This window comes from Crocodylus porosus, unplaced genomic scaffold (genome assembly GCF_001723895.1).
Source record: "Crocodylus porosus isolate Cpor-Errol unplaced genomic scaffold, CroPor_comp1, whole genome shotgun sequence".
Lineage (NCBI taxonomy): Eukaryota > Metazoa > Chordata > Crocodylia > Crocodylidae > Crocodylus > Crocodylus porosus.
The window spans coordinates 100,492,138-100,563,041 of record NW_017728943.1 but is presented as its reverse complement, the minus strand read 5'-3'; the positions used below and the strand labels follow the sequence as shown (position 1 = coordinate 100,563,041).

The window sequence follows — 70,904 nt, the reverse complement described above, 5'->3', positions numbered from 1 at the left end:
GTCATCAGCAAATTTGAACAGGGTGCTTTTTACCCCCTTGTCCAAGTCACTGATGAAGATGTTGAACAGTGCGGGCCCGAGGACCGAGCCCTTTGGAACCCCACTGCCCACATCCCTCCCGGTCGAAAATGATCCATCCACTACCACCCTCTGGGTGCGGCCCTCCAGCCAGTTGGCGACCCAATTGACTGTGTGGGTTGTTTTAAGTAGCTGTGGTTGGAGGTATTGGCAAAAGCCTACTTCCAGTACCATGTGCTCCCCAGTATTTGTAGCTCTGGAATTGGCCGATTTTACAGCAGGTGGGTGTGCTTCAGGATATAAAATGAGTAGAGGTTGAAGACATGTGGAAACTGGAGACTATCCAGCAGTAATGTCCAGCTGTTCATAATACTGTCAAGTGGCCAACTGTGTTGCTTGCCCTCCCAAGAGTCCTTGCAACCTTCTCTTTTGTTTTCTCCTCCTCCAAAGAACTATACACATATATAGACAGCTGATCTAGATCTGTATATTCATAGGACCTCAGCCGGCCAGCTGAAGTGAGGGACGAGTCTTAAAATGGAGCTTCACATCCCCACGCTCTCGCCTGCCATGTCTTTGGTGTTTACAGGAGTATGTTCAGTACCTGGATGTGTAGTTCCTTCTGGTCGTCATCCGCTGTCCTATGATGCTGAGGGCTCCACCACCCCTACACCCTTGCCTAGTCCACCGGTCGTCTAAGCGTCTTCGGGTTTGTATTCAGCCACCAGGTTCCTCCCCGGGGCCTTTACCTCAACAAAAAAAATGAAAGGAATCCACGCCTCCTATCCTGGAGGATTGTCGCCCGGCTTTTGGCAATAAACAAAGAAACAAAACATCAGTGCGACTACTCTCTCCTTCCCCTGTTCATGTCCATAGGATCACGCCTCTTGTGCCTTCTATTGGGGTCATCATAGTACCCTCATCTCACTGAGGTCATCATTTGTAATTTTTTCCTTGTACCCCTTTTAGGGTCACTACAGTACCAGGCTTTAATAGTGCCCCTCTATTAGAATCTTTACAGTACCTTTTCTCCATCAGGCTCTGCTGGCTGCGGAGGAGATCTCAAGTAGTTCCTGACCCTCCCAGTCCACCATACCTTCTCTAGAGCTTCTCCGGGGAGTTCTCTCTCTGCAGGAGCCTCCTACCGGCTCTCCACATGGCTCTCACAGATTCCTCCAGCGTTGTTCGGCCCAGTTCCTTCATTTCCGGTCCTGAGCTCTCCCCTCCTGCTTGCTCCAGGCTCCTCCTTATGCTGTAGTTTGAGTTCCCAGCTCCTCCCCTCCAGAAACACCTGGGTATGAAAGGTTTTAGCCCGGTCCTTTGGGGCTGTGGGTCTAGGTTAGCTGCCTCTGGCTTTGGCACAGGCTCTCTCACTCTCCCACAAATACCCAAGAGGTTTTACTGGATCTTTGTGTCTGCTTGTCCCTGCAGTAACAACCAGGGTCCTTTCTGTCATTTTGAGGTGCTTTTGAAATGAGCTCCTGGGTCAAACTGAACCTTTTCTCTGCTCTTTCCTTAGTGACCCCTATGTCCTCTTTCCTTTTCTTTCTCATCTGTCACTCAGCTTTTCTTGTCTTATACACTGCCTTCATTAATGAGTAGGGACCTACTCAAATTGCAATTGCATGGATTTCATGGAAATCATGAAATTGGATGATCTCTGTGAAATCCACAGGAAAACAAAACAAAACAAAAAAAAGCCAAAAACCCTAACCCCCTTACTAAAATAAAATGCTGGCTCCACAATGGGAGTTGGAGCTGCTGGTTTCCTTTAGAATCCAAAGGCAAGCATGTAACTTGAGGGTCAGTTAAGGTGACTGCCTCCCCCAGTCCTTCACCATTAATTGGCTGGATTAGGCTGCTTGTCTCCACCAGTCAGTGGTGAAGAGTGGGCCATATAACAGATAGTCCTCTCTACCAGTCCGCGGCTAGGGAGAGGGCCACTCAGAGGTGTTGGGGTCCCCACCAAGATAAGCCCGTGAACATTGTGGTTGGCTCTGTGATCTGCTGTGAAATCAGCTGGCCACCTCCATGAGTTGTGTAGGCCCCTATTAATAAGCTACCCTTCTACACTTCACAGAGGACTTCTGAATATCTTCTTGGCTCTCTTTCTTTACCCTCAAGTTAGCAGACATTGAATGATGGTTAGTGTTGATGTCCTTTAGAGTCCTGATGTTGCAACTGCCAGCTCTATCAGGTGAAAAATAACAAGTAGTTATTGGTCACTGTTCTCCTTCCACAGCAGCAAATAAATAACATTTTGTTTTTCACCCTACCATTTTGAGAATAAATTTCTACAGCCTATTTACCAATTTTGAGAACCCCCAGAGATGACAAGTCCTTCCCCAGCTTTCCTCTCTAGCTTGTTGGCATGCTGAGGCATTAAATTGCTGTGGCTACACCTGGGCCTCAGCCCAAGATGGCAGCATCCAGAACTGTCTTGATGCCCTCCTGCACCAATAAAACACAAGCCAGATATATATTTTAAGATGCACTGGCAATCACTAACAATATCAGCTAGGCAAGAATATTTTTAGGAGCATCATGCTGGCTGGCAACGTGAGTGCAGGTTTGGTAGGGATTGGGGAGGAGGCGTCTGAGTGGCCCTGTGTGTGTTTTTAATCCAGCTTCTGCAAAGTGTGACTGTCATGTACATCATCTTGGAAAAATTCATCCATACTATTGTCTTTGGTATTCTCTAGGTTGTCTTTTGCATCTGATATGAAATGTATTCTATTCTACACTAGAATACTGTTTAGTCTTCGTCATATGGGTAAATTTATGGAGCATTGCTGGAGGTACATTTTCTGCCCTTGAATTGCTTTTAAGCCATCTTCACATTTTTTGCCTTGATATGGGATTGCCTGGCATCCCTTTTGAGGTACCATGCAGTCAACACCATGCAGTGCCCTCCTAAATGTCCTGCTATTTGTGCCTCACCACAATGACTTCCTGCACCTTTCCACACAGGTTGAAGAGGTCTAGAAACCCACCTCCCCACTGTGGAGCCAGCATTTTATTTTGTATAGGTCCAATTACAAGTATGATGAACAGGCATAATGCAAGGATAGCAGAGGTATAGGCATACTGCCACATGACTGACAGTGGTTTTCAACCTTTTTTGGACTCAAGACCCCTGCATAACTTTTGTGAATTGAGTGGCACCCAATTTCAGAAACTAATGTATATATTACAGTGCTGTATCACTGGCTCGCGACTCAACTGCAGTCCCAAAGCTGGAACACATGATTAGCTAATTGTTATTCAGAGCCCCAGGACCTCATCAATTCACTGGGTCCTGATTTCAACTTGCCGATGCAGGGGGAACCTGGGATCGTGATCCTGGACTTCCCCTGTGCTGGCAAATAGTAACTGTGGGATTGAGATCTGATCCCTGAACACAAAATTACGTATTCTGCCATACACATGTGTCCTGCCAAGCAGTGTGGTTGCTGGGATCAGGGGATGGTTCCTACTGCAGCATTAAATGAATGTGTGCCAGAGGCCCAAATGCAAAGATGCAAAAGCTGATTGCATGCCAGCTTTTAAACAAGGAAAAAAATGTGTAGTTTTCAGGACTCCTGAGCAGAAGAGCTCACACAAGTAAAGAGAGCATCCAGTCAGGTCAAGATGCAAAGTCATGTAGGCAGATGTCTCATGGACCACCAAGATATTTTGAAGCAGACAGGTATACATATGAATATTGCTCCATTGTAGCTTTCCCTAATAGAAAATTATTCTGGACCCCAAATTTCCAATTAACTCTAATACAAGTGGTTGCCTTGAGTCATATATTTATATCATTTTGCCAGTGTAAATCACCCCTGTGGACCAACCGCAAAACAAATGACCCATGGGTGGTTTATGAGCCTGGGTAGCTGGCTAAATCCATAGAACTGTGATTCGCCAACAGATAATAACCCAAGCCAAAAAAGGCTCTTCAAATTGGCAGTGCCAGCAGGACTATGAAACACATTTCTAAAGCCTAAAAGGCAGTGAGCATGTTTTCCCCATGGTCAATCATGTAACCAAGTCATGCATATTGGGCATAAATACATTAGTCTTGCAGACGCCAAAATATAAAATTTGGTGCTTTAATGAATTGAAGGGATGTGTGTATATAGCAAGTTTCTTTATCTGTTGCAGGAAGAAGGAAGTTCCTTATGGGGGGCTGGAGTCTTGTCACTGGGAATGCATTATATAAGGGGTGGATGATAAGGTGTGGAAAAGAAGATTCCTTTCTTGTGTGGGTGTGTTTTGCCCTGAAGCAACATCAACTGCTTCCTGGCATAGCTTGATGGTGGGAATTACTAAACATTTTGCTGTTGCAATCACATAAGACTTTCTGCACAACTTGGCCCAACACATCTTTGTATCTGGGAAGCAAATGATAGAACGCCTGTTAGGGCAGGCTGGGGCTTATGTGGGGACTACACCTGAGGAACCTTTGATTAAATGACTCCATATATGCATCAAGAAATGTACTTCTGGTCCTGTTATGGCAGCCCAGTATCTGAAATAACCTTAGTATGCAAAATGTATCTACTGGGGAAAAGCTTAATTAAATGATCCAAAATTTGCATCACAAGTTCTATCTGCATGCCTAAATAATTTTTTGGATGTTGCTTCACCAAAGAAACAGAGGCTGCTTGGAAGGTGTTGAAACTGTTGCTGAGTAGGTGCTGCTGGGCTTAGAGTTGAAGAACAGGAGGGCACAGAATAAGGTATAAAGGACTCTAACATCTGGCTGCATGTGTTTGTTTTTAGTGTGGACTTTATCTCAAGAGCTCCTTGCTCAGATGACCACACATTTGTACCATTAAACCTACCCAACACCCCACAGCCATTTTCAAAAAAAGGCTTTCCTCCTTTCATTTTCCCCTAACTTCTACCTACCCATAACCTATTACTCTGACTTCTGAGCATTGTTCTTTATGTGCATGTAATAGTGGAAAGAAGAAAATTCTCATCCACAGGGCTAAGCCTTTGGCTCCACAAGGTTGGCTGTTTCCCCAATTTTGAGGAACCAAAACTATAAAAGAGCATTTCACTGTTAAAGTTATTCTGTAAAGGGGCAACATTTGAAATTGTGCCCTTGTGTGATTGCTTTATTGAAGTGTGAAGAAGATACAAAAATGTGCAGGCTGTCAATTTATTTATTTATTTATTTTTACTTGTCTTCATATTAGAAATTCATATCATGCTTAGTTTGTAGGGAAGGCAACCACGGCTGAATGTAATAATTGAAAAATGAAAGGCACAAAGTGAATGGGAAAAAATTATTAACACCTACTCAAAACCCACTTTTGGCAGGGGCTTGGACATTTCAATGCCCTGCATGAGAGGGTGTTGCAAGGCCCACTGAGGTATCTTTGCAGGATATGTTTCACACTGTGCCAGTTCAGTTGCTGCAAGGGACAATGCATGGTGCCACCAGGAGTGTGGAGATGCATACACCAAATTAATATTCTGTATAAATAATTCATGGCTGCAATCACTATGAAGAATGAAGGAGACGGGATTTGCCTGCAAATCGTATTATTACCATTTTATTTTTATTCTGCTAAGGATGTCAGTGTAAACACAGGACTACTATGTGGTCACTCCTGATTCTGGTGGGCTTTTTTATATGGTTGCATCATTAAAAGGATGTCCTTGTTAAATACTAAGCAACTCCACCCATCCACAGCTAATCAGTAACTGGTACTTAGGAACAAACTTCCCCCATGGGTATGTTATTCATAACTGATTGCTTGCCAATTCAATCTTGAGCGTATGAGCCAGCCGCTGAAATTGAAAGGAAATAGCATTTGAGTCAGGAGATTGAAGGGAGTTTTGGGTTCTCCCTCTTTCCCATGCATACACTTACACTTGTTTACAAGTCTGTTAAGTTTGAGAATACAAAGAATCTCTCTGCGTAATGCAAAAACCCATGCTTTATCCTGTAACCATGGAAGAAGTGAATTCACTGCTTCCGAAAGAAATACATAGTACAACTGATTGAAAAAGTTTTGCAGTTTTCAAAAATTATTCCAGTAAAAGAGAAAAACAACCCCCTGATTCACAGATGCCAAGAGACTTTAGGCATCTCAGTTGCCTGGGAGACATAACAGGTTGTTGTTATAACAACGGGAGACCAGCTGACTTCCCATTTCATTTTATTGACCAGCTGCAAAACTCCTTGGTCATGCAAGTCTTGAACATCTGACCGTGGTTTTTATGTGATTTCCTTGTGAGAGCTTGGTAAACTTTTATACTCAATTATTTGCTGAAATATTCAAAGTTATACTGCCTGATGTAAATATTTCAGTTTGCAAGATAGCCTTACATTTCCATACTCTGTCTCCAAGGCAACACCACATTATCCATTTAAGTGCATATAGTGTCATAAGATAAGAGGGGAAAAAAGAAGATACCCAAAGTCATTTCAAGTCTATTCATCCAATGATGCTTAAATAAAACTTATTGGACTTGCATCAAGGTGATTCAAACAAGGGTCTGAGATGCATCTAAGCTTCTAAACTCAATAGTGTTCATTTATAGTGTACTAAGCTCTGTAGTTTCATTTAGAAGTTCAAGTTTTACAGAGCCTCCAACTTCCACAGAACTGGATTAAAGCAGCCCAAGAGAATCAAGACAAACTATATGGAGACCCATGGCACACTGTTGTTCTCCTGCCACACAGCAACCCCATAGAGTGATTATGTGCAGTGGCACCTGTAATAGGAATATCGTTTGGAGGGACCTGTCACTGCTGTCCTGAGGTGGATTGACTGCCAGACTGAGGTCTTTCCCAAGGAAAAGAGGATTCATCTTCCACTGACATGGTAGGAGACTCCTTGTGTGAGGTATCCCTTGCTGACACTGTATGAGTAGAACTGGGCTCCCCAGATAGGAGTCCTGTGCTGGGGTGGTGGTAGTGGGTGGACTTCTGAACAGTAACTTTCAGGATTAAAATGAATGGGGCAAGCTACTTTTTTTAGAAATATTGTTTCTGGCAATCTGCACACTCAAGCAGGCCACAGATACATCTACATTCACGCTTTTCTCCACATCTGTACTGAGACAGAGACAACTTTCTTTTAATGATATCTGAGATTCTGATATAATCACATGATGCTAGCAGTGAGGGCCCTAGGCACAGGACTATGTTTAAATCTAGCCCTGAATCTCCAAAAACTCTGTTAGCTTGTCCCACACAGAACATTCAACATATTGCTTGCAGTTTTACAACTTTTCCCCCAGGTATTACTAAGACTCAGTCCCTACAGTGGTATGTGAATACAGTATACCATTCTCTTGAGGAATGAGAGAAAGAGTAGGAGAAATATAACAAAAGGTAAGACATGCTGAAAATAAAGGGCTTTGTTTAATTTATTGTCATTTTTAAAGGTTAAGGCCCAGTCTCCAGAAGGTGTTGCTTACCCAGACAAACATCCCCATTCAGTTACCTCTTTGGAGATGATGATAGCCCTTGATTTTAACTGTAGTCAATGCAAGACCGTTGCAGGACCAAATCCCCAGCCTCTTTAAGTGATCAGAAACTGGTTTAAACCTGTAACAGAACTGAAGTTCAGTTCACACAAACTCTCTCGTGTAAAAGTTGTGCAATATCACATGACTCCATAGCTCATAGGCTTTTGACAAGGAAACAAGGAACCTACTCTTGGGAAGCATACCACAAGTCTTCCTGCCTTTTTTAAAATCTCTGGCAATATAGCAGATAAATATGTGTTTTAGCATTGCCATTTTTATTATTTTAGGATAAACACATCAGCCCTCCATCTACTAGATAACACAAAGCTGCAGCATATCACACTTCAGAACACTGCATTATGGGAATATGAGTTTATTTTAAAGGTGCGGATAGCTATTTCTGCATATGTGAATATCCTCCTAGTCTAGTGGATCAACCTGATGCACCTAGAAAATATGGAGTGGGTGAGAATCCTGTTTTCTGGGATGAACCTAGAAAATATGGAGTGGGCAAGAATCCTATTTTTATAAAATATATTGCAGTATTTCAAGACTATTGGCACAAAATGCACAATGGCTGGATCAGTCATCTGTATGCACACTTGTCATTATACACTCCTGTTCCTGCTTTTGCTGGAACTTTATTCATTCTATAAAATTTAAGCAGTGTAAAGCTGATGGGGCAGGAGTGATAGCATGTAACTGCTACTGATGTTTTCCCCCAGTAAAACAGGGAAAGAGGTAGGGCTGCTTAGAGAGATTGGGATGCCCTTAACGGTACCTACCCACCGACAGCAAGATGAAGGTGACCAAAGATAGTGAAATGGAGAAGGACTGGTGTTACTGGTCTCTCTTGTCAGGATGGCGGTGATGCAGAGGGCAGGGAGACATGGAGACCAGTATGTCATCAATGGCTCTTGTGCTAGCGCAGCTCCTGCATTATAATGACTTAATTGCTTTTTTCCATATCTCAGTGTTGTCCCAATCAAAACACTGCAGCAGAAACTTCCCTGAGATTGACAGAAAGGTAAGTCCTCTCAAATTGTCCATGTGGGTGAATGGAGCTCCAACCAGCCTTTCTGTCAGAGCCATCAAGGTATAATCCTCTGTGAAGTTGATGAGGCAGCCTGGGGAAAGCATAGGTGAAACCAGTGAGGCAGAGAGAGGTGGCTGGCTACCAGAATATGTGAATTCCAGATATGCAGGATGTGCCTCCTTTAACAGGACAGGAGGGATTGTCGAGCTCATTTGTACACATTTTTATTACTTTGTGTACATTAAATAACTTGAGGGGAGGAAGGGTGGTATAGCAGATAGGACATTGTACTATGGCTTCAGTACTTGGCTCAGCCACAGGTCTCCTGTGTGAATTTGGGCAAACCACTTGCTGAATTCTGCGCCTCGGCTTCCCAACTGTAGAATGGGGTTCGGATACATTCCTGACAGATGTTCAGATACTGCATTGATGAAGGTCAGATAGACAAAAAATGGCCATCACCCAGAGGTCCAGCCTTAAACCTGGAGGTTCCTGCCTAGAGGACCTTATCGCTTCACTCGGGGTCAAACTGATTGCCGTGGTTGAGGTCAGGAAGGAATTTCACCCCATGGTCAAATAAGTATGGACTGTGGGGAAGCTTTACCTTCTTCTGTAGTTTGGGGGCTCTCTTCCTGGGATCTCCCAAGTGTATATTAACAACCCTTGCAGTTGCAGGATGTTGGCTGCCATGGTCCCCCTGTGTTACCTGTGGCAGGTAAAGGTGCTGTCTTCTGGTTGTATTATGGTTGACTGTAGTTTTACTAAGAGGTTAGGCCAGTTGTTCTCAGCCTTTCTGGACTGGAGGTAGCCCTCCATGATTTTTGTGAACTGAGTGGCACCCATTTTCAAAAACGAATGTATAGATTATAGTGCTTACCTCCTTACTCAGGGGCTAAGCAGTAGGGGTGGGAGATTGTCCAGACAGGGACACACTTGAGCCTGACCTATTTCCTCACACCTGGTGGCACCCTGCAAAAGATCTGGTGGCACCCCAGCCTCCTCGCTGAGAATCATGGGGTTAGACGATGAATTAGGCAAGGGGTTGGATTAGATCAGTGTTTCATGAGTCATAACCCAAAAATGGGTCACAAGAATATATGAAAGGGTCATGAACTTAAAAAAAAATTGATCAACAAACTTTAAAAATGGATAGTCTTTAATGGACAAAAAACGTGGGAAACCATGGCATTTCCCCTGCAGGCTGGCAGAGCTCCAGTCTGTGAGGGGCTGCTTGGGGTCCCCCCTGCCCCAAACACTGTGGGGCACAGTCCTGGGGGCAGTGGGTTGAGGGTGAGAGGCACTGGCCACTGATGTTTACAAATGGGTCCTGGTACCAAAAAAATCCAAAACCACTGGACTAGATGCCGTTGGGAGGTCCCTTCCTGCTTTATTTCTTTAAGATTTCATGCCAGTTTCAGGACTCCTATAGTATCATGCCTGCATCTCTTCCCAGACATTTTATAGTTCTTAATGTAGTTGCTCCCGTGGAATCAAGTCAGATAGTAATAATCATAATAATCACAATAATAATCACATGAATAAAATAACCATCATTATTGCCACAATAATCACACTAATAAAATAATTATCAACATAATCACAAGAATAAAACAATTATAATAATCACAATAATATTGATAATATAAATCATCATCATAATCACAGTAATCACAATATAATAAATAATAACTATCACAATAATCACAAGGATAATAAAATAATTATCACAATCATCATTATAATATTATGAATTATAATAATTCATATGCTGAGAAAAAGCTAATTTTGAACGAGTGGGTGAAGGTGGAGCATTTGCTGCGATGGGAGGACGCATGTTTGTCTCATTGCTAAAGCACGGCAGGAGCGGCGGAACAAGCGCTGTGCTTGGCAGCCCCAACCGAGGAGAGCGGGCGACAGCTCAGGGCCGCGCACTCCAGGCGCTCCCAGCCCAGCCCAGCTCAGCCCAGCCCAGCCCACTGCAGCTGCCCCTCCCCCGCCCCAGAACTACATTCCCCACGATGCAACGCTCCGCCGCGGGGCCTATAGAGCGCGGGGTCCTGACTTGACTTTTCTCTACGCTACACTACAAAATGCCTGTCCAGAAACAGTGACGTTTCCCAGGGCTCACCGCCTTGGGCGGACGAGGTGGCCCGTGTCTTTCGGGCAGCTCTTCTCTGGGAGGCCCGTGGGCTCCGAGCCTGTTCAGTTTGGGCCGCGCGCCTCCTGGCCCGTCCTCAGGCGCTTCCGTGGACGCGTTAGGGCCGAGGGGAGGTGAGAACCCGGAGGGGGCGGGGCCTGGCGCGCGCGGGCTGCGGAGCAGAGCGGAGCCACCATGAGCGGCAAGGAAGGTGACTGGCGCACCCCTCCCCCACCCCGCGGAATGCTGGGGAAGGGGCTGCCTCGCGCGGGGCCAGCTGGGGGTACCTGCCACACGGGTCAGCGCTGTGACGTCGGCAACGGCCGCTCTCTGCGAGCGCGTTTGCGGCATGTGGCAGCGCTCGCGTCATAGCCCTTTGTGACGTCCGCGGGGCGGCCAGGCTCCCAACCCAACCCCTCCCCCCTGCCCGGCAGCCTACGTTGCCTGGAGACGGGGGGCAGCTCCCATCTAGGCCCAGCCCTGCCTGAGGCAGGAGCACCCTTGGCCAGGCCAGTGGGGTGCAAGCAGTGTGGCCAGGGCTGCCTGATATCATTGTCCTGCTTGGGCGAGGATTTCAACGCTTGTGTGATGCACCATGCATGCGCAGTTATTTTTCAGGCAGCTTATTAATGTGGCACATGTAAAACCCAAGTGCCTCTCAGGGAGGCTTAATCGGCTTTTGAGTTTGCTGTCAGCGCTCCCTCATGACCAGGGAACCTCGTTTTCTTTGGGGGGAAAAAAAAAAGAAGCAAAAATCCCCAATTTTCGGTTTAAAAGAAGTAACTTAAATGTTTCCACCATTAAAATAAAACACCAGCAATGTATCTCTCTATCTAGTGGTGTTTCAGTTCAATCATGGGGAAATGTGGATTTTGGGTTACTTCTTTAAAACTGAAAATTGGGGATATTTTTTTTTTAATCAGAGAAAAGCAGGATTCTTTTATTGCTAGCCTCGTAATAAAGAAAGGCTTCAGCTTGGATGACCTGTTCTCACTTGCTCACTGGCAACTTACAGTGAGCAATATAAATAAGAAAAAGACTAATTTACACATTTTTTCAGCGTACGATTTTTTTTCAGCAAATACCATCATTTTGAGCTTCCAGTATGGCTGAAAGGGACCTCCACAGGGCATCTAGTCCAACCACCTGCCTGAGACAGGACCATCCCTATCTAAACCATCCCATACAATCCTTCATCTAAACTGGTGTTTCTTAATCTGTGGGTTGTGACCCAAAAGTGGGTCATGAGAATATATGAAAGGGTTGTGAACAAACTTTAAAATTGAAAGGAGATGAACATGGGAAACTGGGGCTTTTCCCTTGTAGGCTGGCAGAGCTCCAGCCTGCTGGGGTGCTTGGTGCCCCCACCCCACACGCTGGGGTGCTGCGGCCTGTGGATGAGGGGAAGAGGGTTGGGAGTGAGGGGCACTGGGTTGGGACTGGCCATTGATGTTTACAAATGGGTCCTGGTACAGAAAAGGTTGAGAACTACTGATCTAAACTCTGTCATCAGCCCTGACACAACACATACCTAACGCCCTCCCTTGCCACGGGAGGTGCTGGACTCCCTTTCCTGGGGGAACAGATTGCTCTAGGCGTCTTTGGCAGTCAGAAAGCATGAGCACAGGCAAAGGGCTGGCAGATTCCGAGGGGCTGCCCTGCGTCTGTGAGGGTTGAGGACCCACTGCTCTAGGGTGGTGCCCAGCCCTGCGCTGCCTTCTGCCTGGTTTTTAGAGCCCCCTCTTGTTGCTGAAGCATGTCATGAACTCTTTTTTTTTTGGGGGGGGGTAGTGGAGTGGAAGGGCACCATTTCACTTCCAACTAGGTGAATGGCATGGGGTGCTCCGTGGCATGGATCAGGACCCACGCCTCCTCTGTCTTCCAGGGTTGAGCCCTGGGTTACTGCATTTCCCCTACCCAACTGGAATCGGGGTCCCTGCCCACCCCCTACGTGCCACAAATGGGCCCTGCACTCCATATTTAGGGCCACGTATTTAGGGCTCCCCACATCCCACAGGCTGGATGGCGTGGCACGGAGGGGGCTGGATCTGGCTCACAGGCTGGTGGCTGACCAGATGAAGGTATCCATCCTACAGAGCAGAGCATCTCCTTTCCTGCCCTGTGTTGAAGGGGTTGCAGGTGCAATGGCACCTTGAGCTTGGGCCCAGACAGAAGCGGTAAGGTGCTGGCTTTTAGCAGTGGCAATGTGTAGGGGGTGCATGAATACCCCGAGAGTGCCAGTGCACCCCTGACTGGCCACGCTTGCCACTTAGGCAGTGGGTAGGGGGAGCAGGCAGGAGTTCCGGTGCACACCCTGCAAGCCCCAGCTGGGAGGTGGGGATGCCATGGCACTCCCAGAAACGGCTGCAGCGATCAGCGAGATTGGCCATGGGGGAACTCCCCTTCGGTCACTGACTGGTTGCTGGGGGGGCACCTGCCGCCCCTGACTAAGGCAGCACCAGTCACCCATGGCTCTTGGTTTACCCTTTTTGGGCACAACTTGGCCTGCTTTCATTTCTGATTTGGGAACCGTAAGGATAGACAGTAAAAATAAAATCAATATGCGAGTTGGAATTATATTAAACAGATAAACTAAAATGTTTGAAGTGCACCCTTCTTCTGTAGCTCTGAAGTTGTTTCCTTTAAAAGGAAAATTTTAGCTGGAGTCTCCACCCTCCCGCTCCCCCCCGTGTCAGTATAACTTATTAGAGTAAGTGTAGCATTAGTACCTAGGATAGCTTTGTGCTTCACATCTTCCTGTCTGACAAGGGAAGGGGATATGGTGAGGGAGGAACAAATGCAAATGAAGATACTGTGAGTTTACATAGACTTACAAGTGAAAGCAGGGGAGGGCAAGAAGATTAAACACCACAGGAGTGCATGTCAATGTTAAAATACAAGTTGTAAGAAATTGGCTGAGAGAGGATTTTAAAGAGAGAAAGTGACACCATTTTGTGCAGAGCAAGAGACTTGGAGGTTCAGTGTTAGGGAACAAATGTAACAGGGAAAACGTCAAACCAGTGAGTGAGAAGGAGCCGAGGACAAACGTGCTCGTCAGAGCATGGGGAGCTGAGAGGGGGCATAATAAGAAATAAAAATGAATACTATTAATCAGTAACAGTTACTTAAATTGCTTCTTTGGTTGGCTCTCCTCTGAAGACCAGAATTTTATGGGTATGCCAATGAGATGCTTGTAACTACAGTAATAGGGTTATTTTTATTTGAAAGATCTCTTTACAAACTGTAGGTCCAATTCTGTAGTCTTTTGTTCACACAAGGAGTGACATTGACTTCAGTGGGGTTAAGAGTTTGTAGGGTTAGGCCTTATAAATGTATAGCACTAAACAAATTCAACTAACTGCTTGTAGAAGGGAAATTTTGTGAAGGGACCCAGAGTAACTTTCCACTTCTCTGGAAAAAGCCTTAGCATCTTTAGGTGCCCCCTCATGCATCCATCGAAATTTGTAGGAGTTGTGCTTCTCTTTTCAGTGGGATATTAACAAAGTCAGTAATGCCAAATAGGACTTCAGTTTGTAATATTTCTTATAGTACTCTACAGTAAACTGGATGACATTGCAGTTACCTACTATGGAAGAATTGCTGCTATAAAATACTGAGCAATGGGTAGAGTCAAAGCAATTTCTGAAACAAGTGCCATGTCATCTTGGTCAAGCTGTTACAAAAAATGTAATGATGATATATAAATTTTACTTACATATATTTTCTATTTATAGGGTCAGGGGGGTTCAGGAAACGAAAGCATGACAATTTCCCCCATGGTCAAAGGAGAGAGGATAAAGAGAATGTTACTTCATCTTCAGCTTTGATGATATCTTTTAAGTGTAAGTAAATGTTGAATCCCAGGTCATAAAAATGTATACAATAAGAATTGGTAGGAAAAAATATTTAGTTGTGGTACAATAAACAGTGGTATCAAGGCAAAACTGAAATTTGGTAAAACACCTAGATATTTAAATCTGGAGAGAAGCCTTACTTTGTGAGCCAGTAGATTCTGGGAATGCTGTGTGGTGGGAAGTTCACTTTGCTTCGAAAAGAGAGCCACAAAGCTCTTCCCACTGATCTTTGCAAGAAGCAAGGATTTGTTGGTGCTGTCTTTTATTGGACCAACTGTAGAGTTGGGAGAGGTGTTAGATGCACATTTGAGCACAGAGTGCCCGTCAGATCACTGATAATAGCTCTCTTGGCAGTTGAGCTCTTGTTGGCATAGCCCCATCCACACCTGGGGCCCTGTCTGCTCCACTTAAAAAAGTAGCAGCAATCCCCATGGTATACTTCGCTGGGCTTAGTCTACACTACAGTGTTTTGCCAGCCAAATTCCAGTTCTGTTGGCAAAACTTGGAGTGCATTCATCCTCAAAGCCCCTCTGCAACAGCAGAACCCTCCACTACCAACAGTTGTATCAGCTCTCCAGAGGCTTCTGTTGCCATATTGCAACCGGTTGAATGTACATGTAGATAAGGGAGCTGCCGAGTTCTGGAAGTTCTGTGACTTCACCAGCACTTGAGTGTGCACATACTCTGGTAGCTTGGCAGTCGCAGCTGTTGCCAGCTGCTGGAAATTTGGTAGCAGAGGCAGGTATGAATATACATCTAACTTTAAAATGGATTTATTCTGTCATCAAGCCTCTTAATATCTCTTCCTGGCAGTTGGCTGAAGGCATAGGTAAGTGCTTCCATGCTTTTAGCTTTGGTTTGTTTAGTAGTTGGTCCTTTTCCAAAGTTCACTACGTGCTCTGGTGCCACAACTGCTGCAGTGAAAGAAAACATGTGGAGCTACCAGAAGTGTGTGGCATCTGCTGTCTGCCACATGAATTTCTAGCAGCAGGGGCAGGTAAATGTAGATACACCTGTTTTCAAGGGAGAATTACAAATACAGAAATAACTATCATGTATGAAAGATGCACCATATTTGGATTGTGATATCAGAAATAATTTTTTAACTTTTTTTCTTATTCTTTTATCTGATTCTCAGTATTCATACCTCTCTCATCTTCCTTCTTCCTTTTAGTTTTCGTTAGTTCATTTCTATTATGTGGAATGTATTGATTTGAATCAAAGTGGTTTTTGAATCATGGATTTTAAGTATGATTTAAATCAGCAAGCGAGTAACCTTAACTTAAGTGATTTTCAATGATCCGTATTTTCCATTTGGCACAGAAAAACACAGTAAAATACATATTTTCTCCTTTCAGGGAGAAAAATGCAGGAAATGGTGGGTTTCCCTATGCAGGCTGGCAGAATTCCAGTCTGCAAGAGGCTGGAGGAGCTGGAGAATGTTCAGCTAGGGGATGCCATGTACATGGGGGATTGAGGCCCCCATAGTGAGGGAGGAAGGAAGATGGGTAGGGTTGGGGCTGGGGGCGCTGCCCAGCTGGGGTGGTGTGTGGGGCTTGAGGCCTAGGGCTGCAGTGGTCCCCTGCTGCTTCTAGATGGGCAGGAGGCACCTTGTCATTGTGGTGTGAGGCTTGCTGCACCACTCTGCCCTTCTGCACCAGGTCCCTCCCGCGGGGCCACAGAGGCCCCCAGGAGGAGGGCAACAGGGTGGGAAAGCCCAAGCCTGCAGCCACCAGTCCACATCTGCCCCCCCACCATTCCTCACAACAGGCTCTGCTTCAGCAGTTGGGGCTCGGGTCCTGCTGCGGGGGGCCTGGGGCTGCGGACCTAGGTCCCTAGCCCCGTAGCCCTCGCAGCTGGGGGCCCCCTGTGGCAGGGCTGGAGGAGCAGGGGGCTGTGAGTGGGGAGTAAGGGGCACCATCAGGGCTGGGAGGCTGTGGGTGGGGAAGGAGGGGCATCAGCAGGTCTTGGGGGCTGTGGCTTGGGAGTGAGGGGCAATGGAATGGACAAGGCACCAGCATATCAGGGTTCCTCAGTGCCAGAAAACAGTTGGGGTTGGGGAGGGAACCCGCAACTGGACCCATGTCCTGGTGAGCAAAGGGGGAAGGGGGAGCTCTGATTTTTTCCATAATAAAACTGCCAAATCAAATGCCAAAATATATAGATATTTAGAATTTATTTTATTACAATAATTGAGGCACTGGTAGGCTTCCAAATTGCTTTAGAATTGTAAATGTATCAATAAAATGTTGTGATCAACCCATAATTACATACATAGTGACATTTCATTTTAATCATGGAAAAACACAGATTTTGGTTTAATCTGAGAATTTGCGATTTTTTTTTTTTATTATCAGAGAATATCAAAGAGTGCAATTTTTAAAACACAGAAAACCAGGATCCCAAGTCAATTAATCCTATTTTGTATTTGTTGTTTTCAGTTTTTTCCTTAAAGGAAAATTTCTTCTGGCTGGTTGGCATAAACATGAAAACTTACTGACTTACAGGCAAATATAGCATTTATATGAAATGTACTTTTTGCTAATGTTTATACATACTAAGCAGTTGCAAACTTAAAATGCATCTCTTCAGAATCTTAATTTATATATCTTTTATGATAAGAATATTGTGAATAATGCACCACTTGTATACTAGATGATTTTTTTTTGTCATTTTTTTTGTCAGGTTATAATATGATGGAAATTAGAATTCAATGTGTAAAACAGCTTTTTAAATTAGTTTACCTAATAAACTACTACCTACATAAAATAAGTTCTCAAAACTTGACTTTAAATTAAATGGGCTAATTAAACAAAGGTTGTATTAAGCATATTTAGTGAATTAACACGTCTGTTTTAAAAGTGTGTAATTGCTAAAAGATGCATACAGGAGCCTACTGGGATTTTTCAAAAGCACGTAATCACATTACTTGTCTAACTCTCCCTGAAATCTGTAGGAGCTGAAATAAGTCAGGGTAAGTGCCTAACCTGCTTACGCACTTTTGAAAATCCTGGTAGGCATCTGTCTCTGTCTAGGTGCCTAAGTATCTTTAAAAATCTGGCTCCTTGCCTTCACATGTTTAAAAAGCTGGCTTCTTTTCAAATGTTTAGAGTTAGTAGATCACATCATTTTTGTGAATAGATTGGAAGAGAAGAACTTTTTCAATTCTATTCAGTACCTCAGTTTTTGATGATATAGAGCAAATAAAGAATGTTCTGTTTCTGCTTGCTACATAAATTGGAACCAGAAGTAACTACAGTAAGGCAAAAGCTTTTCCTTTGTTTTTGTTTTATATTGAGACTTGGAAAAAAGCAGCAGTAGCTACATCATTAAAAAAAATGAAGAAATGGGCTTTTTGGCTGATACTGATGGCTGATTTATTAACCAGCTATATTGGCTGATACTGAACCAATAGCTAATATGCAGCCCAGCAACTTGGAGAGCAATGTCTGGCTGGTAAGTCGGGGGGGAATGAGGGGGTGCTGATTGAGGCCCCAGCGGTAAGGGAGGGTGTGGAGCTGGGGCAAGGGCAGGTGCTGCCTGGGTGGGGTGCATGGCTTTGCCATGCCTGGGCAGCTCCAGCTCAACTCGCTCCCTCACTGTGGGAGCCTCAATCTGCCCCCTTCCCACACCCCTTCTTTGTGCCCCCCCCCGACTTACCAGCTGGACACTGCTCTCCAAGCTGCTGGGTGGTGTTCCTGGCCACGTGCATGCTGCGGCTGCATGCATGCATGCAGCATTTATTGGTGACATTATTGGTTACACCGGGCAAAAAAACCCCAATTGCTGATAATATCAATTTTCCTTTTATTGGTGCCTGTCCGATATGGACCAATATCTTGGTGCACCTGTAGTACTGAATGCACATTTATGAAGTTTAGTTGACCTCAGAAATTGAAGTCTCTCCATGATTCTCTTTGGAGCTGCAACACCTTTTGGCATATTAAAACAGAAAGGTTCAGTGATGCAGTGTATTATATTAAAATGTATGTACATGATTTTATTGGATTATAGCACAGTGAGATTTTAATCCTAGTTGCCAAGATTTCAAATTTAATTATAAACAGGTATTTTTAATAAGATATTTAAATTAAGATGTAAATAATGGCACATATTTAAATAAAATCAGAAATAAAAAAACCTGTATTTTTTTAAAGCTGTTTTTAATTCCCTTGGTATTGTAGCCCTGACATCCTCTGTACTAGTCTGCAGCCATATGTGTGTATTCAATCCAGCAGAGGGCAGTCAAACATGCATTGAAGGAGACATGAATGTACTCCCTGCATACCTCTTTGTCTTAACTTTAATAACTTTTATTGTGCTTTCACTGTTGTATAATTTGGTAAAGGTTTCCATTTGGAAATGATATGACCTCCATACATTTAAAAAAAAATCAGAAACAAAATATGAAGATTATGGGGGATTAACAGCAAAGTCATTGTTACCCAAGCTGGATCGTTACACATTCACATTCACATGTACATCAGGACCACATTGTGATTGTTTGCATTCTGTTCTCAGCATTTCAACTTGAGCTTGATACAAGACATGATAAGTATGAAAGGCTTGTGAAGCTTAGTCGTGATATAACTATAGAAAGTAAAAGGACAATATTTCTGCTTCACCGGATTACTAGGTGAGTTACTACATTAGTTTTCATTTCCATGCTGACCCCAAATTTATTGCCCCCCCTTTTTTTTTTCTGTGTTTTGAGTAATATTCTGATAAGAGCACCTTCAAGGAAGAGGAATGCAAACTTAGTTAATTTCCCATAAGTTTTGTTGTTTTGTTTCCTTTAGGACTGTACATAAGTGGGTGGACACAATGCAGTCAAGGAGCTAAATAAGAGCTAGATGCTAGTTCATTTCAAGTCCATTTCCTTAGTGCCTGCCTCTACTGGAATAAAGAATAGTCCAAAACAGGATCAGATTAACACAGAATCCTTGTTAAGAGCCAACAGAAGTCTTTCCAGCTTCCAGTGAACTGGGAGGGGAGAGGATACACCCTTCCCCTTTAGGTTAGTTTGTCTCAGGCAAGAGTTTCCCCATTTTTATAGCCCCACCCTGGGTCACTAGTATGAAGGGCAGAGAATGCAAGTTCTACTTATAACCACTTATATGCTGGATCCTAAGAAAGGTCTTTATACCCCCTTGTGTGGTACCTTAAAGTTTGTGTGCTTATTCTTTCAAATGATCATTCAAATTAGCAGCTAGTGTGGAAGAATTGTGGGAAAAAGTGAGGCTTGCTACAGCTTCTTGTATACCAGTTTACCTGGAGAATTATAGATGTCGTTTCAAGCTTGTCTGTAAAAGTCTTTTTCTGTAAAATTTCCCAGTGATATTACTCCTAGGGCAGCGACACAATGGTAGCAGCAGTGTGCGCACAATAGTAAATAAGGGTTTGGCAGCAACCGTCCTCTATTCTTGATATTTTCCAGACCTGCTTTGAGCAGTCCCAGTGTTGCTGAGCAGGGCATAAAAATGTTGGGAAGGAGCTATGTATTGACTCAGCTTACAAATAGGTGTTTTGATGTAGAACTTTCTCTTTGTCTCTGTAAGCTTTTAGATTCACTTTCATCAGACAATCCCATTTCCTATGAGATGGTGATTTTCTGTACATCTTGGATGCTGACAAACATGTGGGAGAAAACCCCCCATGCTTTACTGGAAGCAGCAGCATGTTAGTTTGACCTGATTATGCAGCATCTGTATAGATCAGGTACTTTTGTGAGGTTTTTCCACTTTAAAGCTGATTCAATCTGCTATTAGATAAAAGTGCAAAAAGGCCCCACTAACATGCTTGATCTATACGGATGTTGGGAAAGCCAGGTGTAGCTAACATGCTGCCTCTTCTGGACATGTGCTGGGCTGGCGCAGGGGTGCTTGGAGTTTAAAGTAAAGCACTGTTATTTTCCACCCTACTCTCTAATCTGCAAACTGCCTAAGTTTCTCCCTTGAGCTCTCCAGTGAGTAGTTAAGACTCATGTCTGAATTCCCATGATTTTTAAACATTTGTACGAAACAAAGCTATTCACAGAATAATAATTTCAAAACATGTTGTAAGCCATGAATGCCATGTAAATGGTGGGATTGTACAGTACATTAGAGAAACCAGTGCATCTAGTGTCAGGTATAAAATGTCATGTAACAATAGTTATGTATTAGATGTTTCAGAGCAGCAGTTTCCAATTTTTTGCCATGGTGACCCCACTTCTGGGCTTACAGCTCTAATCCTGGTCTGAGACCCACCACTATAATTGACTTTCTTTAGGGATTGTGACTCCTTAATTTAGCAACTGCTCTTTTAAAGGTGTTCTTAGTGGCATATTTCACAAGTACTGCCTAAAATGTCATTTATATAGTGAATCCTTTTATAAATGAGCTATTCAGTTTGTTGCAAAACACTGTAGATTTTGGGGCACAGAAGACTTGCACAGTTTTTTTTATCTACTTATTTTGAATCTTATGGATTTCTGCAATTTTTCTGGTCTAGTTAGAAAAGCTTCAGTCTGAAATGAGTACTCTGCAAATAAGACTGAATTTAGCTTGTTGATGATCTTGAGAGCAAGACAGAATCACACATTTTGAACGTGCTCTGGATTTCAGAGGTAGTTTATCCTGGTTCAAAAGAAAAGTTCAAAGTTTGTTCCATTCAACATAGTTGCTTTTTTTTTTTTTTTTTTTTTTTTTTTAACTGAACGAATTAAATACATGTTGGCTAGTATACAATGAAGCGTCTAACTATTTCACTCTGCTGGTGTTCCAACTGTTTCCATACTATAATTTGACTTGTATTTTGTGGTCACAGTTCCCCTAACAGAGAAGAAATCCTAAATGAATCTGAGGTCAAATTAGATGCTGTCCGACAGAAGATTAAGCAAGTAGCACAAGAATTAACAGGAGAGGACATGTATCAATTCCACAGAGCCATTTCTCCAGGTAAGTCTACATTCAGAGAGATAAGTGTATATCTCGGGCCAAATTTAATTTAAATGCAGTTTATTTCAGTGGGATGCATCTTCATACACTGGGTCTGAATTTGGCTCTTTAGACTGTTGTGAGAAGATTAGTTTTACCCTACTGATGTTATGTTGTTGCAATAGCAATCCTGCTCAGCACACGAGGGACCACAGGTTCAGACATTTGTTGAATGCCTCTAAATTAGAATCCCCACTAAATGTAATACCTCAGTGCCCTCCAGCAAGGGGCAGGTCTCAGTGCTGAGAGCCATTCATCTTGGGACTGGGAGCATACGCAGGAGGGAAGCCACCTCTACCCTAATGCACTGCGTGTTTAACCTGGTGTTAAATCATTTGTAATGACCTGATTCTGGGTCAGTGTTTCGTGTGTAGCAGAACAGGTACATCACTGGCTCGTTTGTGGTTTAAAACTCAAATTGTGACTCCTTTCTTTTGGTCATTAAACACTTTTTTTGGTCACTTTTCATAAGGCTGAAATATTTAATCACAGTATGGATATCAAACACTAACTCTGCTGCACACCACCATTCAAAGAAATGCGTCAATTTCCACTTTTGTGTGTATATGATAGTCCTTTTCATAAACGGTTTCAAAAGTCATCTATACACTGGCAACTGGACTTGATGGATCAGGAGGCTCCTTCCAGTCTTACATTCTTATCTCTGATGTGCTGATACATTGGTAGTTAGTACAACTTGAATGTTATCTAAAGCTATGTTAGCTTAGAGAAGTATATAAGTAAAATTGCACTTTATATTTCAATAGCCAGGCCATTGAGGCAGTACCTCCCAGGCTTCTCACTTCTTTATTTTAAGGCAGTTTTTGACTATATAACTTCTTATCATTCTTCATTCAGGAAAAAACCCTCCTCTTAACATTAATGGAAGTTTTATTTGAGTAAAAGGTCAAAGCTGTATTCTTTAATGACCAAGTTAGTTTGCAAATGGAAATCTTTGAAGTTACATTTTTTTTTTTTTTTTTTACCCGTTCTCACAAATACCTGTAAAGACACGTAATTTACAAAACCTGTACAAATAAAACATTACAGTTATGGATCTATACTTCTGATGATCATGAACTTTGCAAAAGTTGAAATACCAAACTGTAGTAACTTTTAAGATGAAACCTTAATTCGTCCCTTCTGCCTTTGAAATTTATCAGTATGCCATATTATAGTCTTCTACTGACCTGTATTTAATGTTGCTGCTACTTTATCAATAATGTATTTGTTTTATTCCAGTTACAAAGTGATTGATTCTCAAAAGAAACTACTTTGTGTATGCATATTTTAATGCCATTTGGAATATAGTATTCTAAATTTAATTTGCTCTGTAGTCTTAGAAGGCAAATGCCCAAAGAAGTTGTAAGGAATGAAGCAACTGCATACCACCTAATTCAATGGTTCTCAACCCTTTTAGACTCAAGACAGCTCTCATAAAATTCTAGCCCTGAGCTTTTTAACTTCTTTTTTGGCTATGGAAAAAGACTAGGGTATTTCTGTTGCAGACAATGCAGAAAGACCACAGAATCAGAATGTATAATACTATTTGAAATCTCTGGGTTTATCTTGCGAATTATGTGTAGGTGTTTGCACACCTAACAGTGCTAATTGTACAGCACCTTTAAAAGGGTCTTGCAGCACTCTAGGGTGCTGTGGCCCACTGGCTAAGAACCACTGGCCTGTTGGTATACTGCCAACCCAGTTGCATCGCCATTGTTTGATGTTTAACTGAGAGAAGGTATTGAATGGAGATCTCCAGGAGGCTGGTTCAAGTTGGGGTCCAGTATTGTTCAATATCTTCATAAATGATTTGAAGCAGGGCTGTCCTGCTGACAGCCAATAGACTGCATCTGGCCTGCGAGGTGTTAATGTGCAGCCCACAGACTCCCACTTGGTCACCACTCCCCCTATTAGGCCTGGTGCTGCAGTGGTGGCTGGAGTCTCTGGGATAGGGCAGTATGGTTAGAGGCCTGGTGAGCTTGCTGCCTGTGCAGCAGCACCAGAGGGAGGGGTCTGAGAGTGAGTGTTCACACTGCTTGTGTGACAGGGGGATGGGGCTCACCTGTGCAATGGTAGCAGTTTACCTGTGCTGTGGTAATAATGGAAAGGGCTTCTAGCCTTGTGTGGGATTTGTGTTGCTAGTGTGGGCAGGGAGGGTGGAGCTGTACATTGCTAGGGTTCCAGGGAGCCCGTGCGGCCCCCTTGCACATGAAGCCTATGCAGTGGGCAGCTGGAGGCCTGTAGCTGGTGCACTGTGCAGCCCCCAGCCACTCTGAAGTGGAACAGCCCTGATTTGGAGGATGGAACTGAGTGCACAGTTAGCAAATTTGCAGATAACATCAAGCTGGGTGGAGACATGGACACTTTGGAGCAGGGGTGGTCAACCCATAGCATACATGCCACAAGTGGCATGCATATCTAGTAGGGGCAAGGCTGCAAGGGAGAAGGGGAGGGCAGGGCAGGATAGTGTCTGGGGTTGGAGGGATGTTTTGTGGTTCTCTGGGGCTGTGCTGCCCCCACTGGGAGGCCAGCAGGAACCAGGGTGGTAGGGCCTGTCCCACCCACTGCACCCCACTCACCTGTTTGGCCACTCCATAGTGAACTTGGCCAAGCTCAGCTAGCCAGGAACTGCCCTGTGCCACTGAGCAAGTGAGGTGACCAGAGAGATATGGGGTAGAGAATGAAACAGCCCCATGCCTCTGGAACAGAGAGTGCAGGGAGAGTGAAAAGGATAGAGAGGAGTTAGTGGGGAATGGAACAACTTGGTGCTGCTTATTGTGGGGGGAGATGGGGGCAGATCATCTCAGCACTGCTCAGAAAAAAGGAACCAGGTGCAGGAGCTGCAGGTCAGGTCTTTGCTTCCCCTAGACAGGTAACACTGACCACACCCCTTCCCTCTCCTCAATTTCCAGCATTTGGCAGCCATCCACACACCTCACAGCACAGGGGTGTTTTGGGCAAAGTGCAAAACTTGTTCATTGTACCTCTGCCTAGGCCCAGCCCAACCAAGCAGTCCTAGACCAGGACCAGCAAGCTCCAAGTCCAGGGAAACCAGAGTGAGACCACCCCTGTCACTTGCACTTGCCAAGTCCTCTATGCTGAGTGACCTCAGAAACAGCAGGGTGTCTGTAACAAGGTGCATAGTTCAAGGGCTGTAAGGGGCCAGCTGGTGGGGATGATTGCCTGGCTCTAGAGTAAGTTAAAAGCTCCCAGACATGACAGTGGGGAGAGAGGGAAACTGAGAAGAAAGGTGGCACTGAAGCACTGTGGTGGAGCCCTTGCCCTGGATAAAAGAGGCAAGAGGGATGGGATGAGGTTGTGTTAATGTTTTGCTATTCTGTTTAGTTTGAAGTAGGAAGTGGGGGGGAAGGCTGGCTCCTGGGCCTGGCTGTGGGAGTAACAGCCCATTATAATGTCCCTCAGGCAGCCCCTTGCACCCCAGTGCCACCCCACACTGTGCCCTCTATCCAGGGTGTCCCCAGTTACATGTGGACCCAGGGTTCTAGTGTCACTGCCCCCACAGTGAGTTAGCCCCACTGCATGCCATCATGACACCAGAATCTTCTGAGAGCCAGTCCTCCGGGTCACCTCATCCTACTGCCCCATGGAATCGCCCGTACCCTGAGGATGCTGCCCAGCTGGGCTCCAAGGGTGCAACTGGGAGTCACCTCAATAAAAAAGTTTGTGATGAAGGTACTGCCCCATAAGTGGGGGGAACAAGCTACTTGCATGGCTCTAAAAATGCCATGTCACAAAGGCCTTGTAGATGCTGGAGTGTTGCTCCATCCCTGAACATGTAGGCATCAGGTGATACAATGGATCTGGTACTGAAGGCAGCATCCTGTCAGGAGGACAGGGCCTGCTTGTTCTGTTCCATGAGAGGCATAGGCCCTGAAGCTGTCACTGGGCATGTGGCACTGAAAATACCTTCAGACACAGCCTCACAAGGTGCCTCAAATGGGGTGGCCACAGGGTAAAAACACCTGTTACTGCTGTGGCCATAAAATAATGAAGCGATCACTGCTAATAAAGGACAGGGAGCCCTCAGGTGCTGAGGCTCCCTTGCAAAGACTCCATGCACAATCAATGCACTGCAGTGGTTTTCCAGACCTCTTTAAAATGTTTACAAGAAGTGCTTTTACTTTATTATTCTCTTTAATTTTCAGCTGGAGCAGTGCAGAGCATCACTGTGACCAGTCTGCAGTATGTGTGCTGCAGGCAGCCACTGTGCGTAGCATGCAAGCTTTGGGCACTCAATGTGGGGGCTTTGGAATGGAAGCATTAGGGCTCAAATCTCCAGCCACACGGAGCAGAGCAGTGGTAGGATGCTTCTAGAAGAGATGGCAGTGCCAGGAGCCAGGTTAAGACTTCTCTGACCTTGCAGCTGCTACCAAATTAAGGGCTCTCTCACCATGTAAAACTGCAGTTGTTACAGTGCCAAACACTTGAGCTCTCCTGCCTTAATTTTGGCACCTCAGGATGCAAATTCTATTAGGTATGCCTCTGGGACGACAGGATCAGAGTGGCATATGCAGGGAGGGGGAGCTTGTGGTATGGCACACCTGCAAAAAAGGTTGGCCACCCCTACTGTGCAGGATAACATCAGGATTCAGAATTATTTGTAAGCTGGAAAAACGGTCCAAAATTAATCAGATGAAATTCAGTAAGGACAATGACAAATACCTGCATTTAGCATAGAACTATCAAATGTACAAAAACAAATCAGGGAACAGCTGGTTCAGTACTGCAGAAAGGGATGTGGGGGGGTTCTAGTGGACCATAAGCTGAATATGAGTAAAAAATGGATTGTGGTACAAAAAAGAAAAGAGCCAGTAGTTTTGGTATTGCAAAAACAAGTCGTCAGCATGTTGGGTTATATCAACAGGTGTGTAACCCATAAGTCAAGGGAAGCGATTCTTCCACTGTTCGGCACTGAGGAAGCCTCACCTGCAGTACTCACCTGTCCAGTTTTGGGCTCTGCATTCCAAGAAAGATGTGGACAAACTAGGATGAATCTAGCAGAGGGCAACAAAAATAATTAGAAGTCTAGAAAACAAGACTTACAAGAAAAGGTTGGAAAAACTGTAATTATTTAGTCTGGAGAAAAGACTAGGGGGTAATTTGATGAGTTTAAATACTTGAAGAGCTTTTAGAGAGAGGATGGTGATATCCTGTCTTCTTCAGCCCCAGAGAACACTCTGTAATGAATGTAAATTACGGCACAGGAAATTTAGGTTGGATATTAGGAAGACACTTCTAACTATGAGAGTTAAGCTTTGAAACAGATTACTTAGAGGCCTGGGGAATCTCTGTCCTTGTAAGGTTTTTCAGAGCAGGCTAGACAATCTCATCTTAGACTGGAATGATTTAGACACAGACAAACTTGCCTTGAGCAGGGGGTTGGATTAGACCTCCTGAGGTCCCTTCTCAGCTCCCATTTTCTGGGAATCTATTACAAAAATTTAATTCTGTGTTTCGAACTTGGAAATGTAAGTTGCCTTTTTTGGTCCATCTGTGGTAGCGCATATAACAGTTATGAATCCTTATTTGTAGTTCTCAGGTATTTATGACCTGGCATCTGATGTAAAGAACTACTTAAGATCTCATGGAGATTTGTAAACTTCACCAGTGTAATCTGTGCTGCTCATAGCCCTTCTGACTTGCATTCCAACCTTTCTAGAGAACATAATGTTCACCAATGTACCTTGTCATGCGCATAACATTTAAGGGCTTTGTTCCATGTTGCTATCAGGGAAAATAACTTAGCAGCATTCCCCGTGTGTCACGACTCAGTGACTTTATCCAGTTTGGAACCTTTGAGCAACTCTGAAGTGGGGATGAGGAAGCAAGTGAGCAAACCTGATATTCTCCTGAAAGAATATTCTGAGAGAGAAAACAAGACTTGGTGAAATACATTTTCAGTACATGTTTGCAAAGGTGACAAATGACGTTTTTGCATGGAATGCCTTGTAAACTTGCTATAAATACAAGTAGTTCCTTTTATGAGAAAGAAATCAATGCCAAAAATTGTCTTGTCTTTTTGGATTTTCTTTGGCTTTGGCAGCCTTTCTTCAGTCATTTCCCCCTTTATAATATGTCAGTCTCTGCCTTACTGTAAGACCCTAATACTAAATGGGAATGAAAAATCCTATTAAAAACAAGTCAAAATACCCATTTGGAAGGATTCTCTTTTGGAAATTGGGCAATTAAAAAAAAGAATTAACAAGAATTCAGAATGACTGTCTCTTGAATCATGTTGAAGTCTTAAAGACATCTCAACCATTTTATTGGTGCGTCTAGGATAGGACAGGCAAAACCAGATGGTTAAAAAGTTAGAAGTGCTGTAAACCTCCCTTGGAGGAAGTTACAGGTCCACTGCCTGTGCTGGTGACTCACTGTCTCTGGCAGCTGCAGCCTCTTCCAGTCACCATATGTGAGGAGGTAACACATCCTAAGACCACCAGTCCTCTTGGGTGTGTTCTGTAGGATGTAATTTGCCACAGTGCTCTACACACTACTTCCTTCCCTTCATTTTCACTTTACTGAAGCCAGAGAACCAAAACCCTGAGAAATAAGTGTTTTGACACCCATCTTGATTCCAGTGGTCTTTCTTGCCCAAGTACAGGGGGACTAGACCTGATGATCTGTAAGGTCCCTTCCAGCCCCTAACAACTATGAAACTATGAATAATGGAGGGTTAGGATACATGCTACTTCATATCTTTCCTGTTATTGAGATGTGCAGGGTTAAAGTCTTGCACCAGTCCCTCCTCATCTGTTACACAAAGTAACCGAAGACTGTGTCATCAGTCCTTTTATAGACAAGTGGCAGATGCAATAGGTTACACTTCTAGAGGAGGAACATAGACCTGTTTCATCCTTGCTATCTCCAAGGAGTATATGTTAAGACAAGTTGCTGCAGGTAGGTTGGGAGTATCTTGGATTTAGAAAAAGACCATGTTGTATATTTTAGTCTCCTCCTAATTTTGGGTCGTATGAATAGGGGGTAAGTCCTGTGGAATCCCTTTATTTCCCAAAGCTATAAGTCCTAGAAATCATCCTAGTAGTTCTGCAATCGGGGAACTTGCGCCATGCCCAAAACTTAGTATTAAATTAGAAGAAAAATTAGCCCTCATCCAATTTCTGTAGACCATTTCCAGCTTTTAATTGATTTGTAGTGCTTCTGCATGATGAGCCTATGTAGGAGCCCCTGCATTGGTGTCTTGAAGCCAGTGTTAGTGTCATTTTTGCACTGGGGCTATATACAGAGGGCTCCCATATTTCACTGAACAGCCCAGTGGAAGCTTGAGGAGGACTCTGAGGAACATTGTTTAATGAGTATGCGTAATCTTAAGTTTTGATCTAAGATGCGTGCCTACTTTCACTTTATTCACATGAACTTGATCACCTCAGTCTGGAACAGGATGGGAGACAGGGAGTTAGTGTTTTGGCTTCAGGTCTAATAGAATTTTTATTGGTTTCTTATGGTAGTGGGGAAGCTGGGATTGGAGGGGACAGCATAGATGTGAAGACTGTAATTGTGGTAGGAGTGTGAAGCTAAGATAAAATTTGGTGGAGTGAAGGGAGGGTGTGAAGGATAATGGTTAAATAAGAACACAGTTGATAGGAGGTAGATATTTTTCTGAAACTTACCATGATTAACCAAAATTATAATGAAAAATCAGTGTTGCAAGTACCAGCTTTGTTTCTGCTTATATTTCTAAGTCAATATTTACACTAAACCAATAAATACATTTTAAAAGTAAGGTGAGATTAAGTGAGAGCGGAGCCAGTAATATTTTACATAGCTCCTGGAGTTTTAAACCTTGACTTTCTAGTCATTTTAAATTTTCCATTCTGAGTTAATATTTAAAAAGATCTATGCAGTTGTCTTCCTTGAGAACTAGTTATTGAAGAAAACACAATGTTTACAGTTTTTGAGCACAAAATTCAAAAATATAATTCCAGTGTTCCATATCTAAAAGGCAGCTTGCCAATTAACCTCAAACTTCCTCAAAATATTCTCCCCTGGATTGTGACCAAATATGAAAGATTCTCCTGCCCCCCCTTCTACATGTCCCAGAAAGGAATCAAAAGAGATCAAAACTGGGCTTAAAATGGAAACTATCTTAATCACCTTAATTTATGGAACCATGCATAATAAAGCCGCCTGATACACGTTTTATTTAGTATAATAATTGTTGGTCTATAAAAAGCAATGCTGTCAGTATAGTTCTTGGGAATACTGTTTGCCACTTGTAATTGTTAAATGCTTTTTTTGGGGTTACTCCAAACAGTTGTTCTTTTGACTTGAAGATAAAACAATTCTGGCAGAGCACTAAAGGAGTTCCATGCTTTCCCTCATTAAGAATAGTGCTAATGGCACGCAGGATGTTTCCCCAAAGGACACTTGCATGAGCTCAAACACTGAGTATAGCACTAATTGAACAACAACAAAACCTGATGACTGTTTTCTACACATTTCTTAGCAGTACAGATTGTCCCAAGGGATGATTAAACAAGCAAACAAAGATATACTGAAATAACGAAGTCTTTTTTTAATGTAGAAGGTTTCATTTGTTATGTTATGAATGTTCTACTTTGTTGATATTTTTGAAGTTGTATCATTTGGAATATAGAATTCCTGCTCCTTTGCCCCACTTTACAATGTATACCATATATATCCTGTGAGGAAATGTGCACTGTTTCTTTAAAATTGTGGCAGGAAGCCAGGCAAGAGAAGAACTGGGAAAAGTTCTAGGGAGAACCTCTACAATGGAGCAGAGACAGTAGCTGTTAAGAATAAAACTGTTTCCCAAGCCTGATAAAGTAATATTGTGTTAATATCCCTAATATACAGCAAATGCACATACCAGACTTACAGCTCTGAATGCACGTATAAATCAGTAAGATTTGCAGATATTTTTAAAGTATATTTTCAGCCTGGTTTGCAATAGGTGTCATTATTCTATTATGTTCAGAAGATACCAAACAAATGAAAGCAAATCTTTGTTATAGTAGTACTAGCCAATTGCCTGTCATGAATGGGGGCGGGGGGGGCAGGCCATCCTGTTCCCCCTTCCCTCCTGTTGCTTGGGGTCCGGGCTGGCCTCGCCTTGCCCTCCCCCCCGCCACCCGCATTACCTGCAGGGAGCAGGGTGGTTGTGGGGGCGCTCCCCCCCAAATCTGCTCTGTTGCCGCCACCTCCTGGGACCAAGACAGAATAGGGATGAGGCCAGCCTGGCCTTGCCCCACCCTGTTCCATCCCGTGGGTCCCCACTATCATGGTGGTGGGCTTCCTTCTGTTAGAACACATCTTCATGGTCTGACTGTCTGTTTGTCAGCCAATCAGAGTGCAAATAAAGCGTTACAGCCAAGCAGGCTGACAGATGTAGGTTTTTATAATATTAGAATGGAGGTAAATTAAGTAGGCTTGTTTATACTGCATCTAATTTGGACTAAGAGAGTAATGACTATAGTACTTTGTCAGATGAAATTCTATGTTTTCGTCAAAGCATTAGCCACCTAGGGTGTGATACTACCAAGTGATACATTCCTGAAAATCAAAGGGATTGTAAGATCTTGGGGTGAGACTAATTTTTTCCCTGTGCATTGCATAGAATAGTGAGTCCCTGATCTGTTTGGGAGGTGGGGGCAGGTGGTCTCTGGTCACTATATTTTAATGCAATTTAATAACTGTGTGTGTAAACTTAAGGTCTTGTTACAGCTGACCTTTTCCACCATGTTACAATATGCCTTCACTGGTGTTAGAAGTGCTCTTTGGCTCTGGAGCAGCAGCCATCAACATTTTACCACCATGTCTGCATTTGGGGGCAGAGTTAGATGACATTCTTTTAAAAAATGTCAGCACCTTGTCTAAATGATCATTTGCATGAATTGCTTTCATTAAGGGAGCTGTAATAATGAATGTTACATTACGAAATTTTATGTAAAATCCGTTGACATGCCTGACACAACTTGTCCAGTGTAGACATTAAACTTGTGGTAACAGAACATCATAAAAACATAATTACATCTAACCATGACAAAATTTCACAATGTGGCTTATTCTTGTCTGTGGCCTTCTCCTATTTGGGAGTACATTATGGGTGAAATTGACATGCCATGTAAAAAGTGGAAGCAGATCTCCACAAGTTGGACTGGTTATTGTAGACGAGGCCTATGTGAATTGATGGGGGAATGGTTTATGGCATGATACAGCACCCTGTTTTAGCTTAGTTACCTAGCAGCTTCAAGCAATTTAACAAAACATAGTATCTTTCATGATTATGAGTTTTATTGTCCAAATAGGCCAGGATTTCTCACCCTTAAAGGAGGATATTTTTGTAGGGTATACAGAATTCTTGCTGGAAAATGAATTTATTGCTAATAACTTATTGCATACTGATGTAGAGTCTTTATCTGTCATTTTTGTTCTTAAATTGTATTAATTTTCTACGCAGTACAATAAACATCTCATACATACTCAAGCTTTTTGTCACAGCTATCTTCATATATATTTCTACTAAGTTTAATATCAAGAATGGATATACAGTTCAGAAATAATAGGAGGTAGAAGTAGTTAGTCACATTTGATTTAAAGTATTGTACCCCCGAAAATGCAAAAACGAGTAAATGATGTGTTTAATCATATGCTGAGATAAAAAGGAGTGTGAAGAAAAGCTCTCAAAGGCATAATAAATAAAGAAGAGCATAATAAATTGTAGAAGGTTCACCTAGAACATGAATTAAATACATAGAGGAGAAGGGATCAGCCAAGGAAGCTATTGGATTGCTAAGAGATAGTGGCAAGAACATAATAACACAGGAACAGGATGTAGCTGAAAAATTAAACAAGTTCATCTCCCTACTGTTCAGGGGTGAGAGCATAGACAGAGGTAAGATGCCAAAAATGGAAACTGAGTTTCCTGATGAGGCTATTAAAACACTATATTCATAACTAATTCCTTTACTGCTATCTATCAAACCTAGTTTTTCTCGTTTTTAGACCACCTTGATTCAAATTTTGATAAAAAATATTCTAATTGTGACTTTTCTTTTCCATGTTCATTGCTTGTTCAAGACTCTTCCTTATTAATTCCCTCAGACACTTTCTTGTCTCACTTCCTTCACAGCTTCAGGCTCTCTCCATTCTCTTCCAACCAACTCGTACAATTAGCAGACTTGAAGGCTAGGGACAGAAGTTACAAATAACCCAGTTTAAGTGATCAGAAACTGGTTTAAACCTGTAACCAAACATAAGTTCAGTGCACATAAACCAGTTTCAAAATGGCTGAAACTGGTTTAAGATCAACTGGTTGAATGTAGTATCAGACTTAACTGATTTGGGTCCAACTGGTTTATGGGACTTCTGGTTTGTCGTGGACCCCTTCCTGGTTTAAGTTAAATCAGAATCCTCCAGCATCCTCTGCAGCCCTTGGCTGGGCTGGGCTGTTTGTTCCGGTCAAGCAGGGTTGGCCCTACCCCTCTCCTCCCTAGCCAGAGCACTGTCACTGCTCCAGCTGGCTGAGAAAAGGGTGGTGGTGGGAAACCCTGCTTTGGAGTGCTGCTGGGTCTGCCTGGCAGGGGGGCAGCAGCCCTTGCCAAGCATCTCCAGCCCCCCATCCCCTTCACTGCTTCAGCAGCAGGAGTGGAAGTGGTCCAGACCCTGGTAGCTTGCAAGAAAGTGGGGGTTTATTGCAGGGGGTGGCAGTGCAGGCACTGATAGGCTCTGATTGTGCACCTGGGGTGGTGGCAGCCAGACACCAGTAGCCTTTGAGAAGTGGGGGTTTAATTCCCCCCATTGCAGGCAGCAGTGGCGGGGGCTCTGACAGGGCACCATGGGCCGAGTCCTTCTGAGGAGCTGGCCGTGGGAGGGAGTGGGAAGGGGGCATGTGACCTGGCTGCACCAGTGAGTGGAGCTGGGGCTAGTTGCAGCCTGGCTCACCACTGCCTCCTGCTGCAGTGATCTTCATTTAATTCATCAACTTTTTGACAGGACATAATCAGTGAAGAATTACTCACCGTCTGAACCCTGATAGGAGAAATAGGATGCTGTGGATCATTCAGGTTTCTCAAAGTTTTCATATTGTGTACCAAATGTACCAAACTTTAAGAAACATTCTCTAGTGGACACTTCCCTTTCCCTTCATAGTTCAATTATGGCAATAGCAGCAATTGCTTACATGGAAAAATTATATTAGAGAAATAGTTAATATACATTGGCTGCCTTTAATAATTCAGTTTTGAAAATGAAGGAGTCAGCATCATGTGATCAGTTAGTTCTTTAGAAACAACAGCTGTTCAGGTTACCAGTAGCTCATCAACCATAGATTGGAAACCTCTGCTATAAATCCAGGAGGAAAATGAGCTGGAGGCAAGAGAAACTTCCCCTTTTTGATCAAATGGCAAACAGGCATAAAGGATCTCCAGCCCAGTAGACAAAACTACTAAGGTAAAGAGTGTAACATGATTTGATCTTTTGATCTGACTTGGTGCCAATTGTAACCATTTCTCCTTTCTGCTGTCAGACAGGTAGGTCAATTTAACTCAGACAAGGCAGCCACAAGGCTGCCTTGTCTGAATTAAATTGACTCGGATTGGTGACAGGCTCCTGGATTTTCTGGAGTGGCAGCCGTTGTGCTGCTGAGTGGTGTTCTTGTTCCCTTCAGAGATTGCTGCACCCCACTTTGACAGCACTTCCTTTTCCAAGAATAGAAGGCAAGATATCACATGTCAGGGCACAAAGCTTTTTATAAAACCACCACATTGATTGAAAACTTCCACCTGTAGTTTTTACTGATTGGGGAGGAAATCCTGCTTCACCTGCCAGCAGGAACAAAATCTAGCCATAGCCTGGTTGGGATCTACAGGCAGGAAGTGACACTAGTGTCTAGACTTAGAGAGAGGAATAGACAGTCTTCAGTAGTGGCTGCAAAGTTGCTTTGTGGATATGAAGCCCTGCTTTCCTACTCGTTGCTTGCAGCGATGGATTTGAGACATCACCTCCACTGTTTCATGTAAGGGAGGTAGGGTACAAAGTAAAAGGGTTGGGTGGCACTTTGACAGACATGTAGGCAGCAATAGGAGCAGGGACTGAACATAAATGAAGGTTATCTCCACAGTCATTCTGATTATAGAAAGAGAGGCCAAGGCCTCCCCATAAAGTAGTTCACTTTGAGTTCTTCCTCCCAGACCCTTGGGGCATTTTTACACATGCAAGCACTGCAGTGCTGGGGGCTTTGAAAAGCACCTGGCGCTGCATCACTTACAGTTGTATAAGCAGCAAAATGCATGTCAACGTGCAGAAAATGGCAACAGTCCACTTTTCAACGAAAACGCGTAAGGTGTTTTAGTTCAAAAGCACACCACCACCATTTTCTCCACTCTGATGCGCATTTCACCATTTATACAACTACAAGCATTGCAGCAGCATGCACATCATCTCGTGTATGGAGTAGACTCGATTAGTCGAGTTTGCTTTGACGCACAATATCTCCGGCACCTCTGACCACAAAAATGTATGTGTATAAATGCCCTTGGACTTCAGAGGTGTGGTCCATTTATGGAAACTCTTTCTCTTTCTTTATTACTTTTGTGATTCCTGATTGTGTGGTACCTAACCAGTTATTCCTAATGGATGTTATGACAATTTCAGCATTATTCAGACTAATTTGGAGCTCCTCTTCCTAGGACTAAAAAGAGCCTATGCATCCTTTCACATTTGATTTCAGACCTCTTTAAGTAGTGAGAGATTTGTCATATAACACAGTGAATGAGCTATCAAACTGATACCCCAACTTCAGCAGGGGCCTATAGCTAGGGACCTACTCAATTCGTAATTTTGTGGAAATTGCTTTCTGTATTTAAATTACCTGTAGGCAAATACAGACCCTATTTAGTTCAGTTTTTCAGGGCATGTGAAATATATAGACTTAGCATGGAAAAGATGGCAGGGGTGAGCAAAGTCCAGCCCACGGGCTGGATTGGGCTTGCAGCAGACTTCATTTCTTAGAAGCCCCTGCCTGTGTTGCTGCAACCTGTTTCTATGGACCCCAGCACTGGCAGGGCATGGAGGTCGGCCCCAACAGTGCTGGCGAGACGCACAGTTGGGCAGACAGCTGCTCCAGAGCCAGGATTTCGCGGTGGTGACAACACGGTTCAGAGCCGGGGCAGAACTATGATCTTCTGCCCACGTGCCTCGGGCAGAGACGCGCAGGCAGCAGATTGCGGCTCTGCCCCAGCTCCAGACCATAGTCACTGCTGCAAGATCCCAGTACCAGCCCTGGAGCAGCTTTGTGCTGTGCCAGTGCTACTGGGGACAGTCTCCATGGAAACCCTGGTCCTGTACTGTCACGGCCCTGATGCTGCTGGGATCTCCATGGAAACTGGCCACAGCAACATGAGCCAGGGCTGCTGGGAAATGAAATCCAGCTGGATCTGTCATTTTGTCCACCTTTGCTGTAGTCTGGTAAATTCAGTGCATTTGTATGTGGCATTTTCCGAGGGGTGCCTTTAGTTGAAAAAAGTTGTCTTAGAACAGGGATTGACAACCTTTTTATCACGATGAGCCTCTGCAAGAGCCCCACACTCTCCAACAAGTAGCAGACTTTGAGAGTAATAGATAAAAAAAAAAAAAAAAAAAGGCAGGTGCTAGGACCCTGGTGATGTCTCCTCTGCCATTGTGGCTGGAGCATTTTGCTGATTCCCTGACCTGCCACAGGCAGGATCCAGTCTCTTCGTGGACTGGATCCAGCCCATGGGCTGTTGGTTGCCAATCTCTGTCTTCGGAGCAGTAATCTTTACTGTCTGCAGCTCAGGTTCAATTTCTAACAGAAAATTTCATGTGACATTTGTCTAGTAGCAACATTTTCTCTTTCCCCCACTTCCTGCAGCAAAGCTGAAATCCTACTGCAGTTGAACTGCAAGGAATGAACAAAGTTTCTCTTGTTGTCCTTTCAGTGACTACTGTGGGCCATAAGGCTCAGATTTCGGCACCAGATGTTCTGTGACTGCACTGTGTACTCTGAGTCCTGTTGCACAATTTAGGAGGAAGTCAGCACTGGATTTCAACTGTTCATGTCTTGACCATCAGAGCTAGGGACGGACATTACACATATACTGGTTTAAGTGATCAGAAACTGGTTTAAACCTATAACAGATGTTCAGTGCACATAAACTGATTTGAAAATGGCTGAAACTGGTTTGAGATGAACCTGGTTGAATTTAGTATCAGACTTAACTGATTTGGTTTAAACTGGTTTATGCAATGTCTGTCCCAGACCCCTTGCTGGTTTAAGTTAAACCAGACACCCCCAGCATCCTCTTGGGGCTGGGTGGGGCTCTCTGCTCCACAGCACGGCTGCCACTTCAAGTCTCTGCCAGAGCTGCAGCCATGAAGGCACAGAGCGTCTGCCTGGCTTCCTCCTGCTCTCCCTGTCCCCTCACCACTCCCCGCTGAACAGGGATCCCCTGTCCCCTCTGCCTTACACAGACATGCATTAGCTAGCAGACTACATACTGGCTGCAGTCCGTGCTGTAGCAGACACCAGTGTCAGCTTAGGGCTTTTGGAGCTGATCATTCACTCAGCTGGTAATGTCCCTCCATTCCTTCTTTGTTTAAGAAGAGTTTGAACTAATGAGGGGCTGTTTGTTTTCTGATCGGGTGATAAATGCTCTGTTATCAAGGAGTGGGAGAACCCCTCCCTAACCCTGCTGGGGCCTGGCCACACCACCCTTAGCTCAACCCTGTAGAAGGGAAGAGAGGGCTGTTCTAGCACCCCCTGGCCTCTAGCCTGAGTCACTGCAGGCATGTGCCTGCATGTCTGGGATGTCTGTGCAGTTACAAAGTGATTTAGCCTAGCCAGACTAACTTGCCAGGATTGAATCGGTTCAGGCTCAGACTTTTTAAATGTCTGTCCCTAGCCCAGAAGTAGCAGCATTAAGAATAAAAGTGGGAGGTGAGGGAGTGCAGGATTCTAGGAAATAAAAGGGTGTTAACGCTGAAAGGGAAATAAGAGAGGGTGAACATATGCAGGAAGAGAAAGAACAGAGTCAGTATTGACAGCCCCAAGGGTTCAAAGCCATGAGACTGGTTAAAAATGAACTTAAAACGGCTATTTTAAGATTTTCATTTAAATTTAGTTTCCTCTTTTTAATCTTGAGAAGTCTTCCGTCTGTCTTTTCCCTGTTCCCCCCTCCCCCAGCCTCTCCTTGTTGTGTAATCACTCCTAGCCGAAATGTCAGCCTGCACTTACAAAGATTGGAGCTCTAGCCAGAGAGAGATTACAGTTTCCCAACCCTCACCCCTCTGATTCAGGATTTTTCTCTCCATTGCTCACCCACATTATTGTTCTCTCTCCCTCCCTATCTTCTCATACTCTTTCTTTAGTGTCCTGTTTTCAATTTCCTTTCTGCTCCCTCCCTTTTCCTACCTCTCACAAATGACTACTGTGTTTATGTTTAACACTCTAGCAATATATGCATTTGAAGATCCCACTTCCCAGGTATGATGGACATGACTATATCATTTAAGGGGTATCCCCTAGCTTCTTCAGTACAGAGTTGAAAGTAACTTTCAAATTAGCATCAACAGTAATGCAAATCATGATGTTGCCTCTGATTAAAATTTTGATGGAGGGTGAGAAGAAGTGTTCTACCTAAATTAATTGTCACATCTGGTATGTGTATTAGGTCCCTTTAGGGACTCACTTATAAAAAGTTTTCTGAATGAATGCTTAATATATCTATTGCATGGATTGGAAGCTTGTGTGTGTTTAAGTAAAAATACTAAGTAAAAATATGGTGAGATCCAAGCCCTCCTTGACCAGAAGGGAAGGGCTTATTCTGCTTGGCAAGATGACACCTCATCTCAGCAGAAGGGAGAGATGTATCGGCTCTTCAGAGCCAAAGTTCAAAAGAGGATCCAAGAAATCAAAAATCAGTGGTGGCAAGATAAAGCCAAGGAAATACAACTCTATGCTGACAATCACGATATGCATAGTTTTTTTCCAGGCAATGAAAATCATCTACGGCCCAACTACCCATGGTCCTACTTTCCTGTGATTGCAGGATAGCTTGACACTCCTTAAAGACAATGAATTTCTCCAAGCTAGACAGAAAGAGCACTTTGAGGCACTCTTGATTTGTGAGTCTACTGTGGCAGATACCACCATCAAGTCCATCCCAAAACACCCTGAATCCCTGGTCCTGTGCCATCTCTCTTATCCTAGAAATCTGGCATGCCATGAAGGAAACCAAGAACACAAAGGCTGTTGGACCAGAAGGCATACCTGCTGAAATCTATGTAGCTGGTATCAAGGAACTGGTACTGACACTCCATAAATTCATTTGTCAAAGTAGGAACAATGAAGAATTCCCTGGGGACCTGAGGAATGCCAACATCATGACTGTCTTCATGAGAAGAGGTAAGTCTGTGTGTGGGAAAGTACATCAAAGTCCTGAGGTTTCTGCATGACCAGATGACTGTAACCATTCTGTAGCAAATTGGAGACAGATCCGGTTGTTATCTGAACTGGGGTCAAGCAAGGATTTGTTATCATCCCAATTCTGTTCTCCGTTTTTTTTACCGTCATCCTGGTTCTCATCCTGGTTCTCATTAGGGACCACCTTCCTTCCAGAATTGACATTGAATGCCAAATGGATGGAGGGCTGTTCATTCTGGGTCATTTCTGCTTGAAGACTGAAGTGCTCAAAACAACCATCCTTGACCTTCAATATGTAGATGATTGTGCCATTCTTCTGCACACAGAAGAAAACCTCTGGACTGCACTGAATCTTTTCAGAGCAGTGTACTGAACTATGGGCCTCTCTCAACACCAAGAAGACTAAAGTGCTTTATCAGCCTTCCCTGGGCCATGAATGTGACTACCACCCCAAATTACCATAGAGAGAAAGACCCTTCCTCTACCTCAGTAGTAACTTTATCAGAGAGTTAACATGAGGAGATCCATCACAGGATCTGGTGTGCAAGTTCCTCCTTTGAGAAATTTCTTTGGCATGTCTTTTATTCATTGCAATCTCTGGAAGGACACCAAGTCCCAGGTCTACAATGCAGTTATCACCCTGACCTTTGTCTACAGATGTGAAATGTGGTGACCTACTGTCATCATCTAAAGAGCCTGGAGAAGTATCGCCAACAATGTCTCTGGAAAATCCTCCACATCAAATGGGAAGATTGCTGCACAAACGCCAGCATCCTTGCTAAAGCTGGTGTTACCAGCATTGAGTCAGTGATCCTTAAGCACCATCTTTACTAGACCTGACATTGGATGTAGATGCCTGACTCAAAATTACTCTCGCCATAAAACCCATTGATGTGCTGTGGTAGAGATCATCCTTGAATTGATGGATCACCATTGCTGCCATCAATTAAATAAAAATAAGTTTTCTAGATAAATGTTTAATATAATATTTTATTTTCAAAAAGTTGGAGGAATCTGTCAGAGCTGGTTACTGTATTTTGTATTGTATCTTTAGCATGGTACCTAGTGGTGATGGAAGACCAAATGAATCTTTTTTAATGTTCAGTAAATGTAATAAAATGTCAAAACACTGTAACAGTTCTGTAATTTTGTGTATATATTTGTAATAAGTGCTAATAGAAATAATCAGAGATCTTTAATTGAGCTCTTTGCGTGTACAGGGAAAACCAAAATGGATTACATAACAGCAGTCTTATAAATCGTTTCATTACTAGCAGCTCAGCCCATAAATAATCCTATTTTGGAATAAATCCAAAACAAGAACAGAAGGGAAAAGGTATTGTTGGATAAAATAGTGAAATGGGATGGGATTTTTTCACCTTAGGGATTATTTGCTGAAAGCAGCGGATGTCCTTCCATTAAGCTAAAACATAATATGTTTAAACATCCTTTTACCTGCACATAAAAACACCTTCTTTCAAGGTCTTGGGTCATGTAAATGTCATCATTTTTTAATACTTCTGGAAGGGAGGCCTTGTATTCAATTCAAATATTATTTTTAATGGAAAAAAATAATAGCAAAGTAGTCCTTACCTTGTAGGCTTCAATGAATTGTTTATAGTGCAAATGAGAGAGTTAAAGATACAAAAAATGAAGATTGATCTTGCAATTTTGCAACAAGAGGAATTAACTGAAATCTTGAAAGGGATAAATAAAAGCAAACAGTGAATTCTACTTTTTGTTAAATATTTCTGTGTGAAAACTAGCAAAGCTGTGGAGCTAGGAGCTGTGGAACGTAGGAGTTGATTTTTGACCTCCCACCATATTTCTCATGTCATAAAGTGAAGACGGAGGGAAGGGGCTCTTGTGTGGGGCCAAGGACAAATGGAAAGAGGAAATAAGTAGATGATGGGGGTGAATTTGTGGAATGTTTTAGGATGACCAAGGCAGTGATGTGTGTATGGAAGTTGGGAGCTCATTTGATCTCTCCTGACTACAGGCAGAACTTGAATGAGTCTCAGATTGGTAGATCCTGCATCCCCTGATTGTCCTGTCCAGAAGCAACAGAGATGTAATCTGGGAAACATTCTCATGTGAAATGCTGCTGCATCTGGAAGCTCACTGCTTATTTTAGTAACTGCCAAAATGTCAAAATGAATTATTAGCTTCATGTCATCACTGCATCACCATTTAGTTCTGTGGGATAAGTCTGGGAAAGGACAGGCGATGATATCCAGCTGTTTCTAGAATTTATGGGTTTGTCAACTTTTTAGAGGATTATGAACAATTTTTTTCAGCAGTCCTTTACCACTTATGCTCTGAGACCTTTATCTCAATTGTCTGTTTTAAATTTGCCTTGGATTGGCCCAGCATCTTCCCAGAGTTGTATGAGGAATGCTTTTGGGCGGCCTCCGGTAACATCTTATCTGTAGCAGAACACTGCAGGAGAACGACACTTCTTTCCCCACTACCAGCATAAAAATCATGAATGGAGACAAACCTGTCCCTTTTTAAGTAGAAAAATAACTTGCTGGTTACCTTTTAAGCCCTTACTGTGACTGTGGTATGAAAGGCCTTCTGCACATTGATTTTACCCTTTAAATCGTATTCTTTACCGTGGTGCCCAGCATCATCATCCTCCCTGTTGCTCAAACTCATATATTCTTGGCTTCATTTTTGTACTTGGATTTTTCCTATGATTCATCTGATGTCTAAATTTGCTCCTGGATCCTGCCTATCTTTTTTATGAGTGAAATCCTGGCCTCACTAAAGTTGATAACAGTTTTATCATTGATTTCAATGGAACTAGGTTTTACCCACCACCTCTTTCTCACTGCCCAAAGTGTCAAGCTCTTGTCTAAACCCGTCATCTACATCTTGATATAGTAGTTTCTCTTTTCTGGTCTGGGTACCTGCAATCCCAAAGTCCATTCAAAATGCTGCTGGTAAGATCATCTTCATGGTGTGTTGCAGTGACTGGTATCCTGATTCTTTGATTCTCTGCCTTCTCTGTACATCAGATATAAGCTTCTTATCCTAATCTTCAAAGGTGTTCAGAATTTAGTTCCAACAGGCCCTTTTGCTATATTGCTGTTACTAACATGGTTGATCCTTGCTTTCTCTGCTAATGGTGTCAACTTTAGCAGTCTGTATTTCTCATTGGTTGACATTTGTGATCTGACCTGCTAGAAACTTTTAAAACTGCTTCAGTATAAATCACTCCCAGTAAGGGGACAGTGCTTGTTACAAGTGAGTTGTACCTTAGCTTTCAGGATTTAAGGAATCTCTTCACTATTTTCCCTCAAACAAATAGAGATAGGAAATCCAGGCTTAATTCAGTAATAAGTGGTAATAACGAGGTGAAATGTAGCATATTGACATTATTTTTGTTATTTAGAGAATGGGGAGTAAAAACAAAAAACCAGAACAACAAAGGCTGCTTTTAGACATTAAAAAACAAAAACACACTTTGCTGGAAGCAGCGCATTACTTGGACCTAGCTCTGCAGTGTCTGTATAGATTGGACGCTTCACCAGGGCTTTTTCGGCGCTTTTATCTAACCTTTGATTCAATCAGCTATTAGATAAAAGCGCCGAAAAAGCCCTACTAAAGCACCTGATCTTAACAAGCATCAGGCAAGGCAGGTCCAACTAACATGCTGCCTCTTCTGAGCATGTGCTGGGCTTGGCGCAGAAGTGCAGAGAGTTTAAAGTAAAACACAGTTTTGTTTTGTTTTTTTCTAATGTAGGCAAGCAGCCAAATGGTCTTCTGCTGCTCTTGTTCCCCAAATTACCTGTTGTGGCTTCGTGTCCTGTTTCACTACAGGGAGAATTGGAAATTTTATACTGAGACAATTGTTTAGGAGAGACATTACATGGAAATTTGGTCTTTCAGCTTTACAGTGGATTCATCTGTCCAAAAAATTAACGGAGATTTGGTTTGAATAAAGCATCAGACCTACATATCCAGCATCAGACCTACATATCTGCAAATGGTGTTGCAACTAGAAACAAGTGACCTTTTAACTGTGGTACATTTTCTTTCAAAAAATATTCTATTTAGAAAGAGTTTCTTACTGCACTTCAAGGAGCAAGTCCAAAATGACATCTGCGAGATCAGGATTATACTTTTATATTAAAAAGTGTCTGGATGGAAAAGAGGCTTTGCGCATGATGTATGCTTGTAAATAAAAGTGCTGAGAATGTTTCTAGTTGTGGTGTTGGTATGATTTCTTGGTCTGTATATAAAGGAAGGGTGTTGAGGTATTAAAACTGTGTATTCAACTTGTATTTCTGTAGTTAGGTCCATTTCACTTTTTCCTTCTAGTGGAGACCTTAAAAATAAATCTTTCTCCAAAGATTTGTGATTTCCAGCAAGGACATCTGAGAAATGTCTTAAGATTTTTTTTTTCATTTGATGTTTCTACAGGGCTTCAGGAATATGTAGAAGCTGTCTCCTTTCAGTATTTCATCAAAACACATTCGTTAATTAGTGCAGAAGAGATTAATAAACAACTGGTATTTACACTGGAAGAAAAAGAGGAAACAACAAACACAGTAAGAATTTGTGTCTTTGCTTATGAATGGTTATGGTTATTGCTAACACAATGAATTGTCTAAGCTTGAAGTAACAGGATTATTAGCATCTGATAAAATAAATTCAGTTATTGGCTCAGTGTGTGGTATATACTGACTCTCTTGATGAAAACAATTCCATTGACTCAGCCTTGCTCAATCATGACCTAATCATAGCAGTAGCCAAGACTGAAGAAGGGTAAGGAGTTATCCTCTGTCACAGGTTCTCTTGGCTCAGACATTTTTCACTGTTGTCAGCTGCTATTAAAATACATGTTGCATGTCCTGTCAAGGTCACCGCTATCTCACCTACAGTTAATCTTAAAACTTCCCTTGGAGGACTGTTTTTTAATCCTCCTTAACTCTAATACAGTAGCTTCCATTTGTTGCTTGTCCTGTCCTCCTGCCCATTCCCAAGCAAGAGATATTTTGCCTGTGACCAAAATACAGTGTGGCCGTCTTGCTTATGCAACCTTTGCCCAAATATTCCAGTTTTGGAAACCTTAAGTAGGCAGGTAAGGTAGACTGAATCTTCTCCTGCGTTTAGAATTGTTCCTAAATGCAAGAGAAAAAGGTCAAGCTACACATGGAAAGGTCTGCTATGGATAATACAGTTGTTGCAAACCAGAGTAACAGTTACAGGTCTTTACCAAAGGTTAAAAAGAAGGGGAAAAGTCTTCAAAGGCAGGTTATGAAGTGATACTAGCATTACATCCAGAGAATGACTGAACAAATTTGTAATGGCAAGGAAGTTATTCTGTCAAACAGGTGGTCAATAGCAGACTATGGAGGCTGAAATCGACATTGATAGCCAGTTGTGTAGTCAGGTTTATAGTACTATTTTTTTTCTTCAGTAACCTGGGTTGCAGTGCACACATTTCTCTGGAGGCTTAATTGGGTTTTATCTTTTGGATAAATGAGCAGCTTTCTTGGAGCTGCAGCTAGCACATATCTGAATGTTCATAGAAATTAAACTGTGCGACACTGTAAACTGCATCAATGACAAGAACAGTTTTTACAGGATCCTGAAAATGTAACATGAAATCTGCTGAGGTTAGAATTATGCTATACGCCACCGCAAGTTAGGCAATTGCAGGGGACCTAGAACCAGCTTTTGGAGTTTCAAGTACTCCTGTAATATCATCTGGACAAGAAGACATCCCTTGCACAGTGAAGAAATACATTCTTTGAGAATATTTTACCACTAGCATCTCACTCTCTCTGCAGCGAAAGACAGTTGCCAGCTTTCGAGCTCTTGGCTCCCTCCCCCCTCATGACAGTGTTATCCACCACGAATTCCACTTCTTTCACCCTCAGTCCCCAAAGTGTTCATAGGATTGTGTGTTTCAGACTTGTCTGCTTTTCAGCACGTTTTTAAAAGACACAAAGGAGAAGAAACTGTCAGCCACTATATTCCTTCAGCCTCCAAATGAAAATACCTGTTAACTTCTGCACACAGCTTCATTCAAAATTGTCACTGAGATTTCATAAGGAAAATGATGTTTGAAAGGCTCAAATCACATAAAACAAAATCATGAAAACTTTTGCAGAATTTCCTGGGAATGTGCTGTCACTTTCACACAGTATTACTGAGTGCCAGTTGTACAAAGACATCTGTATATTATTGGAAGGAATGAACATCTTCACTGGTGGACATCCTTTCTCCTGAATGAATCACTGCATATGATGTCTATGCAGTAAGGAGGAACTTGTTTAAAACTGATTAATGATTGTTTAATAACTGCAGTAAACATATATCCCCACAAAATCCTTTCATTAGAAAACTCAAGCATGCAGCTGTGTAACATTTCCAGGCAGATAGGATTCAAATACAGTTGTAGCAGTAAACAAGCTTTTCTAGCAAGGAGCTAACATCTGGAAACATAAATTCACTGAGCAATCTGAAACCATGATGTCCTAACATCTTGAAATGTTTCAGAATGGTCAGCCTTAAACTACTATCTCTTTACAATTACTAAACAGTAATTGTTTTTCAAGTTTGCATTGTCAGTATGAAGGAGCCCAGTGTCCAGCTGGCTGCGGTAGATGACTCCTAGAAGAGCATTTCATTTAGAAGATGTTGTATTGTAAATCACATTTAATATTTCTCATGTGATCTGTTGCTAAAGATGCTTACATAGAAACCATCTTTGAATGAATCCTCTCTTTTGGAAGAGAACCCCTCCTGTGATATATATATTTACACAACAAACTGATGCCATAAACAGAGGATTGAGACTAAGTAGCATGAGGGGATGAACACTTAAAAGCAAAAATGTGTTTATTATATGCCATAGATGTCTTGAAAAGAAAGGATATGGAGCTGTATATACAGAGAAACTACATGGTTTCTAAGCTAAATTGTTTCTTGATAGAATTTTGATAAATTTTTCCATTAGGTATTAATCAGTTTTGAAAAGTTTATAGAAAAATTGGTTAGAATAACATTCCATAGCAATACAGCTATTTATTCTGGAGCCCAATTTTTTAGGCTAAGTATGCTTTAAAAGTCAGGATTTTATTACAAAATGGTGTAATTCATTTTTCCTATCCCTGGTTTTCATCTTGACTACTTAGCTAACCTCAGGCAGGTCGTTCAGGGACAAACTTTGAAATGTGGTGGCCTGAGGCTTGTGCAGAAAAATGTAAATGTAAATAAATACTTAGGGTTTCACATGGATGCAGTAACTCTGTGTGCGAATATAGATACTAGCTATGGGCCTGGGGCTTGCTGGCCTCAGGGTTTACAAATGTGTAATGTGTTTTGCTGGAGTTCTCTCATCTCAAAAGTGAAGGTGATACCTTATGGTTGTGTGGAAGGGTAAATTAGTCTACAGAATTTTTGAAGGGTTTCTTGCCACTATATGGGAGTGCCACATGGTTTAGTTTTCCTGACTGATTATTTTAAATGAGATAATATTATGTTAAATCAGTTTGTGTTTGTTTAAAATGTCATAAAGTCACCTTTTGCTTTCTTTTCTGTACCGTTTTATGTTCTCTTCTGTCCTCAGCCCTCCTCCAGTTCCCATAATAAGCAGCAGCACACTTGGAGCCTGAAGGTGACACCTGTAGATTACCTGCTTGGAGTGGCTGATCTAACAGGAGAGCTGATGCGGTTGTGTATCAGCAGTGTTGGAAATGGTGATATCGACACCCCTTTTGAACTGAGCCAGTTTTTACGTCAGATTTATGATGGCTTTACCTACATTGGCAATACTGGACCCTATGAAGTCTCTAAGAAGCTATATACCTTGAAACAGAGTCTAGCCAAAGTAGAGAATGCTTGTTATACATTAAAAGTGAGGGGCTCAGAAATCCCAAAGCACATGTTGGCTGATGTTTTCTCCACCAAAGCTGATATGATGGACCGAGAAGAGGGTCTTTCCTAAAATAGCAGGACTGTCACAGCCCTTAAGGTGATTGAACTGTAGAGGTGGAAACTTGTTAATATTTAGGTTTTGTTCTCAGTAGACTTTGTCATAGCTTTTATGTAGTAACATTTTATCTAACAAGTAAGATTGTTTGCAGTGCTAAATTTGTGACCAAAAAAAAATTCTTTACATGATGTACAGTGTTTTAATCTTTTCTGTTGGTGGGAAATTTCTTCTCTTCCCCTTCTGTGTGTTGTCAAAATAGTCAAATGTCACTGCTGTTCTCACTGTCCTGTGCGTTTCACAGATACAAATTAATTCCATGCTGTCTTGGCCATTGCAGCTGATTGTCAGTGGTCAAGTGGTGTTTTGAGTAGATTGAAAATTGCCTTGTGATGCCACATAACCCCTGGATTCCTGTTGCACCACATTCCTCAGTAAACACTTTTTTGTGTTCAGGTCAGAGATAAAGTAGTACACACAGGTTAGAATGAAGATGCACAGGTTTGAAAAGTAGCAGCTTTCTGCTTGAATCAAGAGGGAACGAACCCAGATTCGGAAGGTCTTACTAGGCCCATTGGGGCATCCTTGTCTGATACTGTCTCACCAACTTAACCCATTTATCTTCAACATAAATTTTTGTCTCTTTGGACATGGAATTGAAGCATGGCCAAAAGTGCTCTGTGACTTAGTTTTGTCTGATTAACATTCACAGCTAAAACAGTTTTTGATAGCTGATAAAAAAAACCAACCTGGTAGACCAGGTAAATGTCCCTGCATACCCACCATTTCAGAACTCGGAGCTTTATTTCATCTCTGCTAGTTCAGTTACTTTGGAACCTTAATGTTTTGGCATGAATTAGAAATCCTTTAAAAAAAGTACAGGAATTCATCGTTGTTCTTTTTCCAAACAAAAGCTTTAGCGGGTGCAGGATCTGCTGGATTGCTGGCTGTATCAGTTCCTTTACAGTAGTGAACAAAGATGCTTATCATGGATAATTCAATGCTAGAACATAATGTGCATTCCTGGGTGCTGGCTGTATGCTTGTATCCTAAGAGGATACAAAGCTCAAGACAGTCAGGAGAATTTTGCCTTCTGCTGTATTTATGGTGCCCTGAGGGACAGCAGTAGGATTGAACTGCATATCTGAAGGAAGAATTTGGATAATTATATTTAACAGAGTGGTGCAATATGTCAGAAATGAGTCTTGTGCACCTATGAGACAGAAATTAGAGGGGGAGGGATAAAAATAAGGCAGATAAAATAACATGCTTTTAAAAAAATGAGCTTCAGGAAATAAGTCCCTCAAGTACTAATGAAAATGTTGCTTGGGTTTTTGTATTTCCATTTCCATATTCTGTGATACTACCAGTGTTTTTTCTCATGAGCATGACATGTCCAAGGTAATTTGAATCACAGATGTATTGAACAGAACAATTACTTAGGGTTTATCACAGTTTTTTGTTTCTGTGTAAAGCAGTATTTGGTGGGTTAAAAAAGAGTGTGTTTTCCAAATGTTTAATACTTTTTTTACAATAAAAGTAATTATATTGATATCCCTGAATGAGTATTACTACTTTTATCCATCAGTCTTATTTGAGAACATGTGACTAATATAGTGTGTCCCTCTTTCTTATATCCACTCTTATAATTCAGTATTCTACTCAAAGCTCTGACATGGCCCTCTTACCTGTACATCATAAGTGGCATCCCCTGACTGAGGATCTCTTTTGTTTCTTATCCACTTCATTAAATAGGTTACATTTTGGCCTAGTGTATAATTAAATGTGGGGCACTCATATGGCCTGACTTGTTTATCCCTGGGATGAATAGTGCCAACTGTTTCAGATATCTGTTCACTTTTCCTCTGCTGGTTTTGGTTGCTTGTTGGACCCAATTTTCAGGCATATTGGCATGTAGAGTTTATGATGAAGTAGATGAGGATATGGTACTACACATTTTATTAGGGGCGAATTTACGGAAAGTTTTCTGCATGGAAAATGTGCTTGTCTGAAGCAGACATCAATAATGGCTAGCGAGACTGTGATATATTAGAGGTCTCTTCTGCACGCGCTGACAACTGTCAGGTGGGAGTTAATAATTCCATGTCACACCTTAAAAGAAGACAATGAAATTAATCCTAGGGTCCTGGCAACGTTTCCCCCTTTCAGTAAAAAAAATGTTCTAAAGCCCAAGTTGCTGCTTTAGCTAAATGAGTATATAATGGCTATCGTACTTGTCAAAACAGCTACTGCACTAGTACTGTTCATCTCTCCACGGCTTTTACATCCCTTTGGAGGCCTTGAATATGAAAGGAGCAATTCTTTCCTTCCGAAAGTCTCTGAGGACTGTTTGAGTTCCTGCCAAAAATATATTGGCTTTAACAATTTGAAGATTGGAATAAACTGTCTCTGAGGCTACAGAAAATATGTATTTTTTTGAAAATCACTTCAGACGTGATTTTTAAGCCTCTTAAGGTCCTCCTGCCCAGAAAGGCAAAGCCACAAGTAATTTCCCGTCAAGAACAAAATGCGTGTGGTATATTAAAGCACTATGACAGATGGGAAATAGCTAATGGCCTGCAAACCTCATGCTCAAGGAAATATTTTCCCCCTAAAACAATTACACTGTAGTTGTTTCAAAAGTGACAGACATTTATCAGCAAAACAAGCTGCTAAACAAGCAGTGGCAATTTTCCCATTCCTTATCCCGTTCCTATGTATGGAGCCATTGATATACTTGGGATGGAGCCAGAATAAAGCGACGTCATAGCAGATGTTTCATGAAGGGCTGCTTTGCATGCTAGAAATTATCTGCCTTTTTAAAATCCTCTTTTCAGAAATGAATTTTCTTTTTGGGTTCACATTTATACAGAGTCTAGTAACTTGCACTGGGGGGAAAAATAGACTCAGCCATATTTAGCTTACCCTTACCAGAGAAGTTATGCAAGAGAACAGCTTCCTGTTGACAGACCACATATGTTGTTTCTACTTATAGTCTAGCCCACCAAAATCAAACCTGTATTGTTTCAAATGGGTATGTATTGACCACCCAAAATACATGTAGTGCTTTGTAGACTATAGAGCAGATAGTTGTTTTTTGTCCCTAAAAGTTTTACAACCTAAGATTAGACAAAACAGAGCCAGAAAGGCAAGTAGAAGGAAGGAAGGAGATGGAGAGGAAGGTTTATATGGAATGTATGATTTCTTAGTTGAAAGCAAAAACTTAAAGTTTCTAAACATTCAGACCATTATGATAAGTTTTGTTGTCAGGGTTGGGAAAAGACAGCTGAAGGGAGTCCAAGAGATAGGAGAAAGAGAGGTGTGTGGAAGGGAAGTGAACTGAAGTTGTAAGAGGAGGTAGTGGTTTGTAGGGACAAGTGGCCAAGGGTTTCAAGGTACCTGGGAAGACTGGAGTGAGATGCAAGATAGGCTTGGTTGATCAATGCGAGACTGCCTGGTTGAGGTGTAACTAGGTGAAGCTGGGATCAGTAGGAATGGCTTGCAGAAATGCCACTTGAAACCACTTGACAACTCAAGAAATAGAGATTTTTATGGGGTTAAGTGAAGTTGCTGCATGACAAAAGAATAGAGGCTCCCCTCTCCCCCACTTCTTCCACATGAATGCCTAAAGTGTGGCCCTAAAATGGGGAAAGTGACTTCCTGAGATGCTGAGAGCCTGCAGCTTCCATGGAAGTCAACAGGAGTTATCAGTGTGGAGCAGGGCTTTACAGGATTGCACCTCCTCTGTCTCTTCTGGTTTGGCAGTCAGCCTTTGATGTAAACCTCAGACATGTCTAATCTTTTTAGAAACCAGCATTTAATATAAAAATACTTACAGTTACTGGTGCTTTCCCGTTCTTGTTGTGTCTGCGTGTCTGTTTCCTCCTCACTTGTCCTCCCCCATTTCTGAGTCTTCTTTTTCCTTGCTCGTTCTTTTCCCAGTTGCTGGCCAGCTGGCGGGAAGGAGTTGCACAATGCTCCTGAGCCAACTTCTGTGACTACCTGTGATTCAGTTGTTTACAGTTTTAGGAGACGTCCTGGGTGAAATGTGTCAATGCAAGCGCCTTTATCTCTTGGATTTGTAATAAAGGTTAATTTAGCTCAGTGCTCCATTTTGAGAGAGAACTCTTGTTTCTGGCGGGATAGGCCTGGTCTCCTCCTCAGTAGGCCTGCTTGCATACTTCCTATACTGACTATTTTGCCATGTGGCAATGAGTAGACAGAGCTCAGGCTGATAAAGCAGGTAAACAACACTTGGTTATTTTTTGGTTTGTATTCATTGCAAGCCAAAACAAATAGTTTGGCAAACATGGGAGGTGTTTCTTTTCTAGTTTAGAGTGAGCGTATGTGGGAAATGCCTTTCAAATTGTCCTCTCCCATCTGTTTCCCCTTGTTACCCGATTCACCTTTATTTTTCAAGGCCTGCTTGCAGAACCTGGTAGAGGAGGATTGCTTGCATCTTCTGCTAGAGCTAGTCAGCGCTGCCCTGAACACTGGCCAGAAGTGAAGTGACGTCTCCTCTCTTCTGCTCTGGTAGTCCTATGCCCACCTGCACCTGAGATCTGAACTCGGAGCCCTTGCTAGTCCATTTCCAAGGCTAGCTACTGATATGCTTTTATGGAATTTTTTCTTAACCTCATGTGGTTTCCCTTTTACTTTCACACTCTTCCCTCATCATTTAAATAAGGAGGCTTCTGTTAGGTAGATTCTGTCTTTGATTGGCAAACAGTCAGATTACTTCTCAAGCCTCCTGCACGTTGTCCTTCTGGTGACAATGCCTGCCTGGTCAGACCATACTCCCATTTATCCACTTCTGTAGTTCTCTGCTGCTCTTTCCATACTTCCTTGGAAAAATGGGCAGGCCCTTACCGTTCCCATTCAGTCCTTCCTTAAGATCTATTTCTATCATGATAGCAGAGGAATTTGTTAGCTGGTAATCTTACTATTCTCATGTCCTGTCTGAAGATTGTTGATGACAGGTATTTAACAGATTTTATAGATTTGTTAGCTGATAGTGAACAGGCATGTGTTCAACTTGGGAGAGGTGATGCATTTTAAAAACTCTAAACCAAACTCCATGGTTTGTACATTGTGCTTTTTTCCCCTCTCTGTACCCTTGGTTTCCTGTGTCCATGGAATGTAAGTTCATGGGGGCAGGGGCCAAAAGTGTGGCTGATACTTGTGGTTGTGTGAGCTGGATCTTCTGTACTGTAGGCCAGTGATTCTCAACCAGGAGATCCTTTCAAGGGTACTGCGGCACACCATACTATGTTAACACTGTTAGGTATGCAGACTTATTCACAAGATAACCCAGAGGATTCACACAGGAAGCCATAGTATTAAAACAATTCTGACCCGTTGTGGTCCTGAGTTCTTTGCCACAGCAGAATTGCTTTATTATTTTTCTGTAGTCAAAACACAAGTGACGATGAAGGTGGCATTTTCTGAGGGGTGCCTTTAGTCTGACAGGGCTGAGGACCACTGTCGTCTGTGTTCTATAATATCAATAGTAATAGTTGCACGCTGGCACTATTCTTTTTAGAAACTGTAATTTTATTTTTTTCCCTCCCCTGCTGAAAGCATTTGGTAGGTGTGTCCTGGTGTAAAAACAGATGTCACCAAATGACGCAGATCAGACGAGTCCCACTACAGCTGATCCGTTTTAAAGGGCAAAGCACATGTTGCCTGTTGTCTTTCATCAGACAGGGGCCCAATGCGAGACAACAGACAACGTGCTCCCTTTGCCTGGGAATTCCCTGTGTCCCTTGGTGCCCTGTGCCCCCCTGCCAGGATCCACACGGTTCTGTCCCAACTCGTGTCTCCACGGGAAGAATGGATCAGCTTGGGACCTGGCAAGGATCCCATCTTGGAGGCAGAGGGCTGTGTGGGTCCTGGTGTGGAAGCATGGGGCACCAGGGATTACCCTGGTCCCATGCCTCCATGCCAAGACCTACATAGACTCTCTGTGGTTACAGAAAGGCATCCTGAGATTCCCCAGGGCATGTCCCTGTACAAGAATTCCTGTGGTGTGCAGGATTGGGTTCCTCAAGCCCCCTGGAACATCTGCCCAGGCTGCCTGCCCTCTCCCACCACAGAGCAAATAGGCGTCTGCTGCAATAAAGTGGGACTATTTTACACTACTTTTTGTCACGGTCACTGATAGGGTATGACAAAGGTCATGCACCTCTATTTTCTCCCTATCTGTGTCACCTTAAAAAAATGTATGGCAGCACACATGTGAAATCAGGCATCATCTGTTTCTATCCTTGCTCCCCTCCAACTGAAGATGAGGGTGTAGATATGAAGAACTTGAACCTTTTCCTTAAAGGCAAGCTGATATTTGTCTAATCTCTGCTGTTATTTCTAAGCAGTAGGCCTCTGTTTACTCATGCAAAGAAAATGCAAAGGTAATCTCTCACATCTGTCAGTTTTTATGTATTTAAAATGATCTGTACTATGTTAGTGCCTGTAGGGCCTAACAAAGCTTGAGTCCTGCTGTGCTGGGCATTGAACAAACAGAATAAAAAAGAAGTTCTGTTCCTATAATAAGACAAGTGGATGGAGAGGGGAGCGAGTAGACACAAGGACATGACGTCACTTGTCTGAGGGCAGCTGTCAGGCTTATGGCAGAGCTAGGAGTAGAACTCAGGTCTCCTGACTCCCTTTCTTAAGTCCTGTCTACCAGGAGCAAAAAATGCAAATATGACTGATACTTCCATTTTCTCTGCAAAATCAACATGCAAAGTTCAAAAGGCAGGTACGGTACCTTACATTTAAAATACTGAAGTTAAAATGCAAACCAAAATTCAGAAGCCAATATATGCATTATCCATTTTCTTAGCACTAGATATGTTTTCCAGTCTTTTCCCTGTTTATTAGTCAATATCTTTATTTATGCTGAAATGCAACCAGAGGTGCTGTTCCCTGCTCATGTTAACAGTGTAATAGCAGCAACTGTATCCAGAAGGTATGAGAACAAATATAAAATATGTTTTGTGAATTAACAACATGGATAAAGAGCATAACAACACTCCTGATGCAGTACATGGCATGGTCTGTCAGACAGGTCACTACTGACACCTTGTGGTATAAAATGTTATGTTCTCTCTTTCTTCCTTAAAGCTTCCAATTCAGCTTCTGCTCTTTGCGGCTATAATTTTATACACGTTATTGTCAGAAATATTTCCCTATACACATGTAGCGAAAAGGCTAGTTAGTGAATTGAAAAGTCATAATGATTGTTTTAGGACTCCAGCCTCTCCTTTATAAAAATGTTGCTTTATAGGATCAAAATGTAATAAAGGACATTTCAAGTAATTCAGACTCCATTTATTAGTCATCATTATTACAGGACTGTTTCAAAACTCCAGTCCAGGACCAAGGCTCAGCATTCAGCAACATACAGACAGGATAGGAATTTTCAAGCATCCTGGGGACACTTTCTATTGATCTCTGATTAAATTTATGCTCTTCAATGACTTGGTGCTTTTGAGAATCCCGTGCCTTAATGAAAAGACAGTCCGTGCTCAAAAATATTTGCAGTTTAGATTCACAGTGAGAAAATAACAGGTATGGATTTTTTAGGGTGGTATCTTCTATTGGACCAACTATGTAGTTAAGTTAGACAAACTTTTGAACGCAAGACTGTCTTTCAAAATCTTGTCTGTATCCCATCTATATAGCTGGTCCAATAAAAGATATTGCCCTAAGAAATCCTTACCTCTTGCATAATTTCTTGGCTGTCACAGCTACAACTTCACTCTTGCACTAAAATAACAGGTGGCATTTAATTTGCGATATTTACAGCTCTCAATTTTTTGAAGCATAGTTTACAGGAAGGACATTATACAAAATGTGCCTTGTATTGATAAAGGAGCCCTTTATTCCTTGTGATAAAAAGCTAATTGTAACCACCATACTAAAAAACTGGGGACCAAGGATAAATGGTAATAATAAGGGAATCAAATAGATGTTTTCTTAACATACCCTGTGCTCGACAGGCATTGGTAGAAAGGCTGTAGAGCTGTAATCTGGCAGAGCATGTTTGGAAAACATCTGTGTTTTAGCTATGGTTTCTCTGCACTTGATGAAACAAGTGCAAATGAAACAAGACTCAGTTGTGTGAAACAGGCATAGAGAACATATCCTACTTAATTTGCCACCTAGCGTCCACTTCTGTAAATGTTCAACTGAGCTTTCCTTTATAAAATTTCATTGCCTTTCATTTGGTGTATTATATATAGAATTAAGAGTCCACTGTAATAAATGCTTTTAGAATGGGACTGTACTGCTAATGATACAACTAAACCAAATTCTGCTTCCCTACAATATTATGAACACTAAGAATAATGAGAAATGGAAATGGAAACTATACCTGTTCATGGTACTTTGCCAACACAAAAAATAAAAGATAATGGTCATGAGGAGCTTGCATTTTCTTATGAAGGCCAGCAGGGTCTTTACTTACATGTATAGTCCCAGTTGAAATCTTAAATAAGACTGTCAAACATGTCAGAGACACTCATACTAAGGGTTAAAGGACTGAGCTCAAAATTACCTTAATTTACAGTTGTGATCAAGTTATTTGCACAGGAAGATGTGGAGATGTTAGGTATAAAATCAAAGGCTTCTGCTTGTCTGTTGAATTCCAGTAGGTGGAAAGAAAGCACATGCATTGCGGTACTGGATCCTACAAAAACACTTAGATAGAAATTGTGTATGATTTAGAAATCACAAGATTTTTGTTTCTGCATGTACAATAGGTTGGCACACTTCTATATTCTCTGTTCTAGTGATTTATGACTACACCTGCCACAAAGCACTTCCATTTAAATAGTCAGCTTCAGGATTTTTTCCTGCCTATCACATTCCAAGCTGTTATTCCACCCATCGTATTCTGTAGTCTGAGAAGACTTCTCTGAGAAGGCTCCAAGTTCCTTTAGTTGTCAGCACTCGCCCATAGACAATGGAGGTTTTCTAAGCCAGTCTTCTGATTTTCTACCCGTAGAGGCAGCAGCAAACATGTTGTGGTTGTGCGGTTACTGTTGTCTGTGTCCAACATGAAAGTCAAAACAGGAAGTACTGTGCTGGGACGGAGGGCAGGAATTCCCCAGCTCAGTTCTGGCCTCGGATCTTGTTGTTCTGGTAATACTTCTTCAAGTCATCTTCGTGCTTGTAACAGGGAACCCCTTCCCCCTCTTACTTGGCGTAAGTAAGAACAGAATGGTAGAGCAAATGCAGCCTTCAATGAGCCCTGTTAAGCAAGCTGGATGACTTAGCCTGCATACTGCAGACAGCAGAACATCGGGTAGTTGAATAGAGGACAAGTGGCATCTGGGCCTTATTAACAGCAAACCAGGTCAAGTGACCAGAAGGGGGAGGAGAACGGGCCATATAAGCCTGAACCTGGAGCCCAAGGCTCAGACTAGTCCTATCCTCACAACAGAAAGAGCTCTGTAGGTGTGATATGGAAAAATGAGTTATGTGTTTTGTTTCTGTTGCTCTTTAGGGTTTGTATTAGCTCAGAATTATACAATCATAAGAAATGAGGGTTGGAAGGGACTTCAGGAGGTCATCTAGTCTAACCCCCTGCTCAAAGCAGGACTGTCCCCAGCTGGATCATCTTAGCCAAGTCTTTGTCAACCCAGGTCTTAAAACCTCCAAGGATGGAGCTTCCACCACCTCTCTGAGTAACCTGTTCCAGTGCTTTACTACCCTCCTTTTAAGAGAGCTTTTCATAATATCCAACCTAAACTTCCCTTGTTGCAACCTGAGACCATTGCTTCTTGTTCTGCCATCTGCCACCACTGAGAACAGGTTATCTCCATCCTCTTTGGAACCACCCCTCAGGTAGTTGAAGGCTACTATTAAATTCCCGCCCCCCCACCCCAAGCCTGATCTTTTCCAGACTAAATAAATCCAGTTTCCTCAGCTTCTGCTCATAAGCCATGTTCTCCAGACTTCTAACCATTTTCGTTGCTCTCTGCTGGATTCTCTCCAATTTGTCCATATCCTTTTTGTAGGGATGGATTGGAGGTCACGTAGCAGGGTGCCTGGGGAACTCTGGGGGTTAAGTCATGCAAAGGGGCAGGGAGCATGAGACAGGCTAGGCTTGAGAGGGTCAAGGGTTGAGCCTAAACGGAGAGCAGTGAGGCATGCCTAGGGATCCAGCATAAGGAGAAAAAGAGAGTGATGGAGTCCAGACATGTATGCCATGCTCTTGAGCTGTGGTCTTGCAGCCCACCATGGGTAGTCCAGGCTATGGCCCTGAGCTCTGAGACAGGAAGTAGTCCTGGAGGAGAGCTTAGAGGGATAGGTGCCCTGAAGGGTGGCCCAACTCAGCCTGGCAAGGGAAGGAGGCCTAGAGGGGTAAGTACCCTGAAAGGCATCCAGTCTTGGACCACAAAAGGAGGAGGCCTAGAGGGGCTAGTGGTCTGAAAAGAAGCACAGGCAGGCCTAAGACCAAGGGGGCCAACACCCAGGCACAGGCGGGGCCGAGGCCTGGGACTAATCGCCTGAACAAAGTGGCCGGAAATCAAGGCGTTCACAGGTGGCAGCATGCCTCAAAAACACTGGATGCATCTACACATGACACTACGTCATAGCAACACACAACAGTGATGTAGCATCATCAGTCACAAACCAAGATGCTGCAGCTATGTTGCTGTAGTGATGCACTCCCCCATTATAGAGCATCACTATGGTGACATAGTGCCTAAAAATAACTGTATGTGAAATGCACAGTACAGTATAGGGTGTTACTGCACCATTTTTTAGTACTGTCAAGGGGCGGGGCTACCCATGCAGCCCCCGACAGCTCACCAAACTCATTAAGCAGCTCTGCACCTGAAATAATTGCCCTCCCTTGCAATAATCCTTAGGGACCGTGATACCAGTTGTTATTGTAGTTTGATGAATGCACATCAGAAGCTGGAAATATCATTGTGGAGGTATTTTTTCTTTAGAAACATCAATATTTGGGGCCAAAAGGAATTGCTTATGTAGAGAATTTATAGAGGAGGCCAGTTAAAGTTCATGAACTTTATTTAACACATTTTCGTAGAGGACTCAACCATGTGAAGTACTGACTGCCTTCCGCCAGCTGACCTCTTGGGAGCTGAGGTTATTTAGAGCCACACAGGTGCGGACCTAGAGTTATATTCTATATGTACCAAGCCTTTCTGCTATGACATTGCTCTCATATCTGAGTGCCTTTAGCTTTCAATAGCTTAGGGACCCAGACACTCTTGGTAATACAGAAGGCTTTTTGGATTATAGCTATAGCATGAGATGCTGACTGTATTTTAGACTAGCTCCATTGCCTCTGGGAAAGAGTTCTGAGCAAGGTTTTGCAGATGTTTTCCTCTTCAAACCATCTTAGCAAAGGCTGGAATTTTCTGCGGGGTCCAAGGAAGTGAGGCACCCTGCATCCATCATGCTTAAATGCAAGAGGGAGCATAAATCCCCCTGGGCCTTTTGCAAATCCCATCTTTTATTGGCATTCTGGCCCGTCTCTCCTGTACACTAATCACTCTGAAATCAGCAGCACCATGATGGAACTCACTCACATCACTGACACCCTGAAGGACAACAGCTGACAACGACAGTCATACTCAGCGCTTAGTTCCCATCAAAGTCATTAGGTGTTTTGCTTGAGTATGGACTTTCAGTGTTGGCTCTGAGGGTTTATAGACTGTCTACACTTGCCTGATCTGGTGGCAGGCAGTAGGTGCCATTGCCAGAACTTGTGCACACCTGGGCACTTCTGGTGGCTTTGCACAGCTATGATGCAGCAGCTATGTCACCAGAGCTCAAAGTCCATCTAGGATGGCACCACATCCTGAAAGGACCACAGTGTCTGATAGACAGCACCAGACATGACTTCATGTGTCTTCACCACATTTCAGGTTGTAGCAGACCTCTTGCTGCACTTGCTGGAGGTGGAGTTATTTTACTATCAGAGTGAGAGCTCTGCTACTGGAATTCTACCAGCAAAACTTTTATCGTTCCTATGTGCAACAGGAAAACAATGGGGAGCTTCGCACTAACATATGTAGTTTGTAACATTTAATGCTAATATTGGCCAAATAGTAAGAAAACTCCAGTGAATATGAGAAAAAAGAGGCAATAAAAGCTACTCCTACCATAAGACAGCCCCTTGGCTGCATATCTGCTACTCAACTTCCCCTCTCACATAGTTTTCTTCCTGGCTAGCATGTATTTCCTTTTCTTAGAACTGTGTTTTGGAGTGTTTTCTCAGTGGCCTGCTGGTGGCAGCATGTGAAAATAGACTAATCAGTGTTCATACTAATCTGATCCTGTGTTCTCTCATGCACACACATGACCAACCATTCACATATTGTCTCTTGCATAGGCACTCGGTCTTGCAGCCTTTCATTCACTTATGTTCTTAGACATTTACTCTGACTTTGATGTAGAGAGAAAATCCCATTAACAGTGATGAAATGCTGAGTACACACCACAGGGTAGTATAGGCTGGGCTGGGTTGGGTTCACTCCAACAAGCACTTGGACCTGGGCTATAAATAATCTTTTGATGTTGCATTTTGGTTGTTTCACAATATATCAAATGGAAGAGAGAAGAAAACACTTTCTGTGCTTTTTGAATGGCAGTGGTTCTCTTCTATCCCTCAGGATTGTATTTTATTAACTCTGCTGAAGACCTTAGATTTTAAAACCAACTGGTTACACACGTATATATGATAGTGTGTCCTGCTGACAAATTCTTCTCTCAACAGACTGCCAAACAAGGTCCACACACCATTTAAGTCCTACTTATACCTTCAGACTAAAGCCAGCAAGGGAATTAAGTAGGTCAGCAAACCTGTATAGGCCTTCTGTATGAAAGTGAATTTTACTTGTACTGAATAATAGTGAAAAAAGTTTGGAATCTGAAAAGAAAAAATAAAGCACCCAATATTTGGCCATTTTGCAACAGCCCAAGACAGGTAAAGCTTGATTTCATTTTGCATTTTGAATAGATCCAAAGATACCGCCTAGTCCATGGCTTAAACCATGATGGCAACAACTTTGTTTGAATTGCATTTAAGGGTTGCATGCCAGCAATGCTAACATTGTGTGGCACCCCATGGCACCCTGGTCGAGAATCCTAACTTGTAAGTGAATATTTATTTCCTTCGTATGTATCATACTATAGAACATTGCTAGAAGCTTGCCCAATCTTTCTGGATTGAGCAGCCAAAAGTTGGTCTGGGGGACTTGATAACAGCAAACACGATTTAGTATTTCAACACCTTTCCTGTTCATGAGCTATTAATAGATTTTAGTTCTTATAAATCTGGTCTTCAAAATTATTTCCCACGTGACATAGGTGTCCACTACACATGAAATCTGTTGTGCAATTAAACTGCACAATAAATTTAGACTGGCTACACATGCAAATTAACTATCACACCTTAAAAAGGTCCAACCAGGTATGAAGCTATTGCTTGAAAACGTGTAATAACTTTCTAGATGGTTTCTATCCAGCTTCAGTTTGCACATGTAGGCAGTCTGCCAGTGGGAGACCGCAGCTACTGCAATCTCCCAGCCATTGCGACCTCCCAGTCTCATGCATCCTCAAAGCTGGGAGACTGCAGCAGCAGCCCATGGCTGCAGGGGCTGAGTCCTGCATATGACAGCGGTCTCAGTCTCAGCTGTGCCACACGTCAGGTGCAGGACAGAGCTTGTCCGGTGTAGGACCCTTGGTCCCAGCTGCATGTGGTCTCCAGGGCTGGGAGCCCCTCAGGAAAGGGGGTCCCAGCAATGGGCGCCTGCAATAAGGCATGACTGGATCAAATGTGCAATCCCATAATCATGCCTCCTGCCATGCATGTGGCATGGTAAGAGGTGCAATTGTGTGGATCGTGCATTAGATCTAATTGTGCCTTTACCGGCATGTGTAAGAGGGGGCCTTATGTGGATGTATTTTCAATTTCAGATTGCTCCGGGACTATCTGAGGTGTACCTAGTGTTCAGTTATTTACTTATCATAACTGTTTCTAGTATGCCACTATTCAGTCAAGATAGGTAGCATTTGTTTTGCTTCCTGATTGGCTAATTTCTGAGCTGACAAAGATGACAAGATGGCTGCCTGAAGACTTGCAGGTAAGCATTTGTGTGTTCACATGAATTTGTACACAACACTTTCTGTTTACACAAACATACAACCCATACGTTGCTTGAACAGATGTTAATGAAAACGAATAAAACATCACAGATACAGTAGGAATGACTTCATGGTTTCTAATCAAATGTGTGTCCTCAAATAACATGGTGGCCATATTTGCCCAGCTGTAGTTTATAGCACAATTTTCCCATAGGGTTTTAGTGAAAAGAAAAAGGAAATTCTGTCTGAGAAAAAGCATTATTTCCTTACTTAGACTAGCAAAGCCAAAACCAGAACACCATCCTTCCTTCTCTATTCATCGTGTTTTGCTTTACCAGGCCATGCCTTGTGAGACAAGGAAGACCCTGATTATCCTAGTGAGAAAAGGAAGACAGTTTAGCAGCGGAGGCATGAGGAAGAAGTAAGCTATGATATTCAGACAAACTATTCTGGTGTTTGAGCATAGCACTGCAAGGGACTTCCTTGGGTCATCAGGTCTAGTCCTTTGGTATCATAGACATATATGTCATAGACTCCCTTTCATGAGTGAGATTCATGTCCCTCCTGTTCCTCTAGGAAGGAAGGGAATAGGTGGAGGCAAGAACATGGTTGTAGTCACCACAGTTCCTATGATCCGTGTGCCGGAGGTGTAACAGTCAGGGTCTGTGCCCTGTAGCAGTGGTCTTGCCAGCTCTAGGAGCTGGGCCAGCTGTGGTGGCAGCTGCTGTCCTTCCACAGCCTCTAATTAGGTACCCAAAGCTAGTGTCCCAGTTGCCCACTGCTCATTATGCTGCTGCTTGCTCTAGCCTTGAAAGACATGAGAATTTGGAACATGGAAATAGAAATACACAAAGATAACTTAAGGCCCATCTGTGTTGAGGCCTTTTGGTACATTATTATTTACAGTATTTAAAGTTCAGTTTTTTGACTATAAACAAATATGAACAAATACATTTAAAGTGCAGTTCTGTCATGCCATGTAGATAGGGTCTTAAATTTGTCCCTTGACTGCACACAGGCCTTGTCTATAGGCACAACTTACACTGGCTTAACTAAAAAAATGTTTAGGTCATTTGAGTAAATCAAAACCCTGCATGGACACATTTATATCAATTTATACTGACTTAGCTCAATTTGGTAGAGAGAGTCTGTATCAATTTTAGATAGATGATGTTTTTAGTTAAATGAGTGCAGTGCTGCGTGTAGATAAGGGTGCCATGGCACCCTGGGGTGCTAAGACATCATCCTTTTAAGGGTGCTGCAGGGTGCTACACAATGTTAGCACCATTGTATATGCAAGTACCTGCACATGATTCACAAGATAAACCCAGAGGGTGCGTCCCCACGAGCGTGCGCATGCAGTTTGCAGTGCGTCCCCATGAGCATGCGCATGCAGTTTGCGGTGCCTCAAAGCCATTTGAAGAACTGCCAACTGCATGCAGCACATGTGCACTTATGCTTAGGCTTTTTTGACACTGGGAGATCCTAGTGTAAAAAAAAACCCCCACCACTAAAAAAGAGTGGTACAGCACGGGTGCATGCTCATGCAGTTGTGCTCAGAGATTTCAAAGAGGAATCCATTGTGTCAAACACATTCTTGGTTGTGGTCTTTCTGAGTTCTTTGCAACAGAAGAATTGCTCTAGTATTTGTCCCTGGTCAAAAACAAGTAAAAAACTAAGAGCTGTCACTTTCTAAGGGGGTCCTTGAGTCTAAAGGAGAGTGTCTTGAATCTAAAACGGTTGAGATTTGGACGCTCCAAAGGCAAACATGTCCGTAGCACGGTTCATCCCTGTTCATACCAGTGAGACAAACTATTTTACACCACAGTCAGGGATATTAGTAACTTGCCCCAGATGTTGTAAAGAGTCTAGTACAGGTAGGCTGTTGGTGAAAGCTGGTCCAATCTATTTGCCAAGTCAGTAGGCTGCTTTGAGCTTGGCTGAATTTTTTTTTTAATTCAGATTTATTTTTCCCCCTCAGCATGGAACATTTCCTTCTTTGGCACACGGTTTTAGATCTTCATAAAACACCTCTATCTTTTCCAGTTTTTAGCAGCTTAAAACTAACAAAATCCTGTTAGCATTTTTTATGAAAAAAATGTTAATGAAAACAACCCTTTTCTGCTTTATTTATTTATTTATGAATTATTTTCATAGGAACAAATATATATACGTATTTCCTTCCCAATTCTAAGACTCTGCTTCTAGCTTTCTGCTTAAAATCTGCAAAGGCAAGAGCTCATTGAATATGCTAAGAGGAAAGCAGCTTAAAATGGCACTGCACAGTTACTTTTTTCCACATGAGACTTGCTAATAGTAGATTAAAGTACCTCTTCCCACAAGGTATCTGTAAGGCAAGGTCTAAGACGAGGAAAGCTTCAAAGGCATTCCCTTGCAGAGCTTACTCCATATCATTTTGTTAAGTATGGGGATGAAGTTTGACACCTAATGAATGAGCCTTAAATCCTGCAGATTTAAAATGTAAATCCTTCATGCCATCCATGAGGAAGCCCTGGGTCTCCACAACAGTTTTCTTTTATCTATTGGTACATGAGCTTTCCTAGTTCCTACCACTTAGAAGAGCCTTCACAGATCTTTCCACCTCAGAAGTGGACTCTTTTTTCAAATATAAGCACATAATTTCCTTTTTATATTTGCCTCCCCGCTGGTCTAATTTATAGTTTTTAACCCTATTGCCCTTTGGACCTGTTTTGTGAGATTCTGTGATTTATTTAATTCTATAATCACTGATAGTATGAGAAGGCAATCTTTCCATATATCATTCATAAGCCTGGGGAGATGAATACTATATATATGTTTGAATTCCATACATATATTTATCAAGCTACAAAATCTATTTTGAATGAAGGGATGGTTAACATCTCTCTTTCCTTATTTACTTCCAGGTTGGACTGAATTAAAAGGAGTAGTGACACAGGGCTAAGAAGGCATTAACCTTGAATGGTCCTTTATTCACATGGAAGCCCTCTAGGACTAAGAGTTAGTCACCAGTCTGAAGAACCTGTCTGATAAATACGCATTGGGAGTGCAGACAGAAATGACAATTTTCACCTGATCTGGCCACAGAAAGCAGTTTATAGCGGCGACGAAAGACAAATGTAAACAGCTTCAAAAATGGACAGTCAAATAAAATCTGAACCCTCTTTGCATGAGAGCTCAGATGAAGACGTTTCAAAACAGAGCATCTTCTGTAACTTCTGTCTGCGCTGCCTGCCAGCTTCCAGCTATTTTCCAAATGGGAGGAGGGAAAGGGAGTGGAGGGAGTTCAGTCTGGGGGTTTTTCATCCCCCACTGGAGGGTGAAGCAGGTGTATTGGAACCCTCCTGAGCTGGGGGAGCTCTAATTCACCCACCCCACCCTTCGGCTTTGGCAGGGGAACCCCTAGAACGAGCTCCCTTTTCTCCCTTTCCCCCGTCCCATTCTGAAAATTTTGCAACCTGTGGGGAGGAGGGGCTACTGCTAGGGGAAGCTGGTGTAGGCTGGCAGCCAGCAGCTAGATTCCCCTCTTCCCTGGAACCAACAGTGAACTGTTTGGTCTCAGGGACAACTGTAACTCAGAACGCTTCCTGCAAAGCCATCTTAGTTACAGTGAGGAGCTGCACTTCTGTCTGCACCCTAAATCACCTTGTGGGGGACTTAATCACTCTTGAGGCTGATGGGGAGTCACCTGACTAAAGGGACTGGAATTTGTAAAAGAAAAGGTCTGTACCTGGCAGTGACGGAGAAAAGACTGGAAGTAAGAGGAGTGACATAATGCTCCACAGCCTGATGGAGAAACTAATTGCAGGAGGGAATGTGCTTGCCTCTTACAAGCACTGAGTCTGTCATTTGGGATACTATCTCCCAAATAAAGTGACAGTATGTTTCTACCCCTTCAGTAAGCTGTTCTTCACCTCAGTTTTCTCCACCTGCCACTGTGATCTCCCATTAGCCACATGTCACTTTCACACCCTACTTTTTGCATTCCCACTCTGCACACCACTCAGAGTGAGGTCCCAGTGTCTGGGAATCCACTTTATCCACTTAAGGTCATAGATACTGCTCTGACCCCTATGACCATAGTGTCTCGTGATCAGTAATGTGTTTTCCTCAAAATCCCCTTTGCAAGAAGTAGGGAAGTGCTATCACCTCATTTAACTAATGGGGAGCTGAAGCACTGAGAAACTATTTGAATTGCTCATAGAGACAGAAGAAATTGGTGGCAAAGCAAGGAATTGAAACAAGGTCTTCTAAGTCCTAATGTCCCAAGCATAGACATCCTTCATTTAGGCCAGTGGGGTCAGACATATAGTCTGTGAGATGCATATGGCCTGTACAGACAGGTCTTTGGGCCTGTAGATTCTTGCCCTGACTCTGGCTGCAATGGGGAACTTTTCAGGGTATTAGCTGAGCACTTGGGGGTAGGGCTGTGGTGCTGGTGCTCCTGCAGCACCGTAGGAAGAAGCCTGACACTACAACTTGTTCCCATGGTGGCAGCCAAGTGCCCCAGATGCTGGGCCTCCCTCTTCCCATTAAGTCCTGGAGTGGTCCCACATGCATGGTGGGGTGGCCTATGGGCCTGACCCAGCCTGTGGGGCCAGCCCCATGCTTGTGAATGGGTCCCAAACCACTCATCCGGCCAGGTGAGTTTGCCACCCCTGATTTAGGCAGCTCTTTCTAGCCTTTAGGGAGAATTTTGGATGCCTTCAGTGGAGAGATACCTTTGATGTCACCATGATGTAATCTGTACCCCAGCTCTTGTCACTGGCCCTCCTGAGTTTTTAGGCTCCTAATTTATCAATAATGAGCACATTTATACTGGTGCCATGTAGGAGGACCTTCCCCTCTCCCTCCCATAATGTCAGGCCTTTGTTACTACCAGGGTTCTCTCAGCTATGCCATTCTACCATGAAGGTAGTTAAATAGTATATTGGACCCTTAAGCATCCTTCACCACAAGGACCTCTCCTTCCCTTGTGCTCCAGTTCCACTATGCAGCTATGCAAAACTGAGTATGTTTTTACAGTGACTCCTCACCTGGGGCATATTAAAAACAATTGTATTGTTCTTCTGTCATGTAGATGTGATGGGCTGGTTGGCAGTGACCTGGCCCAGGGGTTTTGAAAGGGCAAAAGATGATTGGAGGATTTGGGATTCCCTTTCCTCACCAATCTGGTAATGATTTGGCCCTGGGGATTTGAAGGGGTAAAAGATGGACTTGGGATTCCTGTTCCGCACCAATCAGGCCCCAGAGACTCACCCCCCGTGTCCCTTGATTGGCCCCTTGGGTCACCTGGAGGGGGATAAAAGGGGGCAGCGTGGGCTGACTCAGGGGAGAGACCAGCAAGGGACAACAAGGAAGGGGCTTCACAGAGCTGAGCCAGTGGGGCAGGAGCCATGCCCCAGAAGAGCCTGAAAGCACCTGCAGGCAGCAGTGGGACCCTCAGTAGCGCAGCGTGCGGCCGGCAGGAGAGGCTCCCCACTGGGCTCCAGGATCCCCCGGGAGAGGCTGCAGCCAGCAGGAGAGGCTCCCCAGCTCCAGCCAGGATCTGAGCAGCGACCTGAGAGGTTCCCAGCTCTGCTTCCAGCTCCTCCAATCAGAGGCCAGGCAGCTGGATGTGAGGCCGGGCTCCGGGAAGGTCAGGACCCCTAGCCAGCTAGGGGTCCCACCAGTGGTGGCTGTGTGGCAACCTTCCTGCCTACCATGTGGGAGATCTGGGTTCAACTCCCAGCTGAAGTGACTTGTGATGAGTGAGCTAACAAGAAGCAAATCCTTTTGCAGTGGAAAGGGGCCATTGTGTTTTCTCCCCTCCAGGTACCATGGCCCTATGTTTCCTTGTCATTTGACATTTTGCATTTTGTGCCTTTTTTATATTTCACCAACTCGTATTGTTTGTTCTGCTGTTTTATATTTTGTTAACCCTGTTTTTTTGTCAATGATTGTAAGTGTCTAACTTTTGTTGAATCCTGCCCCCTTGGGGCATTGTAGTGTCCCCTATACCCTCTGGTTTATGCCTGTTAGGTTCCCAGTATTAAAAGGTATATGGTTATGTCCCCATTGGTGGTCTGACTCTGCTCTATAGGGGGAGGAGAGTCCCTACACCTCCCACAGCGCTTGTGCACCTGCTTTGATCCCTTCAATTGGAGAGGGGGTACCTCTTGGAGTACCGCCCAGGTTATATAAGATATTGTTTCATTACACCTGTTCCTAAAACTTAAATGCACCATAACTAAAATGATCACAATGTTTGCAGAAGGATGAGGCAACAAAATGAAAACACATTCTGGTTCATTCTACCATCTCTTCTGGTCACTATTAGAGAGTAACAGAGAGTTCCTGGTTGGAGTTTAAAGCAACCACAAATGACAATTAACATCAGTAAAGGAACAGTTTTCTATCCTGGTGGTGCCCAGTATTGGCAGACAGATGTCTCTGTGGAAATTCAGTAGAATTCAGCTATCGAAACTGAAATGGCTAAGTTTGCCGGATAGGAATGAAGAGTCCAGACATCAGTAAAACAACATCCTATAAAATCCTTCTTTATATTTCCCTGTACCTCTTCCATGAAAACAATTAGTGGATGCTCTAGTTTGGAGCACTATGACTCATTCCCTTAATTCAGTCACGGTTTATGATCAGTCAACTGCTTGATAAAGTGCAGGGAAACAGGCAATTGTGAGAATTTCCTGTCTTTTTTTTCTTTTAATCCCTCTTTGTAACTTTGTGGAACATTATATAATGACAGCATGAATGTCCAGATTCCAGATGCTATGTCTCAGCCTTCATGCAACCTTGATATTCACAGTCTCAAAAAATGATCAAAAAGTTTGTCAAACAAAGAATATACTTCACAGTATTTTTCAGTTCTTTGTAATCCAGTAATAGGTAGAATATTATTTAACATTCTCTTAATAATGGTTGCACTGCAACTTGGCCTCAAGGTATCCTTAGGTTCACCTTTGAATCCTGAATGCATTGATTTTTTTTTTTTTGAAAAAACTCCATTAAAAACTAAAAATTCTGTTCAAGCATTTTAAACCCTGCTAAGATTCACCCCACTCAGCATTAGCTTTATTTAACCTTAGAAATCACCTGCAATTTTCTATTTGTAACTAGGTTGTTGACTAGCCAGCCAGTGAATACTATGGGTTGGTGACATTTTTACATATGTGTAGTTTTCTCTACCTTCTCTAGTATATCAATGTTATAAGAAATAATGAAGTTTTGAAGCCGTGAAGGATCTTAAGGCCAATGAAACTGGAACACTGTGAAAGTTTGATAGATTAACAGGAAAAATCTTGATTACTTGCCAAACTTTTTATGTCTTAAAGGGAATTTAAAAACGTAACTGAGGAATTCTGTGGACATATGCTTTATTGTTTGGTCTGCATCTTCCTCATTTGTCCTGTCAAAAAGTGCAGTGTAAGTTTATTTATCAGGGTCATTCTTTTCTCATTATGCTCATTCTTAAATTGCTAAATTTCTGCTAGAACAAATGTGTATGAACAGGGCTTGTTGAGTAATGTCCTACATCTCATGGGAGACTTGTGGTATTTCTATGATGCTTTTGAGAGTACAGCCAAGAAGTATGTTCCCATCAACCTGCTCCCATTTCATATTCACCAAATCCAGAAGTGTGGTAGTGGAGCTGCCCAAAGGGTATTCTTGTGCTTTCTGCCTCTATTGGGCTTGAGAGTAGCAGTGGGGGATGCCACCAGGACAGCTTCATTGCTTCATTTCCAAGTGCAGTGTGTGTGAAGTGGGAGCCATGTGGGTAGGGCTGTATATCTCGCTGGTGAGGGGTGCCACGGGCATGGTATACACATGCCCATACATCCCTCTAGTTTCAGAGGGTCAGCAGAAGGGACATCTCCTCCTAGCAAACAGCAGTGGTTCCTTCAGAAGATCATGTGGAGGAGGGAACTGAAGGCATAAGTGAGCATCACCATGTTGCTCTGTTATCCCATTTTGTTTTCTTTTTGCAACCTCCCTTTCCCAGGCATTTGTTTTTTTGTTCTTGATCTCTTTTCCATTTGTTGTCTTTGCCTCCTTCTCTCTTAACACTTTTCTGTTTCGTTTAATTTTCTTTCTTTCCCTAATATTTCTTTTTCTCCCTCCCTTTATCCTTTCCTTAGTCTCACCTGATACTCCCTGGCCTACTGAAAATATAAGCAGTATAAGGGGCATGTCTACATGAGATGCTCACTCTGCAGTAGCTGAAAAACAGTGTGCAGTAGCACATCACAGCAAGGACAGTGCGAATACACTACTGCACAGTATTATTAGGCTACTGCATAGTAGCATCACCTAAAAGATGTTGCTGGTGCTACTGTGCAGTAACTCCAGTTACTGAGCATTTATTTAGTACTTGGTAATACAAGTATGAAATAAATGTTCAGTAACAAGTGAACAGTAGGTCTTGTGTAGACATGCCCAAGAAGTCCCAAGATGTTCTGCCCTTTGTAAGACAATTGGCACCTTTGTTCTTGTTCCTCTTTCATTTTCAAAATAAACGAAATGTAAGGAATAGGGAAATAAGAGTGAAAAAGGAGGATGCAGCACTCGCATTCTTACTCGTCAAGCTGACAGCATGCTGCTGCATGGTCATCATGTCCTCCGTTTGATTTAGAAAAATATTGTCCACTAGCCAGCTTTAATATCCTTTAATGGAGCCATGCTTAATCTTTTAAGGAGCAAGGAACCTTGTTTAATCTTACAAGTCAGATGTAGCTTATCCAACCCCACACGTTTATTCTTGAAGAGATCCTTTGGTTTGTTGTGATTCCATCCAGAAAAACCCATGTGAAAAAATATTATTCTAGTAAACCTGCTGGCAGGGCTATACTTGGACATTACACCATTTGCTCAATAAGCTGACATGCTGTTATGTATTAAACCTTTAAAGATATATCTAGGTTTTGGCTATTTTTGAGGCTGAGTGTGAAATCCTGACCCCACTGAAGTCAATGAGATTTTTGCCATTGGCAAAAACTGTGATTCAGAAGCATAGTTTTCATGGGTTGTTGGTTCAGCAGTGGAACAAATTGCACCGGCTTGTAGAACTCATCCTTGGTCTGATTTCTTTTTCTTCTTCTCTTCCCTTCCCTTCTTCCCCCCCATATGGCATGCTCTAAAGTGAATATGTTGCTTAGAGGTGCTGAATTCACACCCCTGCAGGCTGAAATCTGTTTATCTCCAGGACAGGTACAGTATACAGGAAGCAGCTGTGCACATTTTTCCACATGCTGTTTTACCAATCTGCCTCATCTTTTTTCAGGAGTGTATGACACCAGTGGGAGGAAGGTCATTCAGCCTCCAGGCTCCAATATTTTTTGAAATATGCCTTTAGGCTACTTTTCTGTTTGTGTGAAGGTTTTATTACACAGCTCAGGATTTAGCATAACAGAAAAGTTAAGTTCTTTGGTTTTCCAGCTAACCAAGATGAATATTTAGGTCACACTCATTATAGTTTTCTTGTTACTTGATTTGCCATTCTATGTGGGGCTGACCTGTTCACTCTGATAAGCAATATTTTATTAGCCTGTTAAGTAAAGTGTGGGCTTTGGGCCACTGACAAATTTATAATGCAGGTCCAATGGTCAGAAAACTGACTCCCATGAAATCTGGGCCATTTAAAGGTATTTGTACTTTCTGAATGGAAATTAATCTCTTCCTAAGCACATAGTTTAGATTAGTTCACTGAACCATTGAGCCTGAACTATTATTTTACCACCAATGTATAATGTGGGTGCATAAATACAAGCAACCAAATTAGATCTTTATTGTATTAAGAGATAATACACTATACACTAGAGTATTTGTAATTTTAGAGTTGGATATCCAACAAGTCCAGCTGGCAAACTTCCCTGCATTATCTCACAATAA

The 70,904-nt window shown here is 42.8% G+C and overlaps 1 protein-coding gene across 1 annotated transcript; it reads left to right on the top strand.

The window, feature by feature from the left end:
* Nucleotides 1-10,797: 10,797 nt before the first annotated feature.
* Nucleotides 10,798-48,446, top strand: TSNAX (translin associated factor X). Its single transcript, XM_019549865.1, has 6 exons — nucleotides 10,798-10,878; nucleotides 14,402-14,509; nucleotides 19,043-19,157; nucleotides 21,329-21,459; nucleotides 43,373-43,500; nucleotides 46,530-48,446. Exons 1-6 carry the CDS (start codon nucleotides 10,863-10,865, stop codon nucleotides 46,905-46,907), a joined length of 876 nt encoding a protein of 291 aa, XP_019405410.1. The 5' UTR covers nucleotides 10,798-10,862; the 3' UTR covers nucleotides 46,908-48,446.
* Nucleotides 48,447-70,904: the final 22,458 nt, after the last annotated feature.

Excerpts from the sequence above, each read along its gene's own strand:
- TSNAX (XM_019549865.1), top strand. Across the intron at positions 21,460-43,372 it reads CCACAGAGCCATTTCTCCAG|GGCTTCAGGAATATGTAGAA; the intron begins GTAAGTCTACAT and ends ATGTTTCTACAG. Across the intron at positions 43,501-46,529 it reads AAGAGGAAACAACAAACACA|CCCTCCTCCAGTTCCCATAA; the intron begins GTAAGAATTTGT and ends TTCTGTCCTCAG.